Consider the following 60,948-nt stretch of genomic DNA (forward strand, 5'->3'; position numbering starts at 1 on the left):
GTTTTATCCTTTTTGGTGATTCTTTGTAAGTGTTACACAAATAAAACTCTTTTCTGCTTCAAAAAAAAAATCACTCTCCTATAGCCCCCTGGCCTGGGCTTTTCTTACTTTTTGCCCGTGCTTCAGCTCCGCCCCCCCCCACCCCCCGACCGGGCCAGACGCTTTTTCTTCGTTTTGTTTTTTTTGCTGTTTTTCTGCTGCCATTCGAGTACTGGTCGGCGGCCAGCTAGCTGCCAGCCCCCTCACTCCTGCCCTTGGATGCTGCTACTGCTCTGGCTGAAACCCCCAGAGCGGGGTGGACTGCTGACCCGCTCCCCAGAGGAGGGGAGTGGAAGCCCCCAGACCCAAACGTTTTGCTGTTTGTTTCTGGACCCGTATCAGGCCGAGAAGAATCTTATCCCCAGAATGGAGAAGAGTCAGAACCTTAGACACATTTCTATGGACAAACTATTTTATGTCAGAGATGCTGAGATAGGTGTTGGGAAGCAGGATAAAGCGAGAAGAGACGCAAAGGGAAGAGAGGAGACATTTTTACACCTCTACAAAAAGAATATAAAGTAGTCGCCAGAGATTACTATAAGTAAGAAAGGAATTTGGATTTGGTACCATTTTACACCCAGTTTGCATTTATCATGCAATAATTCTTAACATATGGTGTAAGGCATGGGAAAATCAGATCTATTGATTGCATTTATTGAATGGCATGTTTGTGTATTAGGCATTATTTTACACTACTTAATAAAAGAGTGACCTAAATTGCGGTGTTAGTACAGAATCTGACAGAAGTGGCTTTTCTAGTCTCTTAAATGAGAAATGTGATATGTCCGTGTTTCTTAGATTTTTAAGATCTACAAGGCTTAGAAAGGGTTTTGCTCTATGTTTTATGAAGCATCATGTAGGATTGTGGTATGAAATAAAAGAAACTGAATAACACTGGGGCTGATATTTCTGTGTGGTGTAATTCCTCATTCAACAGGGCTGAATCCCCTCTCACTCAGCCTGGTGTAAATGAGGTCTATAGAAGTCAAGGGATAAAGGCAACTCTGCAGTCCCACTGCCTGCCGTGGTTCTATAAGTTAGAAGCTAGCCAAGTAAATGAAAATTGCTTGGCAATGCAAGAGCCAGAAGATGATCTGTCTCTCGTCAGTGCATTGATTCAGGAGGATGACCAGAATGAAAAGTCGCACAAACTTGGCACTGTCCCTTCAGTTAGCAGATCTGAGTCTGATAAGCATGGGGAGAAGTGGGGGAGCAGTGATGCAAAGGAGGAAGTTGTTGGTTTAGCCAGGGAATGCAATGTAATTCCTAGTTCGGTATGACGATGCAACAGTCAGGTGAAACTCCTGGGTTTACATCTCTCTTTACAAGGTGGAATTTTCTGGACAACATACCAAACTCATGGTCCAATTCTCCATGCACTGCACCTTCTGTTCTCATTTACAGCAGAGCAAAATGTGTGCAAAATGCTACAAAAGCAGAATGTCAGTGAGAATCTGGGGTTTCTATTCCCGGGTTTGTCATGGGCCTGCTGTGTGGCCTTGTGACAGTTCCTTCCCCTCTCTGTACCTGTCTTTCTCCTCTCAACCTTTCTTTGTCATTTCTATTTAGACTATAAGATCTTTAGGTGGGTACTGGCTTTCCCTATATGTCTGTGAAGTGCATAGCACAGTGGGGCTTCATTTTTGTTTGACGTTTCCAGAGGAAAAAAAAATTATTATTGTTGTTGTTGTACACCCATTTTGCACAAGAATAAATGGCAAAACAAGTTACAAGGCAACAGAGAAGTAAGCCCTATACAAAAACGCCTTGATGTGACCCCATACAAATAACACCAGAAAGCTGTGAAATACACAAAATACGACAATCAGAAATACTCACTTCATCTCCCACACATCATCATCAAGGAGCTGTGTTTGGGTCTATTGTCCTTTCTCAAAGGAGAGAGGTCCCATCCAGCCTATATGGACTCCAGAATGCAGAGTTCTCTTCTTTCAGGACATCTTCAGCTAACAACAGCTGTGCTCTTCCTGCCTATACCCAGACCATGGGCTTCTGTACAGATTTTCCAAGCTTGGAAATTTGTGTGAGAGACAACTTCATTGTAAAAAAAAAAGGAGTACTTGTGGCACCTTAGAGACTAACCAATTTATTAGAGCATGAGCTTTCGTGAGCTACAGCTCACTTCATCGGATGCATACCGTGGAAACTGCAGAAGACATTATATACACACAGAGACCATGAAACAATACCTCCTCCCACCCCACTGTCCTGCTGGTAATAGCTTATCTAAAGTGATCATCAAGTTGGGCCATTCGCCCAACTTGATGATCACATCCGTACCCTTCACATCCGCCCTTGCTGATCACCGTGCAGCCCCCATCCCTCCCCTTCACTCTGTGTCACCTCTGTTGAATACCATTCCTTTATTATTTTTATATTTCAGTTGACTTCATTCATTATAGACAGGTGTAATTGGTCTGAAATGCATTGACAGTGAGTTTTTTTAAAGTTATTACTGTCAGACCTAGCTTACAGCTATTTTCTCAGGGCTGTGTTAGTTCAGGAGATCTTACAGGTCTATAGATAGTTATCACTCATTTTGTGAACTGAAAATCTAATTCTGATATACAGGGAGTGTAGAACTGTTCAGGAAGAAGTGCCCAGTTTTCCCTAATATTTTTCAGTGGCGAACAGCCTCATTAGTACTTAAATTTTGAAAATACAGAACTCGTTGGGAAAGAAAAAGAATCACAACATTCTTTGGAAATTTACAAAAATATTTTTATTTTGAAATTTTTTAAAGAACTGTGTATTTCTCATCGAGTAAAATTTCCATAAATGTTTCCTTTTCATCTAAATGTCTTTCTGTCTTTTTTTCTTAGGGAGAAAAAGGGGGTAAATGTGAAGAAAAAATAATCTAAATATATTTAGAAAAGTTATTTACTCTTTTATTTTTCTTTAAATTGGAGATCTGGAAAATGTGCGGAGGGATTTTTTTAAAAGTTATTTATTATGAATAAAAAAGCCAGTTTAAAAAATAACAACGAAAACAGAATCATCTTTGCATCCTCTCTTTATAATTGTATTTTTAATCAGGATTAGCAGAAAAGGTAACCAAAAACAAGTCTAGTTTAACCTGTGACACTAGAGATTGAAATGTCCTGTAAGAAAATTAAAACCAATTCCTTGTAATGGAAGCCATGTAGTAAGACATGTCCATTTCCACCAGTTCTGGCCCATTTACCCTCGTGGAGCCATGTCTGATTTACACTGATGGTTGGTTTGGGCTTTTTTTTACTTAGATGGAGGTGTCACACTATCTAGGGTGGCTCATGACTGTAAGTGTGCACATCAGGGCAGACTGTCCAAAACAGGGCAGATTCCTCAAACCGGTGGGATGCTCTGTAATTAGATTTCACAAAGCTGGTAACAACTGTGAATTCCTGGGTATGAAGTTTAAGAAATGTATCCAAATGAACTGAGTGAGACAAGGTGGGTGCTGTAATATCTGTTACTGGACCAGCTTCCATTGGTAAAAGAGACTAGCTTTTTAGCTCAGCAAAGTTTCTCTCTTTCACCAACAAAAGTTGATCCAATTAAAGATATAACCTCACCCACCTTGTCTTGCCCATAACCTGGGACTGACAGGGCTACAACACCACCGCACACATCCAAATGAAAGCAAAAGTTTCATTTTAGTTTGAAAGTTTTCTCATGCAACATCACAAATTTTCATCAAAAATGACATTTTCCCATCAAATCTTTTGATTCCAGCAAAACCTCTTTTTTTTACCCTGACATTTCTTTCGACAGAAGAAAATTTTGATTCAAAATGAAAGAAAAAAATTAATTTGGCTTGAAATTTTCTGATGACAAATGAAATAAATAAATAAGTTAAAAAATAGATTTTTCCCACTCATGTTTACTGCCAAACGCTGCAGGGAGATGGATTTCATTTCTGCCCTGCTGTGGACATCCTCCGTGACCATGGGTAACTCACCCCATCCCTCAGTCTGGGATTTTCAAGAGAGAGGAAGCTAGGTGCCCAATTCCCATAGAATTTTGCTGGGAGTTTGATGTCTGAGCCCCCAGGATGCTTTGAATATTCCAGCCTCCGTACTTCTTTGTGAAGTAAGCTGATTTTAAACAGTTATGGATCTTAGGGCTAGATTCCCAATAGTACTCTGGCTTTTAGACCTGTAAAAATCTCTCCGATTCACCAAAACTGAATTTGGTGTGCAGGCTCCCTATCCGATGGGGAGAGGTAGAATCACAGAATATCAGGGTTGGAAGAGACCTCAGGAGGCCATCTAGTCCAAGCCCCTGCTCAAAGCAGGACCAACCCCAACTAAATCATCCCAGCCAGGGCTTTGTCAACCCTGATCTTAAAAACCTCTAAGGAAGGAGATTCCACCACCTCCCTAGGTAACCCATTCCAGTGTTTCACCACCCTCCTAGTCAGATAGTTTTTCCTAATATCCAGCCTAGACCTCCCCCACTGCAACTTGAGACCATTACTCCTTGTTCTGTCATCTGTTAAAATAAGACACAAGGCCCCAGTTTGATTTGAACTCATGACTATTGGTTTATAAGACCAGTACTCTAATCCCTGAGCTACGGAGCCAATCTTGTTAGTGCCTACAAATGGGATTCACAGAAGTTAACAGGATGAACAGCTCCCTGCCTATGCTTATGATGGGATGTGCCTCAGGGAGGGATGTGTGCTAAAGATGTTACTGCAAGAAGTAGCTTGTAGCTCTTCTTTTAGGGCTGGGTTAGTTAGGAGGTCATACAGGAGTATAAATAGATATAACTCATTTTTGGATCTGAAAATCCAATTTTGATACACATAGAGGGTAGGTCTTTTCAGAAAGCAGTGCCCATTTTTAGCTAAATATTTTTCACTGAGGAGCAGTCTCTTTAGTACATTGAAAATATAGAACTTGTTGGGAAAGAAAAAAATCACAATATTTTTGAAAAGTTACAAAAATATTTTTATTTTAATTTTTTTGAAAAAGAACTGTGTTTTCCTCTCATTGTAAAATTCCATAATTTTCTTTTATCTACATTTCCATTTCTTTCTTTCTTTCTTTCTTTGAAAAAAAGGAGGAAATGTAGAAAAATTAAAAAACTAAATATAGTTAGGAAAGAAACGTTCCTTTTTTCTTGAAAATAAAAATCTGGAAAATATATGAAACTATTTTAAAATGTTATTTACATATTGTCAGTGAAAAGGACACACTAAAAATATTCCAAGAAAAAATGTCTCCCTTCCCTATTGATAACTACACTTTTAGATTGTAATTAGCAGAAAAAGCTAATGAAGACGAGTTTAGTTTAATTTGTAAAAGTTAAGAGGCAGAAATGGAAATATTATGTAACAAAAATTTAAACCAATTCCTTGTGAAGATAAGATCTCAGTATTATTCAACCACTTTGCTATGAAGTCATATGGTAAATGCAGATAAGTGGTATATACATATAAGGGAAAAAAGAATGAGCCATAAAGCACAAGAAAGTCTGTATTCCCCTATTGGAAATGTCTATAGCAATTCTTCACCACAATCAGTACATTAGTTATGATACATAGTTTATTGAAAATACATTTTCTCAGAGAAGATATTGATTTTCATGGATTCCCAGGTCTATCCATAGCTAAAGGGGTTGGGTGCTGGTAACCCTGACCATTACTGGTAGAGCATTTAAGGAAGCCAAGGACTGTGTAAACATGGTGACTGGATTGCAGTTACCTTCTCACCCCTAGAGGTCATCCCACATTGGCAGATAAGTTTGTGTGGTGGTGGAGGAGAACTGCTCTGTCTTCTGAGCCCTTTTGCCCACCACTAAGAACCTGATATTCAGAAGTACTAAACACTCACAACTCCAACTTAATTCAATAGCAGATGCACATACTAAGCACTAGATTTTGTCAAAGAAAAAAAAGGCTTGCAGAAAAGTTTTCCTGATGAAAAATACATGTTTATCAAAACCAATATTTTCCATGGAATAATGTCCTATTTTGGTTTTGCTGCAGGAGTTTGTTTTCATTTTGAATCAATTTTGGGGGGAAAACTGACTAAAAAGTTTTTTTTAAAAAAATGAAAATGAAAAAAAGGTATGTGGCATTTTCAATCAAAATGAAATTAAAATATTCACTTGACTTTTAAATGCTAATTCAAAACAGGAATGTTCAGTTTAAATCAATTTGAAACTTCCTGTGGGACAAATGAATTTGTTTCATTCAGAATTCCCAGCCATCTGTACTGATTAATACTCAATATCTGGCTCCTTTAATTTGGGACTTGAGGGCACCACCAACAACAAAATTAGGAGGCATCTCTCTCTGTCCCTTTCTCTGTTTCTCTCTCTCTCTCTCTGTGTCTCCCTCTCTCCCCCCACCCCCCACCCAGGTGAGCATTTCCTGCAGAGGTAACAATGGAGAACCAGAACATATCTGTGACTGAATTCAACCTCCTGGAATTCCCTGGCACCCACAGCTTCCAAGGCCCCCTCTTCATAGCCTTTCTTAGCTCCTACATGGTCAGCTTGATGGGCACCTTGATGGGCATCATGGCATTGGTCTGGGCTGACTATCATTTCCTCACCTATATGTACCCCTTCATTGCCAACCTCTCCCTCCTAGATGTCCACCTCACCAGTACAGTCATGCCCCAGATGTTGGCCAACATGTTGAGCGAGAGGAACACCATTTCCTTCACCAGGCCTACTTTAACTTCATGGTGGGCTCTATGGAGTTTTTCCTCCTTGCTGTCATGTCCTTTGACCGCTACTTGGCCATCTGCTACCCACTGCAATATGCCACCCTCATCAGCACTCACGCCTGCTTACGGCTAGTGGCTGCCTCATGGATGTGCGGGTTCCTGGCCTTGCTTCTTCCCACCTTCCATATTGTGGCCCCAATGTCATCAACCATTTCTTTTGCAACGTGATGCCACTGTTCAAGCTCTCCTGCTCTGGCACATGGACCATCAAGGTGGTGGAATTCTCTGTGTCAGCCTTGCTTTTCCTGGGCTCTCTCCTAGTGACAGTGGTGTCCTACACCTTCATCATCACTACAGTGCTCAGGATCCCCTCACTTAAAGGCCAACAGAAGGCCTTCTCCACCAGCAGCTCACACATTATTGTGGGGATGCTCTTTTATGGGAGCTCCATCTTCATCTTGTCCAAACCAGGAAAAGCCACTCCTTGGACCTCAGCAAAGTGGCCAGCATACAGAACACCATGGTGACACCTTTACTGAACCCGTTCATCTGCAGCCTGAGGAACAAGAAGGTCAAAGATGCCTTGAGAGACTCCTTCAAGAGGAATCTGTATTCCATAAAGGAGCCCCATTGGGTTTCTAAAATGGGAAATTGTTTAAAAGGTGAGGTAAAATTTTCAAAATAAGAACATAAGAACTGCCAGACTGGGTCATACCAAAGGTCCATCTAGCCCAGTTTCTTGTCTTCCGACAGTGGCAAATGCCAGATGCCCCAGAGGGAATGGCCAAAACAGGTAATCATCAAGTGATCCATCCCCTCTCGCCCATTCCCAGCTTCTGGCAAACAGACATTAGGGACACCATCCCTGCCCATCCTGGCTAATAGTCATTGATGGACCTATCCTCCATGAATTAATCTAGTTCTTTTTTGAAACCTGTTATACTCTCAGCCTTCACAACATTCTCTGGCAAAGAGTTCCACATCTTGACTGCACATTGTGTGAAGAAATATTTCCTTTTGTTTGTTTTAAACCTGCTGCCTATTAAAATCAACTAAATTACTTAGAAGCCAAAGTCCCATTTTTAAAAATATGTTTTAGTCACTCAGTGGGACACTCCCCAGAGTACAATTTGGACTGCTGGATGGCTGTGTCCCCTCAATACTCCAGCATGGGGCGCCTTTTACACTGCTTTGCTGTGTTGTCCTCCACTCCTGGCTAGTTCACTCTCAGCCTCTAGCATGCAAAATCACTCCCAGCTATACTGCATGAGTGCTATAGCCAGTCACTTATGAATGACATACAGGGAGACAGCAGAAAATTCCCAGATCTTCCCCCAGAAATGTGCGTCTTCTACTGACCAGCACCCACTGGACTATACAAGCTCATATAAAGTCCACCAGTTCATCAATGGAAAATGATATGCACAAAGCTTGTTATCTCAAGTGGAGATTCCTAACACATCAATCCAAACACATGCTAGTTTAGATAAAACAATAAAAGCAAGTTTATTAACTCTAGAAAGAGAGGTTTTAAGTGATCACAAGTAATAATGCATAAAAGTCAGAATTGCTTACAAAGCAAATAAAAAGATAAAATGCAAGCTAAAGCCCTAACATAACAAGCTAAGTGAACTTAAAAGCAAAAGGTTTAATCTCCCCATAAGCTTATAGAAGTCTGTATTGGCTGAAAAGCCTCCGAGCTAAAACTCCTTCCCCAGTTCAAAGATGTTTCCTTTGTCTTTCAAGCATTGAAGCTGCTGTGCATAGAGATGGGGGAAGAGAGGTGATTTGTGGTGTGTGTGTCCTCCATTCTTATATCCTTCTCCCTTCTTTGAGGATTATCTTCAGCTGGCGTTCAGGTGACAGCCAGTCTGTTTCCATGGGACCTCTAGCTGTCTTCATTGCCAATATGTAAAGTTATCACTCACACCCTTCTTTCTACCAAGGAATGGTCATTTAACAAAGTGATAGACCACTTGACTTTGTTGATACCTGTCTGGGGTGCCAGTATGTCTTTGTCCCTGAAAAACTGGTTTGGGCCAACCTTTCTAACTGTGGAACATGTTATAGCAGTGTTATAGAGTAGAGTCTTATAACTTTACATACAATGTTGCCACACGTAGTTTACCAGGACAATAATGTTCAGCAGATTATGATTTTTCACTGATCTACAGCTGTGGGACAAGAAAAGCCCCCTATTATTCAGCACTTAGGCTGTAATTGGACAGCACATTTGCATTTGTGAGAACGGGATCCCAGCCAGCCTTGGTTGGAGATGCTGCCCAAGGCTTGGGGTGGGATTCATCTAGGTCTGGTCTCCAGGATACGTGTATTGACTTTGTTTGACATGGAACCCTTCTGTTTCCATTGGCCTCAGTCACTAGCTCCTGAATCTTGACCTCTGACAATAAACGTCTGATTGTTTCCCCCACAACTAGCTCTCAGAGCTGCAGGATTGTCCAAAGAGCTGAGCTGAATCATACAACCTGGGGTGTGCATGGTTCCCTGGGGACAGCAGCTATGGTGTTTCTGTGAGTGCCCCCTGGAAAAGGGGCTGGATGCTGCAGGGGAACACTCCAGCGGGGCTCGTGGAGTGGGGTGCACCTAATGCTAACCTGCCAGGAGGAGTGAGGGTTGGCAGAGCCCAGAGGTGGTTGTTTGGGTCGCCTTGGGGAGCTGGCACCCAGGTAGATCTCCCTCTCATGGAAGGCAAGGGGATTTCAAGGGGATTCACAGCCCTGGGCACCCCGAGAACTGTCCCAGCCAGTGTAGTTATCTCCCTTTGCGAAGAGGAATGAGCTCCACCTGCATAAGGCACCTCCATATCGGGACAGCTGCCCCCAGGCTGAGTTTGTGGGATGGATACAGAGCAGATGTAGGGCTGGGTGCTCTATTGGGCCCTGCTTTCCAGGTGTTTACCCTATAACTCTGCTGGGATGGATGGACAAACAAGCAGGAAGAGCGAGGGACAGTCCTGGACAAACACTGGAAGGTGGGGAAGGGACCATGCCTGGACTATTGGCTGGGAAGATCTGACCTCATCAGCCAACAGCCCAGGAAAGCAGCAGAACTGAAGGACTGGAGGGATTTCCAAAGGGACCCCCTACCAAGAAACGGGTTTGGGGGAACCAGACTGACACACGGGGATCCGCTGGGGGTATCTGAATAAGCCAGACCTGCCTAGGTGCCCAATAAACCAGGGGAGGGCTTTGTCTGAGAGGGATAGCTCAGTGGTTTGAGCATTGGCCTGCTAAACCCAGAGTTGTGAGTTCAATCCTTGAGGGGGCCATTTAGGGATCTGGGACAAAAATTGGGGATTGGTCCTGCTTTGAGCAGGGGTTGGACTAGATGACCTCCTGAGGTCCCTTCCAACCCTGATATTCTATGAAACTGTGTGGTTTTAAACAGCTTTCTTGAAATGCTTTGTTCTTACTGTTAAAATCAATCAGACTGGGGTAAGGAGGTTGCATGTGAGTCACTGAATTCACTGATCCCCGACTCCATCAGGGAAAAGCAGCAGGCCCCAAACCCAAGCCTGCTGGCTAAGCACAGTGAAATCACACCCCTAACAGACATTGTTACACCAGTGCAGAATCTGTATGGGGCAGAGAGACAGCAAGAGAAGTTGTTCAGTCTAGCTAGAGCAGGGCTTCTCAGAAACCATTTTTCCATGCAACATTTTGCAAGGAAATGAACAAATTTGGAAAATTTTCACTCCCTGCCCCTCACAGCTCCCCCCCCCCAAAAAAAAATTAAAAATGCCATTTTCTTTATTTTTAAAAGAAACAGATATTGTCTTGGTTCCTTCAGAAAGACATTATTAGATTTGAAAAAATTCTTTTCAACTTTTTTCATCAAGTAAAGAAAAAAAGTGTAGAAAGTTCTGACAGTAGCATTCACTCTCAATTTATTTGACATTTTTGCACTTTAAAAAAGTGAGAAAAAGTGAAGGAAACAAAAAACAATTCTATTTCACTTTCTACTGTTTTCCCAATGTTTTTCAATGGGAAACAAATAAGTGAAAAGGATTTTGTTTTCTTACTTTCTCCAAATTTTTACCTTTTACTCTCTTATTTTCAAATAGTTTCTAATTGTCTGAATTTTCCTAATACGTTTGTGGTTTGAAACATTTTCAGAAAACTTAAAAAAAATCTCAAATGACTTTTTTCATGATTTTTTTCATTTTTGATGAACTCCCATATTTCAAAAAAAATACGTTTAGTTAAAAATAAACCAGTTTATAGGAGAGAAAGTTTCTTTTTGCTGAACTGGCCTTAAACAGGCCAGCTGAAGTTTTTCAGAGCTGCCGAGCGGCTTTAGACACCCAATTCCCATTGGTTTCGGTGAAATGACCCTGATTCCCACCAGTGGGCAGTCTGACCTTAGGAGTTGTGCACTGCCCTAGAGCAGGGCTAAGGCAGAGCTCAGCCCAGTGCTGCCTTGTGACCCTCCACAATGTGGAAAGTGGCTAACCATCAACCTCTGACATCTCAGGCCCCCCAGCTGAGGGTCTGCCCGTGTGAATTAGTTAAGGGCTGACACGAGCTCACTGCTTAGCACCTGATTTTTCTCAGCACTCTAAAATCCCCACGCTGAATCACATTGCCTAGAAAATTGCCCTGTCTCCTTCGCATCTGAGCTAGGGTAAGTGGGGCAAACTTGGAGTGTCTTGGCCCAGAAGTTCCTGAGACACAACACCTGTAAACAGGGGACCTGAGAATGAAACACTGTGATTTTCTCTGGCTTGGCTCTGGTTTGGTTTCAGATGGGCATTGATCCTGTGTCTTTTTCCTCATGGCCAAGGATGCTGGTTGTACGAGGCAAATTGGCCTCCCCAGGGATGGCCTGCGGTGACGTCTGTAAGGCACAAAGGATGATTCCCCAGGAGACGGCTCTGCAATATCTGCCAATCCCAGCACCCCTCAGCTGGGCTGTGTCTCTCACTGGGCACAGAGCAGGGGCTGGGCTGTTGGTGGGAGAGGGGCAGGGAGGCACTTGTTGCCCAAAGCTCTCGTCAGGACAGGATGGCAGAAGAGCTCTGGAGGGAGACAGTGAGGCAGACACCAGGCAACAAGGCCATTCCTGCAGCGGATGGGCTGAGGATTGCAAGCTCATATCTCAGATCAATTTCCTGCCATAGGAAGGTATGTACCAGGCTGGCTCATCGGCCCCTCTAATCTGGCATTCCGTGCCCCCCCATCACACCCCAGGATCAATCAGGCCTGCTGTCCCCCTTTTCCCCCCACATCAGACCCCTGAGTCATCCAGGCTAGTCCGGGAACCCCCAGCTCTCTGCTGCACCAGAACAGACCCAGGTTCTGGACACTGCAGCCACTTCCCTCCCAGAGCTGCTCTGCGTACCTCAGACTAAGAGGGAGACTGCAAACCAAAACACTTTTGTTGATTTTTTTCCAGCAGCTCAATATTGGAGCCATAGCCAGGGCAACGAGAGATGAAAGACCGAGGTACTGACGAGATATTTATGGGGAACGAGCAAACGACAAAGCAAAGGGAAAAAACATCGAGAACATGAAGAACTGGCTTCTCTGTTGTGCCCTGTTATAATGTAGCTAGCGTTCAGAGGGGAGTGGGGTCCAATGAGGTGTGGTTCTAGCCCTGGCTCGGGGTGGAGCGGAGCAGGGAGTTTAGTGGTAGAGCCGGAGGGATGGGGAGCCAGGACTCCTGGGTTCTCTCCCTGGCTCCAGGAGGGGAGTAGGATCTCATAGGTTAGAGTTGGAGGGCTGGGAATCAAGGCTCCCAGGTTCCATCCCTAGACAGAGCAGGGACTTGTAGCTGGGTTTCCTCCACCCAGGAAAGTGCCCCAACTCCCTGGCTGTTATGGCATCTCCTTGTCACCCAAAACTCCCCCCTGGAGGTGGAGAAACCTTCCCAGTGATAGTTTTTGTTGGAACCATTCCAATGCCAATAAACTGTTTGGTCTGGACAAAATGACAGGTATGTTCACGGAAAAAAGTTTTGCCAATTTTTTTTTTTTTTTACCAGTTCCATCTGGGCACGAGAGGCTGCATTTGTAACAATGTTTTGGTGCCAGGTCAGAGTTTCTAACACATCTAGGTGCCTAACTCACTTTGTTTTCTGTGGTGCAGGTGTCTCGGTGGTTTGATAATCCCATTAGATGCCCAAATGCCTTTGCAATCTGGCCTTTAAACATCTCTGCAGGTCTGGCCCTGAGTCACTGTGTGGCAGCACTGGGAATGCAGGCTCGGCATCCTAAGGGTCCCGCCAGCTCTCTGCTGGTGGCCCCTGTTGTGTGAATGTAGATGGACTAAATGGGCCAAGGTGCTAACAGAGCCCATCACTGTCCAGCACTAGCCAGTGTGAAACAAGGGGCAGGGATTGGGACCCAGAGACCTCCCCCAGCTCGTGCCATGGCAAACATGCCGCAAAACAGCCCTTAACCTTTGATTAAGGCCACAGGAAAGGAGGGGAAAAGCCCAAACCTTTGAACTGTGAAGCATTAAATCCAGCTGTCGTTTGCACAACCCACCTAGTTCCCTTTCCATTGTGCTGGGACAGTCTGGGCAGGAAATCCGGCTTGTCTGCCAGTCTCTGAGATGGTATCTGTGCTGGTGATAATGAACCTCACGGGGGGAGAGAAGTGAGCTGAGACGGGCTGGAGCTGCTGTTGTCAGAGCTGCTGTTGTTAAAGTCGATCCTGTTTCATCCCAGGTGGTGTTTGTGGTTCTCCGGAGCAGACGGGGGTGACGATGTTATCTGGGTCCCTCTCTCTGGCTTGGGCTGGCCAGGACATCTCTCAGGATCAGGGATGGGGTAGGAAGCAGCCCCGATGGTGAATTTCACTCCAGTAGCCCCCATCTCTTCTTCCTCATTCCTGCCCCCCCCACCCCAAGTCTCTGTCGTGAAGGGCCCCGAAGGGAGTGGTAGGCAGAATGGTCCCTCCCCCACTGATTTGTCCCCCAGTTTCCAACACACAATTTAGGTTAACTGATTTCTGGCCCAACAGTCCTCTCTTTTCCCAGACATAAGCTTGTCACAGGCCTTGAGAGACACCCGGAGGCCTTTTGTTTGGGCCAATTCAGTCTCCATCTCCCTTTCATACCCACTGCTGTTAGTGTAGGTTGCTGTGACTGTGTAGGGACTTTCCCTCACTCTTTACAGTTCAGCTCACAAGGAGGGTAAATGTCTCAGCCCAACTCTCACACCACTGACCTTCCTCTGCCTGCAGGGGATGGACCCCCTGGAGCCAATGGGGAGGGAGAACGACACCTCAGTGACCAAATTCATCCTCCTCGGTCTCTCCAGCAACCCAGCAGAGCAGCTCATCCTCTTTGGGGTCTTCACAGCCATCTACCTGGTGGCCCTGATGGGCAACATGCTCATCTTACTGCTAGTCAGTCTGGACTCCCGGCTCCACACACCCATGTACTTCTTTCTGGTCAACCTCTCGATGGTGGACATCGGCTACACCAGCTGCACCGTGCCCAAGATGCTGGCCAATTACCTGTCGCAGGACAAGTCCATCTCTTGGGCCGGTTGCCTCTCCCAGATGTTCTTCTTCATCTCCTTTGGAGGGATCGAGTGCCTGCTACTGGGGGTCATGGCCTACGACCGATACGTGGCCATCTGTCACCCGCTACAATACGGTGCATTCATGAGCCGACGGGTGTGCGCCCTGCTGGCTGCAGCCGCCTGGGTCATGGGCTTGACCAACTCGGCCGTGCACTCATCCCTGATGTCCATCCTGTCCTTCTGCCGAAGCAACATCCTCCACCACTTTTTCTGCGACATCCCCCCACTCTTCCAGCTCTCCTGCTCTGACACCCAGACCAATCAGGCTGTCACATTTGCCTTGGGGGGTGCCGTGATCCTGGGCTCCTTCCTGGGGACTCTGGTGTCTTATGTGTACATTGTGATGGCCGTTCTCAGGATCCGCACGAGGGAAGGGCGCCTCAAGGCCTTCTCCACCTGCGCCTCCCACCTGACCGTGGTCAGCCTCTACTTTGGCACCATTATCTTCACCTACATCCGCCCCAACTCCACCTACTCACAGGACCAGGATCGGGCACTGCCCGTGCTCTATGGCATTGTCACCCCCATGCTCAACCCCATTATCTACAGCCTGAGGAACAAGGATGTGAAAGGGGCGCTCCGAAAAGCCCTGGCTAGGAGCTAGGGAGGGCAGGTGCACTGGCTTGGAAGCCAGGACTCCTGGCTTCTCTCTGGTTCTGGGAGGGGAATGGAGTCTAGCTGGGAGAGCAGGGTGGCGGGAGTCAGGACTCCTGGGTTCCACACCCAGTTGAAAGGAAAACTTGGGGTGGGGGGTGTACATACAAGAGATTGTTTTTCCAATTGCCAAATCCAAAAGTTTTTTTCTGGTTTTCTCTGAACACTTTTCATTTTTCAGCAGTATTGTGTGTAACATTTTGGGGTTTCTGGCATAAAAGGTTTTTGTTTTTCTTTGCTGAAAACCTTTAAAAAAATGAAAAGAAGTCCAATTTCGGTTTTTAGACAAAACGTCAACAATTTATGAGTCATTTTCCCATTAGGAGAAAGAGTGGGTAACAGAGTCATGAGAAACCCTCCTGCTCATTCCTGCTTTGCTTTCTTGAAATTTGTACCTGGGAAACCGCAATCCAAAAGGCTTCCAAAGACCCCATAATGGTGTATCCATAGTCTATATGTATCATCTGTTATGAAGATGTTTTGTTAATTGCAGAAATCACAGAACTGGTTGAAAAATGCCAATTATTTTCACGTGAAATAAATAAATAAATAAATAAATAAAAGCTTTGTTTTGTAGAAAAAAATCCTACAAAAATATTTTCAGGTTTTTTTGTTTAATTTGGTTTTTGCAACAAAAATAAACCCCCCAAAATATTTTTTTCAAAAATGGTTGTTTGTAATATTAAGTTATTAATTAAAACATCTAGTGTTTGATAAAAATCTTTCAGTTTCAGAAAGCATTTTGGGTGAAATGTTTCAGTTTTTGGTAAAAGCATCTACTGTTTGGTAAAAATGCTCAGTTTCAAAAAACTGTTTTGGGTAAAATGTCTCAGGATTTGGTCAAAACGATTCCTTTTAAAAACATTTATGATCAAAAATATTGTTTTTGAAAACGGTTAAACAGGCATTCTTTCAAAAAATTGAAAAACTTTCAGTCTCTGCGTTTTCAATGGAAAACTGGAAATTGTCCACAAAAATGACATTTTCCTGCAAATGTTCCTGATTTGGTCAAACACCCCTTTTGCTCCTTGGAAAAATGGTTGGGTGAAATAATTTAATTTAATTAAATTTAATTAAATGGATTTAATGACCAATAATTATGGGTAGCTGACAATTGAGAATTGATTATTATTTCATCGTTAATTCGTAGCCCCAGTGACCAGAGTAATGGACCAGAAACCCCATTGTGCTGGGTGCTGCATAGAATTGAAAGAAAGTTCCTGCCCCAAACAGCTGATTGTCTGTCCCGTCCAATGTCCGTGACGATTTTCTGTGTGGACCTATTGCAAGGTTCCTGTGACTGTAACTTTGGGAGGGTGGGGTGCCACTGGGCGCTTGCACATTAGTGACCCGTTAGGTGGGTGAGGCGATCCCTGTGGCGATAGCAATATTCCGGGGGGAGAATCCTGGCTGTGACTGCAGCAATGACTCATTTAGCTGGGGTGTTTTAGACCTTATGGTTGGATCCAATACTTCTTCTCCTAGATTCATCTCTTTGTCTCTGGTCCTTCCTTAATGTCAAACCCCAGAAACAAATGTTATCATTTTAACACGTGTAGCTGGGCTCAGTACAGGAGCCAAGGGGAAGGTTCTCTGGCCTAGGATATGCTGGAGGTCAGGCAGCATGTGCCAAATGTTCCCTCCTGGCCTTATAGTCTATGGGTCAGACCCCAGCTGGTGTGAATCAGCCATAGCCCCATTGGAATCAATGGGCCAGACCCCCAGCTGGTGTGACTCAGCCATAGCCCCATTGGAATCAATGGGACAGATCCCCAGCTGATGGGAATCAGCCATAGCCCCATTGGAATCAATGGGCCAGACCCCCAGCTGGTGTGACTCAGCCATAGCCCCATTGGGGTCAATGAGCCAGACCCCCAGCTGGTGTGACTCAGCCATAGCCTCATTGGAATCAATGGGACAGACCCCCAGCTGGTGTGACTGAGCCATAGCCCCACTGGGGTCAATGGGACAGATCCCCAGCTGGTGTGACTCAGCCATAGCCTCATTGGAATCAATGGGACAGACCCCCAGCGGATGGGAATCAGCCATAGCCCCATTGGAATCAATGGGACAGACCCCCAGCTGGTGTGACTCAGCCATATCCCCATTGGAATCAATGGGACAGACCCCCAGCTGGTGTGAATCAACCATAGCCCCACTGGGGTCAATGGGCCAGACCCCCAGCTGGTGTGACTCCGCCATAGCCTCTTTGGAATCAATGGGCCAGACCCCCAGCTGGTGTGACTCAGCCATAGCCCCACTGGAATCAATGGGCCAGACCCCCAGCTGATGTGACTCAGCCATAGCCCCATTGGGGTCAATGGGCCAGACCCCCAGCTGGTGTGACTCAGCCATAGCCCCATTGGAATCAATGGGCCAGACCCCCAGCTGGTGGGAATTTGCTGTAGCTCCACTGGGGGCAATGGACCCAATCAGTAGCTTGTGTGAGTCAGCAGTAGCTACACTGGAGTCAATGGGCCAGCTCCCCAGCTGCTGTAAATCGGTATCTCTTCATTCGAGACAGTGGGCCAGAATTAGGTCCCCAGGTTAGTGTTGTTCCTAGCTCCCTCATGCTCTATTGACACACCAAGATGTAACAAACCACAATCATTCTCCATTTTATTCCAGCTTTGTGTCACCAGATACGCCTGGCCAAATGGGTATGTCCTGTCCCACATTCCAATTGGCCTCTCAATGGGAAACCTGGTGGTCAGAGACAACACTTAGTCTTGTCTCACTGATGCCAGATTTTTTTTCTTCCCATGGTTCCTGTTTTATCTTCATATTTTTGTTGAATTAATAAAACTCTGGTGAGTCTTCTGGTCTGTTCTTTAGGCAGCCAAGCCAGGACAATCAGCACATGCAGACTGACTCTTGTGCAACTTTCTTGTCATCCCATTTCAGCTTTCTCCTGCCCTTTCTTGTCATCCCATTTACACTTTGTAGTTTCAGACTCTTGTCAGATAATCCGCACCACACAAATCCCAAGACCTGACATCCTGACAGCTCTTTCAGATGGGATGGAAAAGACAAAAACAAACAGGAGTCAAACATTAAATCCAGATTTGGAGTCACACAGATATGTTCTAGGACCTTTGTAAACAGACTTGGAGCTTCATAGGTTTTATGGCCAGAGAGGACCCGTAGAGCCTCCTGTCTGACCTGTATAGCACTGGCCATTAAATGGCCCCTGTTCCCCCTGTATTGAGCCACATAACTTGTGTTTGATTGAAACACCTTCCCAAAGGGCCTGCAGCCTGGACAGGCAGACATCAAGCGACAAAGAATTCCCTTGGGAATTGATTCCCATGGTTACTCACCCTCAGTGTTATAAAGTGACGCATAATTTCTCACTTGACTGTCTGGCTAGAACTTTCACCCATTGGTTCTTGTTCTTCCATTCTCTGCTCCATTCCAGAGCCCTTTACGGCCTGATGTTTTCTCCCCAGGAAGGTGCTTTTACCCTGCAATCAAGTCACCTCTCAATCTTCTGTTTGATCCGTTGAACATCTGGAGCTCGTTAAGTCTCTTCTTGGAGGCATTTTCTCCAGTCCTCAGATCTGGAGAGGGTGCAGAGAAGAGCCATGACAATGATTACAGGATTAGAAAATATGCCTTATAGACTCCAGGAGCTCAATAAATTTAGCTTAAGAAAGAGAAGGGTAAGGGCTGACTTGATCCCAGTCTATAAATACTTACCCAGGGAACCAATATTTAATAAGAGGCTCCAATCTAGCAGAGCAAGGTCTAACATGATCCAATGGCTGGAAGGGGAAGAGAGACAAATTCGGACCAGAAATAAGGCATATATTGTTAATGGTGAGAATAATGAGTCATAGGGACAATTTACCAAGGATCACAGTTGATTCTCCATCACTGATCATTTTTAAATCAAGATGGGATGTTTTTTCCTAAAAGCTCTGCTCTAGGAATTATTTGGGGGCAGTTCTCTGACCAGTGTTATACAGAGGGTCAGACTAGATGGTCACAGTTATTTCTTCTGGCCTTGGAATCTATGAATCTGTTAATATCTTTCATAGCTCTCCTCTGCAAATTTATGTTTATTTCTGAGCACATGGAATTTTCTTGGACACTTTGGGTTCCTGGCATGTGTTGACAGAAGCAGAGATTGGCTAGGAATTCCTTTCACTGATATATATTCATTTTTATTTCACAACATAAATATCCAAAAACTGATATGTTTATGAGATATCATGGTGTCTAACCATCATAGAATCATAGAATTGTTGGACTGGAAGGGACCTCGAGAGGTCATCTAGTCTAGTCGCCTGCACTCAGGGCAGGACTAAGTATTATCAAGATCATCCCTGATAGGTGTTTGTCTAATCTGCACTTAAAAATCTCCAGTGATGGAGATTCCACAACCTCCCATGGCAATTTATTACAGTGCTTAACCATGGGCATGAACAGAACGGCAAGTGTCAACTAACATTCATAGAAGGTGAATGCAAGTTTGTAGTAACTTAGAATTATAATAATATATAATAGTAATTAGAGCAGGGTGAAATTTTTCACTTGAATAGTTTATTCACTGAAAAAATGCATTTTGGGGCAACTGAAACTATTTGTGTATTTAGGTTGAATTTAATTAATAGTTTTGGCCACATAGAAAAAAAATAATTGAAATGGTTCGTTTGGACATTTCTTAAATGAAACCTTTCTACTTTTTGTGTCAAACTGACATTTCATTTATAAATTTAGCTAGATTTGTTTTTAAAAATATAAATGGTAACAACCCCCCCCCCCCATGTAACTAAATGAAAAAAAAAGTTCCATTTCCGGTTGAACAAAACCCTTCATTCAGCCCCAAATGGATTGTTTTTCCGTTCTTTATTTCAAATAACTTTATTTCAACCTAAGTTGGGTACCAATTTTCTTTGGCTTCCTTGAAACCCCACCCATGTCTGAGAGGTTCAAAGGGATTCAAATTAAAGTGAACAGGTATTCATACCTGACCTGGCCCCCAGGAAGCTTCCTCGATCAGAGGGATCGGGAACAGGTTAGGTGGGGCGGGCTATGATTTGGACCCAATGTTGGGATACTGGCTAACTCATAGGGGCAAGGTATAGAATCTGGAGTCTTTCCCCTCAAGGGACTCTAGTCCAGTATTGTGTCTCTGACTTTGACCAGTACCTGCTGGATGCCTGTAGCACATACAAGATGGGGAGAGGGGAGCACATCACAGCAGCCCCCTTTAACGAGTGCCTCAATGTACAACAACACTGCGAGCCAAGCAGAGATGTGGGGGGCCAGGCCTGGAGGAGCTTCATTGCGGGGAAGGGAGGAGACTGGAGCCCCCACTAGGGTAATTTATGCACCAAGGGATGGACTCTGCTGCTGGGTCCTGGCTTCTCCACCTCTGGATCTCCCCAAACACACTGCCACACTGACCTCACCTGAGCTCTGCCCAATGCCATCAGCTGGGGATCTGGCCCCATTGACTCCAAAAGGGCTTAGTCTCCATTATATAGATGGGGACACTGAGGCATGGAGAGCAGCAGTAACTGGTTAAAAGATAGGAAACAAAGGGTAGGAATAAATGGTCAGTTTTCAGAATGGAGAGAGGTAAATTCAGTGTTCCCCACGGGTCTGTACTGGGACAAGTCCTATTCAACATATTCATAAATGATCTGGGAAAAGGGGTAAACAGTGAGGTGGCAAAATTTGCAGATGATAAAAAATTACTCAAGATAGTGAAATCCCGGGCATACTGTGAAGAGCTACAAAGGGATCTCACAAAACTGGGTGACTGGGCACAAAATGGCAGATGAAATTCAATGTTGATAAATGGAAAGTAATTCACATTGGAAAACACAATCCTAACTAGACATATAAAATGATGGGGTCTAAATTAGCTGTTACCACTCAAGAAAGAGATCTTGGAGTCATTGTTCTCTGAACACATCCTCTCAATGTGCAGTGGCAGTCAAAAAAGCTAACAAGACATTGAGAATCGTTAGGAAAGGGATGGATAATAAGACAGAAAATACCATTTTGCTGCTATATAAATCCATGGTGTGGCCACATCTTAAATACTGTGTGCAGATGTGGTCGCCCCATAGCAAAAAAAGATATATTGGAATTGGAAAAGATTCAGAAAAGGGGAACAAAAATGATCAGGGGTATGGAACAGCTTCTGTATGAGGAGAGATTAATAAGACTGGGACTTTTCAGCGTGGAAAAGAGATGGCTAAGGGGGGGTATGATAGAGGTCTTTAAAATCATGACTGGGGTGGAGAAAGTAAATGGGGAAGTGTTATTTACTCCTTTTCATAACACAAGGACTAGGGATCACCAAATGAAATTAGTAGGCAGCAGGTTAAAAACAAACAAAAGGCTGTATTTCTTCACACAATGCACAGTCAACCTGTGGAACTCTTTGCTAGGGGATGTTGTGGAAGCCAAGACTATAACAGCATTCAAAAAAGAACTAGATAAGTTTATGGACGATAAGTCAATCAATGGCTATTAGCCAGGATGGGCAGGGATGGTGTACCCAGCCTCTGTTTGCCAGAAGCTGGGAAAGGGCCACAGGGGATGGATCACTTGATGATTATGTGTTCTGTTAATTTCCTCTGGGGAACCTGACATTGGCCACTATCAGAAGACAGGATACTGGGTTAGATGTACCATTGGTCTGACCCAGACTGGCCGTTCTTACGTTCACGTACTGCAGTGGTTTGCAGATGGCGACGTATCGTGAAACGCCATGACAGGGAATAAGGCAAGCTCAGATGTAGCAAAGAAAACAAAGATAAAGTCTTGGGCAACGCATCCAGAGTAATAAATTGATCTGCTGCTGGTTAGGAATTTGGCTGTGGATTTGGGGACTATGAGAGATATGTGGCAAAGGTCTATGAAGGACAAGCTGACCAGGAAGAAGTTCATCAGAGAGTGAAGATGGTGTTCGTGAGCTACAACTGTGATGATAAGAAGATTCCCCACCAGGGCTGCTAGGTAAACAAAGTGCAAAATCTGAAGCTCCCAAACATCAGAGAATACCAGGAGAAGGAACTCAGTCATGGATGTTCAACTGGACCTTTTCTCCCGAGGAACTTGTGTGACGTCTGTGGAGGGAAGGAGAGGGCAAAGGTTGGGATTTGAGTGGCAGAGGGAACAACCCTAGTGCAATGCTGCAGGCCCATGTTTACATGGTTAATCCACATTGATTGCTAATACAACAGAGAGATTGAATCAAAATGAAAGGCTGGATTCCCAGCTGGTTCAAATCAGCACCATTCCAGCGGGGTCAATGGGTCAGATTCCCAGCTGGTGTGAATTGGCAGGGTGCTATGGAGCTGCCAGCTGACATGAGCTGAATGTCAGTGATGCTTGGTTATATGTTTGTTCCTATGTTGGAACATCTTGTTGCATAACCCCACCCTCTGATTTTCTTGCCCATGGAAGATTCTAGAGCTACGGTCTGTCTCTATCATCATTCCCAAATCCATGGCCAGTTCCCACAGGCTTAGTTCTTATTTTGGATGGGTTTCCCAAATCTTTCTCCTCTTCTTCAGCAGAATTTGCCTCACTGACTGTCACAGTCAATACAAATCTGCCTTTATGACAAAATTAGATTATTGCTAGGTCAAGGACTGGGCCTATCCCTTCTCAGCTTGGATGTGACTTCACCAGTGGTCCCCAAACTGTGGGGCATGCCCCTCTGGGGGCATGGAGGAACAGTCAGGCGGGCATGGCAGGGCCTGGGCCAGCCCCCATGGTGGGAAGTGGAATGAGAGCCACCCAGCCCTGCTCTGCCCCCCAGTCACAGCCCTGGCTTCCGTCCCTAGCCCCACCCCCAGCCTTGGGCCCTGACCACAGCTCCAATCCCAGCCCCAGCCCCACCCCCAGCCTCAGCACCTGGCCATGACTCCACTCCTGGCCCTGTTCCTGGCCCTAGAACCACCTCCAGCTCCTTCCCCTTTACCCCTGTCTGCCCCCCTGCCAAGCTGCGGCCCCGCTCCTGGCCCCAGTTCTGGGGGGGGGGGGGGCATGTAATGGGCCTTTACCACTTACACCAAGGTTACTAGGCTTGGCAGATGTTGATTTTTGTTCTTTTATAACTGTGACGGATGATATCAAGGTTTATTTTTCAGCATTTTTTCCACTTTGTATCTACTTAAATTTTCACAGCTGTAGGAAATTATGGGGATGGGGTCAGAAAATAGCTACTTAATGACTGGAGAAGTTGAGATTTAACAAGCTGAAGTTTTATCACCACTGAAACGCAAATGATCAACCTCACACGTCAAAAGAAAAGTGGCTCTAAGAAATGCTCAGGTAGTACTTTTCTTACTTTGCCCATCTCTACATTTTGATTCCTATTGATGGAAATATTTGTTCTCAGCTGGCATGTGTGTTTATTGACATTTAACCAATTAAAAGCTGATCCTTCCAAGCCCACCTATAATACAATGACAACAGATAAGTGACTTCCACCCGTGTTTACATCACTATTGAGTTTAGCCCCGAGTCTCTGGGCCAGAAACTCATCAGCATTACACTGCTGATTGATGTGAATGGAGATACTCTACGCTGGCACTGGTCCAGCTGAGCTGAGAAATCTGACCCTCATAGCTCTGCCCCCATTCCAGGGTGCTCTTAGCCAAATCTGGAACTTTGGCAGTGTTAAGTCGATGTAGTGGGTCACTTACCTCAGTGGGAGCACCATTCTAGTGTAGACACTGACTGGCACTTACTAGGTCGACGTACACTGCCTTGCTTATGTCTGGGTGCACACACTCAGCTCGTGGAACCTGGCATAGCTCTATAGCACTCTGCCAATTTATGCCAGCCAGGGATCAGGCCCCACTGATTCCAGTAAAATGATAGCCGATTTACACACCAGCTGGAGATCTGTCCCATTGATTGCAGCGATGCAATGGCTGATTTAGACTCCCTGGGGATCTAGGCCTTGGTAGCTGTTCAATCTCTCTGACATACCCACAACCAAAAGGAATTCCACATTTTAAAAAATAGCATGCAGAATCAGATCTGCAGCCAAAGGAGCCATTTATCTTAGGTGTTTTCCGCAGAAAGAAAGAACGTAAGTTGGCCCGTTCATCCCCATAGAGAGTGAAGATCAGCTACAGAAAACCTCCAATACACTGAGGTTCGCCATTAGAAGTTACACTGTAATTAATCCCCAAGGACAAGGAGCTAGGAAAGGGCAGATGGGTTGGGTACTTTTGACTCTTCTTCAAGTTCAGTTTCACAGACTAAAAAGATACAGATTGGACCCTGTGTAATGGACTAGATCTCCAGGTGGTGTAAATTGAGGTAGCTCCATGGATGTCAATGGGCCAAATCCCAGCAGGTGTAAATACCCCTGGCTACTAAGTCAATGGAACTGTATCAATTTACACCACTTCAGGATCTGGCTCTTAGTTTTCAGTCTTTGGCTCTGGGTACCTCTGAGTGACCAACCTCAGGCAGCCTGAGCTGTGGGCTCCTCTGGTGGCTGCATCCCAAGAGCTGCTGACACAATGCAGGAGAAAAAACATCTCTGGGCCCCTCTCCCCAGAGGTCATTAAGTGGCATTAACGAAGCAACAGGCTGTTCCAGGAGACCTGAGGTTATGGAGGTTTATTTCTGCAACCTCCTGGGACCCCCTTTGAGCATCAGCCCTGCCTTGTTTTTAGCCAAGGGTCCTTCCAGGAATTCAGCCATTGTGTGAGATCCAGGGCAGGTGCTGCTCCCCATCTGCAGGGTTAAGGGAGACTAGGGCAGGTTGTCAGGGTGCTTTGCTCAGAGGTAAGATCAAAGCTGGGCTCATGGTCCTGGAGACCAGATTCAGCTATGTAACCCCAGAGCAGGGACATCCTGGGCTCTGTCAGCGTCTGAAGCCTGCACAAGCCAGGGTCAGTTTTAAATCTGGGAGGGGCATCAGTCCCAGTTAGTCCTTCACCTCTCAGCCAAGCCTGCCCAAGCTAGGGGAGCAGGGAGCCCCCATCTGTGGAGTGGATCCTGGTCTTCTAGGAACCTCAGAGATACTCGGCAACTCAGGACATCGATCAACCGGACAGGGCAATGGCAGCTGGATAATACAGTGATGGGTGCTAGATAGACAGACAGTTACTGTCCAAAAAATTCTGATGCTTGAGAATTGAATGCATCGCAAGCTGAGACAAATTCCACAAAGCCCAGTGCAGTAAGTTTGCTATTTCAGGTATAGATTTGGGGGGATTCATATACAGGGATTTTGAAGAACATAAATGTGAAATTACAATATGAACTCCTTTAGACTTTTAGTGTCAATTTAATGAAGACATCTGCTGCTGGCCAGAATTGTTTTCCCCCTCTGGAAAATTATGAATTTTCACCATAAACACTGAACATGAGGTTTTTTTCCCCATAGTTTTTGGAGAATTCAGCTGAAGACTTGAAATATTAAGTTGAAAACTAAGGATTTCTTTCTTTTCAAGAATAATAAAAATTTTCCATGAAAGCAGACTGAGCACTGGTCTACACTACAAGTTTAGGTCAAATTTAGCAGCATTAGATCAACATAACCCTGCACCCAGCACTAACAAAGCCATTTTTTTCTACTTAAAGGGCTCTTAAAATCGATTTCTGTACTCCTCCCCCGATGAGGGGATTAGCACAGAAATTGACCTTCCCAGGTCGAATTTGGGGTAGTGTGGGGTAGCGTGGTCTCAATTTGATGGTATTGGCCTCTGGAAGCTATCCCAGAGTGTTCCATTGTGACCGCTTTGGACAATGCTTTCAACTCAGATGCCCTGGCCAGGTAAACAGGAAAAGGCCCGCGAACTTTTCAATCTCATTTCCTGTTTGGCCAGCGTGGCGAGCTGCAGGTGAGTGCAGATCTCATCAGCAGAAGTGACCATGATCGAGTCCCAGAATAGCAAAAGAGCTGCAGCATGGACCAAACGGGAGGTACGGGATCTGATCGCTGTATGGGGAGATGAATCCGTGCTATCAGAACTCTGTTCTGTGACAGGGTCGAGGCAGATGGCTATAAGATAGTAATAGAAGGCAGATATATTAGCCCCAGGCTAAGTAGGTCCCTTTTCCCTGGGTAAGGTAACAGGGAAGGTTCCAGAACAATCACTGATGTAGTCCAGGGTGCTCTTTTAACTGACCTCGATGAGGTCAGGGGCGCCTGGGCAAACATGGGAGTGACTCAGCCAGGTCATTTCCTTTTTAAGTTTTGTCTCATGGCGATTCAGTCCTACCGGCAGTGCACTGTCTTTTAATCTTCAGCCAGCAGAAGACGATGGCCAGCAGTCATACTGCACCGTCTTCTGCCAAGCACCCAGGAGATGATGATGGCTAGCGGTCGTACTGCACAGTCTGCTGCCAGCAAGATGTATAAAGATAGATAAAGTGGATCAAAACAAGAAATAGACCAGATTTGTTTTGTATTCATTTTCTCCTCCCTCCCTCCGTGAAATCAACGGCCTGCTAAACCCAGTTTTGAGTTCTGTCCTTGAGGGGGCCATTCTGTTTCTCGCAAAGCCACCCCCTTTGTTGATTTTTAATTCCCTGTAAGCCAACCCTGTAAGCCATGTTGTTAGTCACGCCTCCCTCCGCCAGAGCAATGGCAAACAATCGTTTCACGCCCTTTTCCCTGGATTGCCCGAGCAGGAGCAGACGCCATAGCACAGCAAGCATGGAGCCCGTTCAGCTCACCACAGCAGTTATGAGCATTGTAAATACCTCGCGCATTATCATGCAGTGTATGCAGAACCAGCACCTGAAAAACCAGGCGAGGAGGCAACGGCAGCACGGTGATGAGGACATGAACACACTTTTCTCTAAAACCTTGTTCCCCCGCAATTTGGAGATCATGGTGTTACTGGGGTAGGCTCATGCCGTGGAACACTGATTCTGGGCCTGGGAAACAAGCACAGACTGGTGGGACCGCATAGTGTTGCAGGTCTGGGATGATTCCCAGTGGCTCCAAAACTTTCGCATGAGTAAAGGCACTTTCATGGAATTTTGTGACTTGCTTTCCCCTGCCCTGAAGTGCAAGAATACCAAGATGAGAGCAGCCCTCACAGTTCACAAGTGAGTGGCAATAGCCCTGTGGAAGCATACAACGCCAGACAGCTACCAGTCAGTCGGGAATCAATTTGGAGTGGGCTCCATGTCTAGTTGGCAGCCGGTGTCAAGTGGAGTGCCCCAGCGGTCCTGGGGCCGGTTTTGTTCAATATCTTCATAAATGATCTGGAGGATGGTGTGGATTGCACTCTCAGCAAATTTGCGGATGATACTAAACTGGGAGGAGTGGTAGATACGCTGGAGGGCAGGGATAGGATACAGAGGGACCTAGACAAATTGGAGGATTGGGCCAAAAGAAATCTGATGAGGTTCAATAAGGATAAGTGCAGGGTCCTGCACTTAGGACGGAAGAACCCAATGCACAGCTACAGACTAGGGACCGAATGGCTAGGCAGCAGTTCTGTGGAAAAGGACCTAGGGGTGACAGTGGACGAGAAGCTGGATATGAGTCAGCAGTGTGCCCTTGTTGCCAAGAAGGCCAATGGCATTTTGGGATGTATAAGTAGGGGCATAGCGAGCAGATCGAGGGACGTGATCGTCCCCCTCTATTCGACATTGGTGAGGCCTCATCTGGAGTACTGTGTCCAGTTTTGGGCCCCACACTACAAGAAGGATGTGGATAAATTGGAAAGAGTCCAGCGAAGGGCAACAAAAATGATTAGGGGACTGGAACACATGTCTTATGAGGAGAGGCTGAGGGAACTGGGATTGTTTAGTCTGCAGAAGAGAAGAATGAGGGGGGATTTGATAGCTGCTTTCAACTACCCGAAAGGGGGTTCCAAAGAATCATAGAATCATAGAATCATAGAATATCAGGGTTGGAAGGGACCCCTGAAGGTCATCTAGTCCAACCCCCTGCTCGAAGCAGGACCAATTCCCAGTTAAATCATCCCAGCCAGGGCTTTGTCAAGCCTGACCTTAAAAACCTCTAAGGAAGGAGATTCTACCACCTCCCTAGGTAACGCATTCCAGTGTTTCACCACCCTCTTAGTGAAAAAGTTTTTCCTAATATCCAATCTAAACCTTCCCCACTGGAGATCACTAGATCAAAGAGCATTGATCTAGACTGTTCTCAGTGGTAGAATAGGACAGGACAAGGAGTAATGGTCTCAAGTTGCAGTGGGGGAGGTTTAGGTTGGATATTAGGAAAAACTTTTTCACTAGGAGGGTGGTGAAACACTGGAATGCGTTGCCTAGGGTGGTGGTGGAATCTCCTTAGAAGTTTTTAAGGTCAGGTTTGACAAAGCCCTGGCTGGGATGATTTAATTGGGGATTGGTCCTGCTTTTGAGCAGGGGGTTGGACTAGATGACCTCCTGAGGCCCCTTCCAACCCTGATATTCTATGATTCTATGACACCAGTGCAGCTTGCAGATTTACATCAGTTAAAGAAATATAAATACTTGGGCTTCAGGTCATAAACCTGAACTGTTAAGGGGCTGGAATAAACTTTCCCAATGGGTGGTTTATCCCAGATCATAGCTGGCCCTCCCTAGATGGGAAAGCCCCCATATCCCATTCCCTATGGCTCCTATGGCCAAGTGATGGGCCTGCATGAAACCTTACTAGTGTGCATAGTCTCTGTGTGCCCGGCTCATCACAAGCATCTGTAAGCAGAGTCAGGATGAGCTCTACCATGACATCTGGTGGCGAGTCATGGTGGGTTGTGGAAAAGAACTTCAGGGGCTGATCTCATTTGCATAGACACACCCACCCCACCTAGATGGTCACTTTGGCTGCTGTAGGAGCCCCAGTTTCTCTGTTATTGGGGCAGGAATAAACTGTTATTATCCTGATTATGTGAATCAAGGACAGTGGAACTTTACTTGGCCTTTTGTTAGGCTGGAGGGACTCACCATCAACTAAGTAGCATTCACTAGGCAAGGGTCATGGGTTCCAAAACCCCATGAATGGAGAGAAGTTGGGGATAGGTATTAATACCTTGTGGTATGGGTCCTTTGGTAAGGGTCTTATGTACTAATTACACTTTCTTTTCTCTCCACTGTAGAATATCAGAGCTAATTTTAATTCCGTTAGGAGTCTAGTTACAGGCTGCTGAGCTGAATTCACTTTGGGCTAATAGAGCATCAGTACTAAGGCTTCCCTACTACAAGCTGAAATCATTGAGTGTTGTGTTAAGTAGTGGGGGAGCCTAAAGATATAGTGCAGAGCAGTTTGCGGGATGGCTGGCAGAGCACAGTGGCTTGTGGGATGGCTGGCAGAGTGGAGCGATTTGTGGGACGGCTGGTGGAGTGGAGCGGAGCCCCATGGAGAGGTGGGATGATCGACTTTGGACCATGTAAGGTGCCCCTTAACACCCCTCCCCCCATCTCCACCCAGGTTGGGACGTAAAACTCTGCAGATAAACTTTCAGACTCTGGGGCTGCACTGACCAGGGACAGAGACTTTTGGGTTGTTGGACTTTTGGGACTTCGGGTGATTTTGGGTTGCTGGACTCAAGAACCAAAGGGAAAGGACACAGCCCAATTTGCTTGGGATGGGTTTTTTGCTCATGGGTTGTGTTATGAATCCTGTTGGTGGTGTTTCCCCAACGTAATGTGACATTGTTTCTCTCTGTTATTAAAAGGCTTTTGCTACACTCAGACTCTGTGCTTGTGAGAGGGGAAGTATTGCCTCTTAGAGGCACCCAGCGGGGGTGGGGGTGGTCACTGGGTGGGGGCTCGAGCTGGTTTTGCATTGTGTATTGGAATGGAACCCCTAGATACTGAACCCGGCCCTTGTTGCTGCCAACTCTGACAGGCAGAAGGGTTACACATCCATGACTCATCACACGAGAGCCAACATTTTCACAAGTGATCCAAGATTTGGGGTATCTCAATTTTTCAGTACCCAATTTGAGGCCAGCATGGTGTTGTTAGCACTCTACAATGTGGGCTCAGCTCTCCTCATCTCTTACAGAAAAACAAAAAAATCCTTGGGAAATGACACAGGAACAAGATTTTTCTCCAGAACTCTTCACATGGAAATTGGGCTTCCCCAACCTCCAGCCGTGTCCCCAGGGGAGGATGAGGGTTTGGCCTCTGAACTCAGCGTTCCCCCTGATTACCTGTGGACATCTCAGAGGCTTTGCTGAAGACGTATCTCTGAACACATCCAGGCTGCCTCAAGCTTGACACCCAAAACTAGCAACTGCTTTGGAAACTTCAGGCCCAAAGTCCTGGGAAGACCCTTATATACAGACACCAAGACTCAGGAGCGATGCTGAGCTTTATGGACTGCACCTGCGGCCCCACAACCAGGGCTAGACTCCTTGGCTGAGCCTTTCACCCTTGCTAGGATTTTTAAGTCCACAACTCCCATGAATTTTAAAGGGGCTTGGGTGTTCAAATCCACTAGGTGGCTTGGGAACCCTTAGCCCTCCTAAAGTTACAACATGGCCTGATTTTAGCAGGAAAGTCCCAGTTTCTCATACAATGTCCTAGTTTGTCTTATGATGTCCCAGGGTCTCTGGTTTGTTGGTTTGTTTCAGAACAGCAGAAAAATGCTGGTTTTTCCTTTCATCCATCAACCCATTTGGGTTAAGATTTGCCAAACCACATAAAAAATTTGTGTACCAGCTTCCCATTACAATCTTTACAATTACGGGCCATCTATCCCACAGTGTCTCAGCTATGCTGGGTGTTTCTAGGGCTACAAAATGTTTGTGCAAGATGTGTTTTTTCACCAAGTTGGATTTGCCCTGTGGTTAGCAGGAGCCATCAAAATGGAACAAGTCTGGAGTGTTCAAAATGAATGAAGAATGAAGAGAAAAATAATCACAAAAATGATAAAGGTTCTTCTTTTTCCCCCATGAACATTAGCACCTAGCATTGGCTGGAAAATGGAATTCCCATCTGTGGGGAATTCTGATAGTTCAACATTGACAGAACAAGGAGTAATGGTCTCAAGTTGCAGTGAGGGAGATTTAGGTTGGTTATTAGGAAAAACTTTTTCACTAGGAGGGTGGTGAAACACTGGAATGCGTTACCTAGGGAGGTGGTGGAATCTCCTTCCCTAAAAGTTTTTAAGGTCAGGCTTGACAAAGCCCTGGCTGGGATGATTTAGTCGGGGATCGGTCCTGCTTTGAACAGGGGGTTGGACTCGATGACCTCCTGAGGTCCCTTCCAATCCTGATATTCCATGATTCTATGATTTCTTTTCATGCTGAATCAGGACAAAAAGTCTAAGTAACAAATACGCTGATGCAATGAAAAGTTCAGAAAAATGGGATATGAAAATGTCAAACAGAAAAATGTTGACACCCTTGGTCAAAATGAAATGTTTTGACATTACAAAAAGGAATTTTTCATTTGGAAATACTGTTTTGAAACAAACAAAACCCATTTTAAAATATTGACCAAAAGTGAAAGACTGTCTTGAAATTATGAGTCAAACTTTAATTTTTGTTTAGATTCTCCTGACAGGAATTATTAAAAAAACAACCAGAATTGACATATTATCCTGGAAAATGTCAATGAAACAACATTTTTCAATGGGAAAATTTGGGAGATGACACATTTCAAGCAGCTCGATTACAGACACTTGTCCATTGCTGCTCTATAAATTCATTCTACCACTAGGGGATTTTCAAAGGCGTCTAAGGAGTTTGGCTAAAAGTAAGACAGGGCTGAGGCCCAAAGGGCATCCCAGGGGATTGCAGAAATAAAGATGTATTTCTGACCTATAATAACTAGGAGCCCACCAGAACCTCAACTGGCCTGGAATGGCCTGTTCCTTCATTAACACTGTGACGCTGCCCCCCATAAGGCTTTATGGAAATATGCTTATGAATATTTATGACATAACTGGAATATGTTCTATGCTACTGTGACAGGGTCAGGCCAGATGGCTAGAAAAGAGTGGTCAAAGATAGGTACATTAGTTCCAGGTTAAGCAGGTCCCTTTTCCCTGGGTAAAACAACAGGGACTATTCCAGAACACTCAGGAACTTTCTAGAACTAATTAAGGCAGGCTGGCTAATTAGGACACCTGTAGCCAATTGGGAAGCTGCTAGAATTAATTAAGGCTAATCAGGACACCAGGTTTAAAAAGATTCTCACTCCAGTTAGTGAGGGATGCACAAGGAGCTGAGAGTAAGAGCGTGTGCTGCTGGAAGACTGAGGAGTACAAATGCTATCTGCAATTAGAAGGAAGGTCCTGTGGTGAGGATACAGAAGGTGTTGGGAGGAGGCCATGGGGAAGTAGCCCAGGGAGTTGTAGCTGTCGCACAGCTGTTCCAGAAGGCACTTGACACAGCTGCATTCCACAGGGCCCTGCGCTGGAACCCGGAATAGAGGGCGGGTCTGGGTTCCCCCCACCCCCCAACTCCCTATTGGATACAGGAGGAGTGGACTTGTACTGTTGGTCCCACCAGAGGGGAAGGTCCCTGGCCTGTCGCCCGACCCACCAGGTGGACCACCAGAGACAGTGGGGATTGTTCTCCTTCCTTTTCCCCATGCTGGCCAGTGATGAGGTTATCTGAGTGAATGGCAGATTTGAGCCACAAAAGTGGCCAAGCTGAGAGCTACTGTGAATCTCTGAGGTGAGCAAAATCCGCCAATAAGTGCAGGACCCACCAAGGTAGAGGAGGAACTTTGTCACACTACATATGCCATGTAACATATCTATGTAAAGGTTATGATCTACTGAATCTATTAATCCTATTTGTATGCATGTATCATTTCTGTATTTGAAGTTATGAATATTGACCGTGTACTGGCTTGGTTTCTAAATAACCTTAGTAGAGCATTTGATCAGTTCCTGGAGAAAGGAATTTGCAAAGTTAAGTGGCCAATCAAGAAGCACTTAAGGAACAATGCATCTTGAAATGCTCCAATCCACATAAGAAGTCTTCCTGGAGACAGTCAAGATACCGTGTGGGCAATGGCTTCCGCCTGTAAAAACTGTGAGTCTTGCATGGACATGTGACTTCAGAACTCCATCTTTGAGCTGGACTTTGCATAGGAGAGAGGAGGGGGTCTCCACCCACAAGAGAAAGTCTATTTAAGCCTTTGGGGGACCCCGCCACTTTGTCTTCAGCTGGCTAAGGAGGTATCCTCTCCACCCCCAATGATACCTGAAAGAAATTGGAACAAAGGACAGTAACTACAGGAGGTGTGGGTGCTTGCTGGACCCAGACTAGAAGGAGGCTAGTCTGTAAAAGGAAGCTTACTGGAACTGGTGAGGTTTTTATCTGTATTCAGTTTGATTAGACATAGACTTGCGTGTTTTATTTAATTTTACTCGGTAATTCACTTTGTTCTGACTTGGAACCACTTAAATCCTACTTTCTGTATTTAATAAAATCACTTTTTACTTATTAATTAACCCAGAGTATGTATTAATACTTGGGGGGGTGTGGGGGCAAACAGCTGTGCATATCTCTCTATCAGTGTTATAGAGGGTGAACAATTTATGAGTTTACCCTGTATAAGCTTTTATACAGGGTAAAACAGATTTATTTGGGGTTTGGACCCCATTAGGAGTTGGGCTTCTGAATGTCAAGGACAGGCACACTTCTGTAAGCTGCTTTCAGTTAAGCCTACAGTTGTTAGCAGGAGTTTGCCTGGGATCTGTGTTGGTGAGTATCTGGGTATCTGAGTGTGTGTTTGGTGAGAGGATCAGAGTGTTTGTAGTGAGGGCAGCTTGAAAGTTTGAGCGAGTGCTTGATTGGTTGGCTGAAAAGGGCGGGAGTTGGGAGTGTTTCGTTTCAGGTGAGCCTGGCTGTTTAACAAAGCCGGCGCTCCGCAAACCAGCTGAGCAGCAGGGGACAGCAGAGCAGCAAACAGCAGGAGTTTGCCTGGGAGTTCGCCTGGAGTGAGCCCACTGAGGCTTACACCCTAACGACTTCTCTGAGTAATTACTGCATCTCCTGAGGAAGCTCATAGTAGGAAGGTAATATGGATGGGGAGTGTTCAGCTGTTGTGACCTGCACTGGATGTGCCATGTTTGTCTTTCTTCCAGAGGACAGAAGCGACTTTGTGTGTACAAAGTGCAAGCTGGTCTCCATATTGGAAGAGAAGGTTCAAGGTCTGGAGCAACAGGTACCGATCCTGCGTTGCATAAGAGAAACTGAAGATTTCCTGGACAGACATCAGGATATGCTTCTACAGGCACAAGGTTCTGAAGATTCAGAGCAGGCTGCGCAGTGCGGACAGGAGGACGGTGAAGAAATCTGGCAACATGTGACCTCCAGAAGAAGGGGGAACGTCCATGTACCAGCAACGCGGATACAGGTATGTAACCGTTTTCATGTTCTCTCCACAGGTACCATTGTGGAGAGTGGCCCAGATGATATGTCTGGGGGAAGGGAGCAGAAGGAGACTCCACCAGTTGAAAGGCATGAGATGCACGGTCCTAAGGTTGGGGGTTCCACGACCACCACTCCCAAGAGAAGGAGGCGGGTGGTGGTGGTCGGGGACTCTCTCCTCAGGGGGACTGAGTCATCTATCTGCCACACTGACTGGGAAAACAGAAAAGTCTGCTGCTTGCCAGGGGCTAAGATTCGCAATGTGACGGAGAGTCTGCCGAGACTCATCAAGCCCTCAGACTGCTACCCCTTCCTGCTTTTCCACGTGGGCACCAATGATACTGCCAAGAATGACCTTGAGCAGATCACTACAGACTACGTGGCTCTGGGAAGGAAGATAAAGGAGTATGAGGTGCAAGTGGTGTTCTCGTCCATCCTCCCCATGGAAGGAAAAGGCCGGGGGAGGGATTGTTGAATAGTGGAAGTCAACGAATGGCTACACAGGTGGTGTCGGAGAGAAGGCTTTTGATTCTTCGACCAGGGGATGGTGTTCCAAGAAGGGGGAGTGCTAGGCAGAGACGGGCTCCACTTAACGAAGAGAGGGAAGAGCATCTTTGCGAGCAGGCTGGCTAACCTAGTGAGGAGGGCTTTAAACTCCGGGGGAAGAAGACCAAAGCCCTGAGGTAAGTGGGGAAGCGGGATACTGGGAGGAAGCACGAGCAGGAGCATGTGAGAGGGGTGGGCTCCTGCCTCATACTGAGCACAAGGGGCGATCAGCAGGTTATCTCAAGTGCCTATATACAAATGCATAAAGCCTGGGAAACAAGCAGGGAGACCTGGAGGTCCTGGCAAAGTGAGGGAATTATGATGTGATTGGAATAACGGAGACATGGTGGGATAACTCACATGACTGGAGTACTGTCATGGATGGGTATAAACTGTTCAGGAAGGACAGGGAGGCCAGAAAAGGTGGGGGAGTTGCACTGTATGTAAGGGACCAGTATGATGGCTCAGAGCTCAAGTATGAAACTGCAGAAAAACCTGAGAGTCTCTGGATTAAGTTTAGAAGCGTGAGCAACAAGGGTGATGTCGTGGTGGGAGTCTGCTATAGACCACCGGACCAGGGGGATGAGGTGGACGAGGCTTTCTTCCGGCAAGTAGCAGAAGCTACTAGATCGCACGCCCTGGTTGTCATGGGCGACTTCAATCATCCTGATATCTGCTGGGAGAGCAATGCAGCGGTGCAGAGTCAATCCAGGAAGTTTTTGGAAAGGGTAGGGGACAATTTCCTGGTGCAAGTGCTGGAGGAACCAACTAGGGGCGGAGCTCTTCTTGACCTGCTGCTCACAAACCGGGAAGAATTAGTAGGGGAAGCAAAAGTGGATGGGAACCTGGGAGACAGTGACCATGAGATGGTCGAGTTCCGGACCCTGACACAAGGAAGAAAGGAAAGCAGCAGAATACGGACCCTGGACTTCAGAAAAGCAGACTTTGACTCCCTCAGGGAACTGATGGGCAAGATCCCCTGGGAGAATAACATGACGGGGAAAGGAGTCCAGGAGAGCTGGCTGTATTTTAAAGAATCCTTATTGAGGTTACAGGGACAAACCATCCCGATGTGTAGAAAGAATAGTAAATATGGGAGGTTACCAGCTTGGCTTAACAGTGAAATCTTTGCTGATTTTAAACGCAAAATAGAGGCTTACAAGAAGTGGAAGATTGGACAAATGACCAGGGATGAGTATATAAATATTGCTCGGGCATGTAGGAATGGAATCAGGAAGGCTAAATCACACCTGGAGTTGCAGCTAGCGAGGAATGTTAAGAGTAACAAGAAGGGTTTCTTCAGGTATGTTGGCAATAAGAAGAAAGCCAAGGAAAGTGTGGGCCCCTTACTAAATGAGGGAGGCAACCTAGTGACAGAGGATGTGGAAAAAGCTAATGTACTCAATGCTTTTTTTGCCTCTGTCTTCACGAACAAGGTCAGCTCCCAGACTACTGCACTGGGCAGCACAGCATGGGGAGGAGATGGCCAGCCCTCTGTGAAGGAAGAAGTGGTTCGGGACTATTTAGAAAAACTGGACATGCACAAGTCCATGGGGCCGGATGCGTTGCATCTGAGAGTGCTAATGGAATTGGCGGATGTGATTGCAGAGCCATTGGCCATTATCTTTGAAAACTCATGGCGATCGGGGGAAGTCCCGGAAGATTGGAAAAAGGCTAATGTAGTGCCCATCTTTAAAAAAGGGAAGAAGGAGGATCCTGGGAACTACAGGCCGGTCAGCCTCACCTCAGTCCCCGGAACAATCATGGAGCATGTCCTCAAGGAATCAATTCTGAAGCACTTAGACGAGAGGAAAGTGATCAGGAACAGTCAGCATGGATTCACCAAGGGAAAGTCATGCCTGACTAATCTAATTGCCTTCTATGATGAGATTACTGGTTCTGTGGATGAAGGGAAAGCAGTGGATGTGTTATTCCTCGACTTTAGCAAAGCTTTTGACACGGTCTCCCACAGTGTTCTTGTCAGCAAGTTAAAGAAGTATGGGCTGGATGGATGCACTACAAGGTGGGTAGAAAGTTGGCTAGATTGTCGGGCTCAATGGGTAGTGATCAATGGCTCCATGTCTAGTTGGCAGCCGATATCTAGCAGAGTGCCCCAAGGGTCGGTACTGGGGCCGGTTTTTTTCAATATCTTCATTAATGATCTGGAGGATGGTGTGGATTGCACCCTCAGCTAGTTTGCGGATGACACTAAACTGGGAGGAGTGGTAGACATGCTGGAGGGTAGGGATAGAATCATAGAATCATAGAATCATAGAATCATAGAATATCAGGGTTGGAAGGGACCCCTGAAGGTCATCTAGTCCAACCCCCTGCTCGAAGCAGGACCAATTCCCAGTTAAATCATCCCAGCCAGGGCTTTGTCAAGCCTGACCTTAAAAACTTCCAAGGAAGGAGATTCCACCACCTCCCTAGGCAACGCATTCCAGTGTTTCACCACCCTCTTAGTGAAAAAGTTTTTCCTAATATCCAATCTAAACCTCTCCCACTGCAACTTGAGGCCATTACTCCTCGTTCTGTCATCTGCTACCATTGAGAACAGTCTATAGCCATCCTCTTTGGAACCCCCTTTCAGGTAGTTGAAAGCAGCTATCAAATCCCCCCTCATTCTTCTCTTCTGCAGGCTAAACAATCCCAGCTCCCTCAGCCTCTCCTCATAAGTCATGTGTTCTAGACCCCTAATAGGATACAGAGGGACCTAGACAAATTGGAGGATTGGACCAAAAGAAATCTGATGAGGTTCAACAAGGACAAGTGCAGAGTCCTGCACTTAGAACGGAAGAATCCAATGCACCGCCTCAGACTAGGGACCGAATGGCTCGGCAGCAGTTCTGCAGAAAAGGACCTAGGGGTGACAGTGGACGAGAAGCTGGATATGAGTCAACAGTGTGCCCTTGTTGCCAAGAAGGCCAATGGCATTTTGGGGTGTATAAGTAGGGGCATTCCCAGCAGATCGAAGGACGTGATCGTTCCCCTCTATTCGACATTGGTGAGGCCTCATCTGGAGTACTGTGTCCAGTTTTGGGCCCCACACTACAAGAAGGATGTGGATAAATTGGAGAGAGTCCAGTGAAGGGCAACAAAAATTATTAGGGGACTGGAACACATGACTTATGAGGAGAGGCTGAGGGAACTGGGATTGTTTAGTCTACGGAGGAGAAGAATGAGGGGGGATCTGATAGCTGCTTTTAACTACCTGAAAGGTGGATCCAAAGAGGATGGATCTAGACTATTCTCAGTGATAGCAGATGACAGAACAAGGAGTAATGGTCTCAAGTTGCAGTGGGGGAGATTTAGGTTGGATATTAGGAAAAACTTTTTCACTAGGAGGGTGGTGAAACACTGGAATGGGTTACCTAGGAAGGTGGTGGAATCCCCTTCCTTAGAAGTTTTTATGGTCAAGCTTGACAAAGCCCTGGCTGGGATGATTTAGTTGGGATTGGTCCTGCTCTGGGCAGGGGGTTGGACTAGATGGCCTCCAGAGGTCCCTTCCAACTCTGTTATTCTATGATTCTATGTTAGGGGATGTGGTTCAGACCTGGGTCTGGGTTTCCAGCAGACTAGCGGGTCTGCCTCAAACCAGGCAGGGCACTGAAGTCCTAAGCTGCCAGGGCAGGAAAGCAGGTACAAAAGTAGTCTTGGCACATCAGGTGGCAGCTCCCAGGGGGTTGCTGTGATCCAACCCATCACAAATGCCACACAATTATCCCTCAGGGGGCAGAGTTGTTTTTCTCCTGCATTGCTTCAGCAGCTTTTGGGATGTGGCCACCAGAGGAACCCACAGCTCAGGCTGCCCTGGGTGCTTGAAGTTGGTCACTAAGCGATACCCAGAGGCAAAGACTGAAAACTAAGGGCCAAGTCCTGAGCTGGCGTAAATTGATACAGTTTTGTTGACTTCAACTGACCCACTGACATGCACGGAACTACATTGATTTACACCGGCTGGGGATCTCGCCCGTTATACAGGTTCCTATCTGTATTCTCTGCCTGTGAAACTGAACTAAAGACAAGTCAAATGTTCCCAACCAGTCTGCTCTTTCCTAGTTCTTCGTCCTGTGGGATTAATTACAGTGTAACTTCTAATGGCGATGGAGCGATTCATTCCCACTGGGGGCAGAATTTGGGAGGATTTCACCATCGCTAAGAGCTTCAGCTCCTATGAATGGGATGAATGGCCCAACTTTTCTTTCTTTCTTCCTTTCATTCTCGGCAAAAAAAAATTCTGACTGAGACAATAGTAACACAAATGGGTCCTTCGGCTGCAGCTCCATTGCAGCGTGATGCTTTTAACATGATGCATTCACTTTGGTTGCAGGCATGTCAGAGCTACAAAGGGCCAGAGTTCCCAACAGTGTAAATTGGAGTCATTCTATTGAAGGCAATGGCCCACATCCCCAGCTGGTGTCAATCAGGCATAGCTCCATTGGAGTCAAAGGGGCAGATCCTCAGATGATGTAAAGCAATTTAGGCAATGGAGCTACACTTATTTACACCAGCTGAGCATCTATCTTCAGTGTGCTGGAAGCCAGCGAGGGAGGACCCTGCAGATTCATTGCTTGGCTCCCCAGGGCCCACACGCAGAGACAGGAAATCTGTTCCTGGGTAGAGCTGACTTGGGACCGTTCAGCTGAGAGCCCTGGGGGTGGGCCGGAGAACATCCCCACTGTATTCTCTGCTGTGATGCAATTCAGCCTGCAGGGGCGGTAAGCCAGTGGTCATCATCCTTCTGTGTTGGATTCTCCAGTCTGTGCTGTAGAGGAGGGCAGACAAGATGATCCCATCTGGCCTTGGAATCACTGAACCTCCCGCTCCAGGAGTCTGCACTGAGAGCTGAGACCAAGGGGGCCCCGGGTCTCAGAGGCATTGTGTGTGGGGGGTGCTGGCTAAGGAGGACCTAGACTGGATTTATATGGCCAGAAGTGGATGGAGAACTCACTCAATACTGCACAGAGGCACCAGCGTTTTCCTTTAGTGCCAGTGTGAAAAGCTTGAGCTGCTTTGTGAGACAGCGTTGCCCAGTGGATAGAGCACCAGGACTCGGGTGCCCTGGTTCTGTTCCCAACTCTGCCATTGGCCTGCTGGGGTGTCTCTGTTTCCCCATCTGTAGTGTGGGCGTAATGATACCGACCTCCTTTGTAAAGCACTGTAAGATCTACTGATGCAAAGCGCTAGTGAAGAGCTAAGTGTTAATATCATTGAGCTTGCAGTGAAAACAGATGTGTGGAAGGCCCAGAGTTCAAGCCCTGGATTCCCAGGTGTGTGAGAATGTGCATAGTCCTGGGGCCTAAGGGAATTAGGCACCCAAACATAACTGAAATTCAGTGGGCCCCTAGCTGTCTCACGCTCCTTTGAATATTCCAGCCGACACTGGCATGGCCCAGATCCAGGGAAAGGCGTTCAGTGGCTCAGACCCCGCACTTGCTGTCCTGTTCCACCACACTCATCCCCTGCTCTGGCAGTGTCAGCTCATAGGCACAGCTCAGCTGTGCCCTGCTGGGTGAATGAGAAGGGAGGCCAACCTGTCCCCTCAGCCTCCACCATGTCACTGGGGCCCTTGACTCAGCAGCAGCTGTGCGGATGAGACCTCCGGGAGCAGCTCAGACAGGAAAAAGGAGCTCCCTTCATCGATTTATTTCTGTGATGGTCGCAAGGACCAACTCCAGCTGATGATCCCGGGCCTGTTGCAATAGGTACTGGACAATCAGGCTGTAGCCTTTTATTTTATTTAGACTAGATTGAGTGAGGTTATCTTACACCACCGTGGGGATGGCTCTGGGGGCTACAGTTTGGAGCGCCACAGAGTGAAAATCACCTCTGCTCTTTGCCTCTGATCTAGTGGCGCTAGGAACACGAGAAGACCAAGGACAGTGGCCACACATACATTCACAAGCACAAAGCCTAGTCTGTATCGTACATTGTATTAGAGTAATAAGTAAGGTTATGATTAGCCAGGCAGATATAATGCCCGTGAATGCTCACGCAAAAGTTATAAATAGAGTCAGGCCCCCAGCCTCAGAGATATTCTGGTGGATTTCTCACCACTTGATCAGCAGCAGGGGTGTAGTTCCTGATCGAGTTCTTCCCCAGGTTTTCCAACTAGGGAACACTCTTTTATGTCGTAATTCTGACTCCATCTAACTCCCACGCACGTGCATAAAGGTGCCAACCCTTTTCTCCTTATCCGTATGTCTTCACCCCATGAATATCGGGGTGCCCCATTTTCATAGCTCCTAATTAGCATTGATGCACAGCACATACCCTGCAGTCGGGACAGGCATTTAATGATGTCACACTAAGGTCTCTCATGGACTTGAACAATACTTTGGGGTCAATTTTCTGCAGCATCACTCATTGGCACATTTTCGCAGTAGCCTTGTGATCTTTACTGGCCTAGTGTTATTCTTCAGTCACCTACTTAAGCACTCTTAAGCCTCTGGCCTAGTATGGCTAAGCTGAAATCTTACAGGCCTCACCCTGTAGGCCTTGTATTTGGGCCCTGCTTTACTTATATACCTAATGCATATTCATTACTCCTAAATATTTATCAATCTTATTCTTCTATAATCCTAATATTTAAATCTATTTAGCACACAATTACATATGACATCTCACATAAATTGCTCACAACATCACACAGCACACTAATCAATGAATGATCAAATGAACAAGCTACCAGGTAACAGAGAAGGATAGTCTCTGTCTTCAAGCTTTCCCACTCTAGGGCCGGGATTATCAAAGGGCTGGGATTTGGGTGTCTAACCCCCTTAGGCCTCTTTAAAAATCCCACTCTGGTGTTGGACAGGACAGAGGGGGCAGATGAGATGGGATGGGTTGAGGGGCCACATCATAAACAAGAGAACTTAGAAGAGAAAGAAATGTCAGCCAGGCGTTGGCTTCTATCTGTTAATCTGTTAGTCTTTAAAGTGCCACTGGACTCCTCGTTGTTTTTGTGGATACAGACTAGCACGGCTACCCCATGATACTTGGATTGAAGAGTGCGTTATTAACTATTTGTTCCCTATGAAGGAACTTACAGACTGTGATCAAGTCACCCCTTAAACAGATTGAGCTTCTGGAGTCTATCTCAATAAGGCAGGTTTTCTAATCCTTTAATCATTCTCTTGGCTCTTCTCTGAACCCTCTGCAATTTATCAACCTCCTTCTTGAATTGTGGACCCCAAAAAAGGACACAGGATTCCAGCAGTGGTTGCACCAGTGCCAGATACAGAGATAAAATTACCTCTCCGATCCTCCTCAAGCTTCCCCTGTTTATACAGCCAAGGATCGCATTAGCCTTTTCGGCCGCAGCATCGCACATCCTCACAGTCAGATCAGTTATTGGACTGGGAATTTTTTTTCTAGCTCTTTCAGTTTCATCTCATTGAAACTAAAACACTGGGGCTTAAGCCTGCAGCCACTAAGAGCACAGAAATCCTGCAGAAGCCAACCGGGGTTCAACACAATCACTGTGTCTTAAGCATGTCTGCAGCACAGCCATGGCTGAGGAGTGGGACCGAAAATTGCAATGCAGGGGTTTCTTACACCACGGCAGCTCAGCAGGATAGAGAGGAAACCCAGAGGAAGAAAACAGCTCCCACGATCTTCCAGAGAGACAGCAAGTGCTGGGCATAAGTGGGACAATCAGCTGCCACTTGTGCACATGTTGGATCTACCACTGATGCGCCCATGACTTTAGCATCCATTGTCAGCCTCCATGTCTCTGAGCCATGTTATTTTCTGAGTCGATGGGTCTCCGTTTGGTTCCAAACGCCTGGGATCTGCACTACGAGTGACTGGCTGGCTGGGGCGGCGTGTGTGTGAGAAGCCGAACAGATGGACTGCCAGCTCAGCCCCAGAGTTGCCTCAACCTGCACTAGCCACACCCAACGCCACAGATGATTTAATTGGGGATTGGTCCTGCTTTGAGCAGGGGGTTGGACTAGGTGACCTCCTGAGGTCCCTTCCAACCCTGAGATTCTATGAGTCTATGATTCTATGAGATGGTGAGCAGGAACTACTGAGATTGGTACAGCATGACAGCACATGGGAATGGGGCAACAGAGAGAGGGATGGGAGAGTATGGCGGTGATAGATAGGTAGATAGATAGATAGATAGATAGATAGATAGATCGACTGAAAGGATCCTTGCCTAAATCAGGCAGGATTGGGGTCTAAGATTTCTGTCCTAAAACATACAGACTAAACAGAGATTAATTATAGCACATATCTGTGGCTAAAAGCTGAGCGGCACTCGAATGACTCCAGCCTCAGCCTCCAAGACCCAAACCCTTCCTTTATCAGCCCCAAGATTTAACGCTGTGTGCTTTTTGAACAGAGTCAGCAGCTTCAGGGAGCTAACCCCTGGAGGAATGGTGCTTATGCCGCAACATCGGCTCTTATTAGAAAAGCCTTCCCCACCAAACCAACCCAGCCATGTCCCACAGCTGCCGTGCAGAGAGGCTGGATGAAAAATGAGATTACACTTCACACCACAAGAGAGAGATGTTGAGCCCTATTGGGAGACCATGGAGACCTTTTGAAATCCTCCATGAAAAACAAGGACCCATGTGAGGATTGTCCACACAGTCCAGTGGCCAGGACTCTGACCTAGGACATGAGAAATTCAAGTCTCATTTCCTGCTATGCCTGATTTGCGTGCCCTGCATTCTGTCTCTCCAGCCTCATGAGTAGTGAATTAATTACACAACATGGGACAGCTCCAGCTGGAGAGATTTACCCCACAAGGCTGTTGGTGACGATACTCACATGGCATGTGGGAGACCCGGATTCCAGGCCTTTGTCACACTGACATGTACCAATAAAAGAACGTTTTGTTAAATTCCCAACCCATTGTACAAGGGGATGTGAATACCTATTCACTCTCATCCAGTGGTACTAGGGGATTTGAATACCAATTCACCTTCATCCAGTGGTACTAGGGGACCTAATTCTGGCCCATTGACTTGGGTGAAGTAATACCTATTTACAACAACTGGGACTCTGGCCCATTGACACCAGCATAGCAATGGCTGATTCACACAAACTACTGATTGGGTCCATTGACTCCAACAGAGCTATGGCCAATTCATACTAGCTGGGGGTCTCGCCCATTGACTCCAGTGGAGCTACGGCTGACTCCCACCAGTTGCATATTGGCTCCATTGACCCCAGTGGCACTATAGCTGATTCCCCCCAGCTGGGGTCTGGCCCATAGACTATAAGGCCAGGAGGGAGCATTCAGCACATGCTGCCTGACCTTCAGCATATCCTAGGCCAGAGAACCTTCCCCTTGGCTTCTGTACTGAGCCCAGCTCCACATGTTAAAACAATAACATTTGTTTCTGGGATTTGATGTTAAGGAAGGACCAGAGACAAAGAGATGAATCTAGGAGAAGAAGTATTGGATCCAACCATAAGGTCTAAAACACCCCAGCTAAATGAGTCATTGCTGCAGTCACAGCCAGGATTCTCTCCTTGGAATATTGCTATCGCCACAGGGATCGCCTCACCCACCTAACGGGTCACTGATGTACAAGCGCCCAGTGCCACCCCACCCCTCCAAAGTTACAGTCACAGGAACCTTGCAATAGGTCCACCCAGAGAGTCATTACGGGCATTGAACAGGACAGACAATCAGCTGTTTGGGGCTGGAACCTTCTTTTAATTCTGTCTGTGCAGCACCCGGCACAATGGGGTTCCAGCTCCATTACTCTGGGTCACAGGGGCTACAGCCATACCAATAATAAATAATTAATGATGAAATAATAATCGATTCTCAATGATCAGTTGTCCATAATTATTAGTCATTAAGTCCTCTCTGGATGGGCTAGCCATAGAGATGGAAAAAATTATTTCACCCAACCATTTTTCCAAGGAGCAAAAGGGGTTTTTGTCCAAATCAGGAAAGTTTGCAGGAAAATGTCATTTTTGCTGATAATTTCCAGTTTTCCATCGAAAACACAGAAACTGAATATTTTTCAACTTTGGGGAAAATGCCTGTTTAACCATTTCTGGTTTCTAAAGCCGACTTTTTTTTTTTTTTTTTTTTTACCATGGAAGGTTTTTAAAACCAATCATTTTATCATTTTACTGGACATTTTTACCAAAACCAGAAACATTTTACCCAAAATGGTTTTTGAGGCTGAACATTTTTACCAAAATTGGATGTTTTACCAAAAACAAGATCTTTACAAAAAACTGTTTTTGAAAAACAATTTATGTGGGGCACGGGGGTTGTTTTTTTTGTTGAAAAAAACAACTAACCAACCAACCTAAGAAATAAAAGATTTGTGTGGCGTATTGTTTTTTGCAAAACAAACCTCTTTTTAATTATGTTTTCTTTATTTCCTATGGAAACAAATGGCATTTTCAACCAGGTCTCAGATTAGCAAAGCAGTTGTACAACATGAGATGACATCCATAAACTGTGGATGAAGCATGCTCCTTTGCAAATATCTTGGATTGAGGTTTCCCCACGTATAAATTCCAGCAGCTGACGCAGGAACAAGAGGAGTGTATGTCATTAATGTGAGTTACCCGTTCCTTCGCCCAATGGGAAAACAACTCCTCAGAAACTGTTGACTTTTTGTCAAAAAATTGAAAATTTACTTTTTTTTTTTTTGGAGGTTTTCAGAAAAGACAAACCAAACTATTTTGTCCCAAACCCAAAAGCGTTACACCCAGTACCACTGAAAACTGAAAAATATTCAGACAAAAGAAAAAACTTTCAATTTTGCCAGATAGAATCACAATCCCTTCTGTACACACACCCAGAGTCCTTCCCTCAACTGGGCATGGAACTCAGGAGTCCAGACTCCCAAACCTGTGCACTGTCCATTAAAAGACAACACCTACCCAGCTCCTAGCCAGGGCTTTTCGGAGCGCCCCTTTCACATCCTTGTTCCTCAGGCTGTAGATGATGGGGTTGAGCATGGGGATGACAATGCCATAGAGCACGAGCAGTGCCCGGTCCTGCTCCTGCAAGTAAGTGAAGTTGGGGCGGAGGTAGGTGAAGAGGATTGTGTCAAAGTAGAGGCTGACCACGGTCAGGTGGGAGGCGCAGGTGGAGAAGGCCTTGAGGCACCCTTCCCTCATGCGGATCCTAAGGATGGCCAGCGTGATGTACACATAGGACACCAGGGTCCCCAGCAAGGAGCTGAAGACGATAGCACCGCCTACAGCGATGGTGACAGCCTGGTTGGCCTGGGTGTCAGAGCAGGAGAGCTGGAAGAGCGGGGGAATGTTGCAAAAGAGGTGGTGGAGGACGTTGCCCCGGCAGAAGGACAGGATGGACTTCAGGAATGAGTGCACGGCCGAGTTGGTCAAGCCCATGGTCCAGGCAACTGCAACCAGCAGGGCGCACACCCGCCGGCTCATGAACGCACCGTATTGTAGCGGGTGACAGATGGCCACGTAGCAGTCGTAGGCCATGACCCCCACTAGCAGGCACTCGATCCCCCCAAAGGAGATGAAGAAGAACATCTGGGAGAGGCAACTGGCCCACGAGCTGGACTTGTCCTGCGACAGGTAATTGGCCAGCATCTTGGGCAGGGTGCAGCTGGTGTAGCCGATGTCCACTATTGAGAGGTTGACCAGAAAGAAGTACATGGGTGTGTGGAGCCGGGAGTCCAGGCTGACCAGCAGTAAGATGAGCATGTTGCCCATCAGGGCCACCAGGTAGATGGCTGTGAAGACCCCCAAAGAGGATGAGCTGCTCTGCTGGGTTGCTGGAGAGACCGAGGAAGATGAATTCGGTCACTGAGGTGTCGTTCTCTCTCCCCATTGGCTCCAGGGGGTCCATCCCCTGCAGGCAGAGGAAGGTCAGTGGTGTGAGAGTTGGACTGAGACATTTACCCTCCTTGTGAGCTGAACTGTAAAGAGTGAGGGAAAGTCCCTACATGTTCACAGCAACCTACACTAACAGCAGTGGGTGGGAAAAGGTATGAAAGGGAGATGGAGACTGAATTGGCCCAAACAAAAGGCCTCTGGGTGTCCCTCAAGGCCTGTGACAAGCTCATGTCTGGGAAACGAGAGGGCTGTTGGGCCAGAAATCAGTTAACCTAAATTGTGTGTTGGAAACTGGGGGACAAATCAATGGGGGAGGGACTATTCTGCCCACCACTCCCTTCGGGGCCCTTCACGACACACTTGGGGTGGGGGGGGCGGGAATGAGGAAGAAGAGATGGGGGCTACTGGAGTGAAATTCACCATCGGGGCTGCTTCCCACCCCATCACTGATCCTGAGAGATGTCCTGGCCAGGCCAGAGAGAGAGACTCAGATGACATCGTCACCCCCTGTCTGCTCCAGAGAACCACAAACACCACCCAGGATGAAACGGGATCAACTTCAACAACAGCAGCTCCGACAACAGGGGACTGGAACACATGACTTACGAGGAGAGGCTGAGGGAACTGGAATTGTTTAGTCTGCGGAAGAGAAGAATGAGGGGGGATTTGATAGCTGCTTTCAACTACCTGAAAGGGGGTTCCAAAGAGGATGGATCTAGACTGTTCTCAGTGGTAGCTGATGACAGAAGAAGGAGTAATGGTCTCAAGTTACAGTGGGAGAGGTTTAGGTTGGATATTAGGAAAAACTTTTTCACAAGGAGGATGGTGAAACACTGGAATGCGTTACCTAGGGAGGTGGTGGAATCTCCTTCCTTAGAAGTTTTTAAGGTCAGGCTTGACAAAGCCCTGGCTGGGATGATTTAGTTGGGGATTGGTCCTGCTTTGAGCAGGGAGTTGGACTAGATGACCTCCTGAGGTCCCTTCCAACCCTATATTCTATGATTCTATGATTCTATGAACAGCAGCTCCAGCCAGTCTCAGCTCACTTCTCTCCCCCTGAGGTTCATTATCACCAGCACAGATACCTGGCAGACAAGAGACTGGCAGACAAGCCGGATTTCCTGCCCAGACTGTCCCAGCACAAGGGAAAGGGAACTAGAGGGGTTGTGCAAATGACAGCCGGATTTAATGCTTTACAATTCAAAGGTCCGGACTTTTCCCCTTCCTTTCCTGTGGTGTTAATCAAAGGTTAAGGGCTGTTTCACAGCATGTTTGCCATGGCACGAGCTGGGGGAGGTCTCTGGGTCCCAATCCCTGCCCCTCGTTTCACACTGGCTAGTGCTGGACAGTGATGGGCTCTGTTAGCACCTTGGCCCATTTAGTCCATCTACATTCACACAACAGGGGCCACCAGCAGGGAGCTGGCGGGGTCCTTAGAAGACCCAGCCTGCATCCCCAGTGCTGCCAAACAGTGCCTCAGGGCCAGATTTCCAGAGATGTTTAAGGGCCAGATTTGGAAGGCATTTTGGCATTTAGTGGGATTTTCAAACCACTGAGGTACCCGCACCATTGAAAGCAAAGGGAATCAGGCACCTAGAAGCGTTTGAAAATCTCACCAGGCACCGAAACACTGTAACAAACCTGGCCTCCCCTGCCCAGTTAGGGCTGGTTAAAAAAAAAATTGGCAACCCTTTTTTCCGTGAACATAAATGTCATTTTGTCCAAACCAGGCAGATTCTTAGCCCTGGAATGGTTCCAACAGAAACTGTCCCTGGGAACGTTTCTCCACTCTCTTGTTAGTACCAGTCATAATCTGAGTCAGTGACACTGCATCCTAAGTAAGGCAAATGTTATTCTAAACCATCTGGTTCAGTGTCTCGGTACCAATACTAAATCCTGACACAGCAATATTTCATAAATTGGTTACCGTGCATTCAGTAGGTTATCTGGAAAACAGAATCTATAAGAAACAGCTGGATCTATGTCAGCTACTGGTGTATCACAGAGCAATGCAACCAATGGAACAGAGAAGCTAGCCACTCCTGTCTAGCGAAGCTTACCCCAGAGGGTGAAAACCAACAGTCAGGATAAGCTATCTGCAGCACCGAAGTAAAAGGGCCAGACTAAAACACCAGATTGGAAAAATAATTTATGCTTGGATATAAGGTGGTGTCATATGTACACATACATACCTGTATGTACCACACAAAAGAACGGCCATACTGGGTCAGACCAAAGGTCCATCTAAACCAGTATCCTGTCTTCCGACAGCGGCCAATATCAGGTGCCCCAGAGGGAATGAACAGAACACGTAATCATCAAGTGATCCATCCCCTGGATCAACAAAGGCTAGGAATGCCATCCCAGTCCATCCTGGTTAATAGCCATTGATGGACCTATCATTCATGAATTTATCTAGTTATTTTTTTGAACGCTATAACAGTCTTGGCCTTCACAACATCCTCTGGCAAAGAGTCTTATAGTCTTGGCCTTCACAACATCCTCTGGCAAAGAATTCCACAGGTTGACTGTGTGTTCTGTTAAGAAATACTTCCTTTTGTTTGTTTTAAACCTGCTGCCTATTAATTTCATTTGGTGACCCCTAGTTTGTGTGTTATGAGAAGGAGTAAATAACACTTTCTTATTTACTTTTCCCATGCCAATCATGATTTTATAGACCTCAATCTTAACCACCCTCAGTAGTCTCTTTTCCAAGCTCAGAAGTCCCAGTCTTATTAAACTCTCCTGATATGGAAGCTGTATTTATATACATATTTATGTGTACATATATATGCCATATCCATACAGTGATGGGTTGGATCACAGAAACCCCCTTGGGGTTGCCAACTGATGTGCCAAGACTACTTCTGCTCCTGCTTTCCTGCCCTGGCAGCTTAGGACTTCAGTGCCTTGCCTGGTTTAAGCCAGACCCGCTAGCTTGCTGCAAACCCAGACCCAGATCTGAACCATGTCCCCTAACAGCTGTAGACCTAATTGAAAGCAACTTAGGCAGTGTTCCTGTCCTTGACACTCAGATGCCCAACTCTCAATGGGGTCCAAACCCCAAATAAATCCATTTTACCCTGTATAAAGCTTATACAGGGTAAACTCATAAATCGTTTGCCCTCTATAACACTGATAGAGAGATATGCACAGCTGTTTGCCCCCTCTCCCCCCACCCCACCCCCCAGGTATTAATACATACTCTGGGTTAATTTATAAGTAAAAAGTGATTTTATTAAATACAGGAAGTAGTATTTAAGTGGCTCCAGGTAGTAACAGACAGAACAAAGTGAATTACCAAGCAAAGTAAAATAGAACATGCAAGTCTACGTCTAGTACAGTAATAAAACTGAATACAGATAAAATCGTCATCCAGTAAACTTCCTTTTACAGACTAGCCTCCTTCTAGTCTGGGTCCAGCAATCACTCACACCCCCTGTAGTTACTGTCCTTTGTTCCAGTTTCTTTCAGGTATCCTTGGGGATGGAGAGGCTCTTTCTTTAGCCAGCTGAAGACCAAATGGAGGGGTCTCCCAGGGGTTTAAATAGACTTTCTCTTGTGGGTGGAGACCCCCTCCTCTCGCCTATGCAAAGTCCATCTACAAAATGGAGTTTTGGAGTCACCCGGGCAAGTCACATGTCTGTGCAAGACTGACAGGTTTCAGAGTAACAGCCGTGTTAGTCTGTATTCACAAAAAGAAAAGGAGTACTTGTGGCACCTTAGAGACTAACCAATTTATTTGAGCATGAGCTTTCGTGAGCTACAGCTCACTTCATTGGATGCATACCGTGGAAACTGCAGCAGACTTTATATACACACAGAGAATATGAAACAATACCTCCTCCCACCCCACTGTCCTGCTGGTAATAGCTTATCTAAAGTGATCATCAAGTTGGGGGGCCATTTCCAGCACAAATCCAGGTTTTCTCACCCTCCAGCCCCCACACAAATTCACTCTCCTGCTGGTGATAGCCCATCCAAAGTGACAACTCTCTACACAATGTGCATGATAATCAAGTTGGGCCATTTCCTGCACAAATCCAGGTTCTCTCACCCCCTCACCCCCCTCCCAAAAACCACACACACAAACTCACTATCCTGCTGGTAATAGCTCATCCAAAGTGACCACTCTCCCTACAATGTGCATGATAATCAAGGTGGGCCATTTCCTGCACAAATCCAGGTTTTCTCACCCCCCCACCCCCATACACACACAAACTCACTGTGTGTGTTTAGGGGTGGGGGGGTGAGAAAACCTGGATTTGTGCTGGAAATGGCCCAACTTGATTATCATGCACATTGTGTAGAGAGTTGTCACTTTGGATGGGCTATCACCAGCAGGAGAGTGAATTTGTGTGGGGGGCCGGAGGGTGAGAAAACCTGGATTTGTGCTGGAAATGGCCCAACTTGATGATCACTTTAGATAAGCTATTACCAGCAGGACAGTGGGGTGGGAGGAGGTATTGTTTCATATTCTCTGTGTGTATATAAAGTCTGCTGCAGTTTCCACGGTATGCATCCGATGAAGTGAGCTGTAGCTCACGAAAGCTCATGCTCAAATAAATTGGTTAGTCTCTAAGGTGCCACAAGTACTCCTTTTCTTTTTGTGCATGACTGAGTTTCTTACCAGCCAAGCCACATTCCTGGGAAAGCCCAGATGTGGATTGGCGTCTCCAAGTTCATTGTTGGCTTAAGAGCTTCTTGACTGAGCACTTACTGAGAATAGTCTTTTCTCAGGAAGCTGACCAACCACTTGACTAAAACCTACTCAGAATCAAACAAGTATGCAGCCAATGTTCATAACTTTGAATACAGAAATGATACATGCATACAAATAGGATTAATAGATTCAGTAGATCATAACCTTTACAGAGATATGTTACATGACATATGTAGCATAAAACACATTCTAGTTATGTCATATATACATTCAGAAGTATATTTCCATAAAGCCTTATGGGGGGCACTGTCACACATATTATCCATATGTATTCATTATTTGGGTACCACCAAGGCTCACTCATAAAACCCCACTCCTCAATCATGATTCAGGAGTCTAACATTCCCAGGCCCACCATAAGAAACTAAAAACAATTGAAAAATAAAATCTGTCCATCAGTCATAAAAGGAAATGTAAAAACTTAAGGGACAGATGGAGCGTAAATGTACGGATGGTAAAGTAAGGTAACCACATACGAGAGTTTACCTTACAGCAAGAACAGAAACAGAATAAAACATTGGAAACAGCTGAAAAACTCTGCAAAAAAGACGTGCCCTCCTGTTAGAAATATCTGCGGTCAACAACAGGCTTGTGGTAGCTACCCTGTGCCTGAAGAGTGGGGACAGAAATGGAAAAAGGTAGCCCTAGCAAAGTTAAAAAAATGAAACGGGCCAATGTAGTGCAACCACCACTGTAAGATAAATCCAGGTTCTGGTAAAACTTAAACTGAGACCTAGACTGGTGCCTGTCAGAATGGGACAAATAAGTGCCCAGGAGGGAGAAGTAGCAAACAGTACATTCACTGGATTGGTAACTCAGATGAAGGAAAAAATAGAACAGTTCACAGAGCACATTAGGAGACAGAAGCTGAGACTCAATCTTGGGGGAGTGAATAAAGAATTTCAAAGTGAAAACCCAAAATTGAGCAGGTTAACACTTAGAATTGATGCATTAATGCCTGGAGGTGCCCAAAAAACAGTTAACTGCAGTATGTAAGGGCACTCCTGCAATCCATTTGGCATGCAGACAAAAGCAACAAACACTAGGGGAACAAATTCAGGTAATGACCCCCACTATCCTCTCAAAGCCAGGATAAAAACCAGGGGTGCGGGTTCACAACTGCTTTAACCCACGAAGCCACACACTCCTTGCTCAGAGATAAAAACAGACCCTTCTTTCTCAAATATTTTTACCTACCAGTTTTCTTTTATGTCCTTTCTCAGTTTGCTAAACTGGCTGCTGCTGCCGGTACTTTAAGATACCTTGATAATCTCTCTTGGCTCAGGTCTCCCTACCTTCCTAGATTGCTCTTCACACTTTTCCCCTGCCTCTCTGCTCTCTCTTTGTTTTAAAGGTTAAAAGTTATAGTTTTTACAGCGGGCGGGGTCAGTTGTTGGCTCCACGTGTGTGTTTTTTCTGCATGCTGCACTGGCTGTGGCCGTACAGCAGGTTCTGATCAAACTGCCCACAAAACCCACAAAACTTTGCCAAGGAGCGAAGGCACCCGGCCAGCTTTATTGTCGACGAAGCACGGTAATAGCACCCGGCAGACTCTATGAGGATACTAAGACATGTAGCCTGTGACAATAGACGCTGCTCAGTGAGCAGTGGGACTTTTCACTGTCCCCTAGGCTGGCCAAAGACACTGCATGTAAGATCCCTCATTATTCACCGATACAAACAAGTTATATATTGCCCCTCTGACCTAGTTAGTTTCTGCCCCTTTGACGTGGTTAATTACCACCCTTTACCTTGTACATGGTGGTTCAATCAAAACATTTTTATTCATTACGCTCCCGTCCTGCCCGTATCACTAAGAGGGGGTCAGTGTATTCTTGGATGAGTGTTTGTACCCCATACTTGGTACCAGGGTGTTCTGCTACCACCCTTCTGGAGTGCGTTTGCGTGAGTGTCCTTTGCCTCGCACTTCTCAGGAATGTGTGTGTTTCTGCAATCCCAGCCCTGTTCTTGCCAGGTTCTGTGAGCCTGTGTAACCCACACACCTCCTGGCTGTGGCGTTCTGTCCCATCTGGTGGCACTGAGACCACTTCGACAGAGTTAATGAATCTGCCCTACAGCCTTAGCTAACAGCAGTTGGCTTTTAGATCATGCAGTAAAGGTTCATGCACTAAGCTCCTACAGGACCCAGGCTCAATCCCGCCTGCCGACGACCAAGGTCTGTTGGTGTTACACAGGCACAGGCTGACTTCTGCTCTCAGCCTGTCTCTTGCTAACTTTGCTTGATATTAGCAGGGCTTGACCCACTACTTTAGTTCAGGCCTCAGGCCTCATACAGGGCCTTTGATACAAGGCCTCATGTTTCAGACTTTCTTTCTGCTACACCTGGGATTCTTGATTCCCAATCCCCCAACTCTAACCTACGAAATCCCATTCCCCTCCCACAGCTATGGGTAGAACCCAGGAGTCCTGGTTCTGTTCTCCCACTCCCCACCCTGCCCCACCTGCTCTAACCCACTAGTGTCTAGTGGTTAGAGCAGGGGTCTGGGAGCCAGGACTCCTGGGTTCTCTCTCAGCTCTGGGATGGGAGGTGTGACAAGGACCAGTCGCTCCCTCACTCCTCCTCAAGGATTCAGTGGCACTGGAAGAGCTGCCGGGATGGAGCCTGAGGCTGGAATAACACCAGCCATGAGCTGCCCCACCCACAGGTCTGCTGGTGCCCCTCAGTCCTGACTGGCAGCCCCAACTGCTCCTGCACGGCAGCGGGTGTGAAACTGGCTCCATGGACACATTGTGTAACCAGCCGGGACATGGGCCCGCTGGGTGGCTGCAGTGTCCGGACCCTGGGTCTGTCCTGGTGCAACAGAGAGCTGGGGGTTCCCGGACTAGCTGGGGTCAGTGGGCTGGATGACCCAGGGGTCTGATGTGGGAGGAAAGGCGGGGAGACCAGGCCTGATTGACCCCGGGGTGTGATGGGGGGCAGGGAAGAGAATACCAGGTTAGAGGGGCTGATGAGCCAGCATGCTACGTACCTTCCTATGGCAGGAAATTGATCTGAGATATGAGCTTGCAATCCTCAGCCCATCCGCTCCAGGAATGGCCTTGTCGCCTGGTGCCTGCCTCACTGTCTCCCTCCAGAGCTCGTCTGCCATCCTGTCCTGACGAGAGCTTTGGGCAGCAAGCGCCTCCCTGCCGCTCTCCCACCAACAGCCCAGCCCCTGCTCTGTGCCCAGTGAGAGACACAGCCCAGCTGAGGGATGCTGGGATCGGCAGATATTGCAGAGCTGTCTCCCAGGGAATCAACCTTTGTCACTGCGGGCCAGCCCAGGAGGACCAATTTGCCTCGTACAATCAGCATCCTTGGCCGAGGAGAGAGACATGAGCTCAATGCCTGTCTGAAACCAAACCAGAGCCAACTGCAGTGTTTCACTCTCAGGTCCTCAGTTTACAGGCGTTGTCTCTCAGAAACCCCTGGACCAAGTGACTCCAAATTTACCGCACTTACCCTAGCTCAGACACTAAGGAGACATGTCAAATTTCAAAACAGTGTGACTCAGGGTGTGGATTTTAGAGCGCCTAGAAAACGCGGCTGTTAAGCAGTGAGCTCGTATCAGCCCCTAACAGGCTATGTCTACATTAGCACTTTTGTTGGCAACACTTTTGTCGGTCAGGGGTAAGAAAAAAACACACACACACCCCGGACCAATATAAGTTTCATGGACTAAAGCATCGATGTGGACAGCGCTATATGGGTGGGAGAGTTCTTCAGAGCGATGGGCAAACATCTCCACTCTGGCAGGAGACTGATTGGTCACCTCCGCTGGATGCGAACTATCAGAACCTATTTCCAGTACACGGACGGAACACCTTACCCAGCTGCAGGCTGTAGGTGGTACGATGCTGTTCACAACCAGCGTGGCACTGGCCTGCCTTGCAGATCATTCCTCGCTGAACCAGGGCACGGGATGATTTTTGTGACTAGTGATTTGGGGCACTGCAGTTGCTGGGTGTCCACACTGAGCCACGTTAAAGAGGTCTGGTTTTGCAAGTGCGGGGGCTCGGCCCTTTATAAAAGCCAGAGCTCTAAAAGGGGGTGCATGCCAGGCTCCCAAAAAAACCCATTCCTTTTGAAAACGGTGGGCCTTTCTGTAATATATGCTCTGTTGGATTGGCTTCAAAACCCACCTCAGGCTTTCCCTGGGCACTTTGCACTTAGCAGTGCCGGGTCTCAGCTGCATCCCCAAAATCCAGTCAGTGGAGGATGGTCCCATTGGTCCATGGATGCTGTCCCATTGAAAGAGGCCCAAAGGAACCACAAGCAAAGACACACAAAACACAAGCCATTATTTATCGCAGCGGCAACATCCATTGAACAAATGGTCTAAAAAACAGGCACCCATGAGCCGGGCGTTTGGAGGGCCACCAAGCTGCGGTCCCACCTCCTGTCTACCACAGGCTGCTAAATTCCACCCAGTTCCCCCAGCACTGAGCCCAGGAACGGACGTTTGGCTAAAGTGTCTTCCCAAAAGGCCCCAGGGAGTTTGTTCCGTGGGTTAATCACCCTCTCAGTTACAAAAAATGGAGCCTTGTTTCCAATTGTAATTGGGCTTCCAGCTATTTCCCAGGAGTCTCTGCAAGGGCCAAGGAACCCACGGTTCACAAGCTGCGCAGAGATTGTGGCTTCATCTCACAGCCACCCTGGCCTTGGCACTAGGGTTGCCGAGATTCCTGGAGGTTTCATCCTGTGACATGATCTTTAATTAAGTGAGGGCTGGCAACCCTACGTGGCATCAGCTGCATCCAAGAGGCCCACGCTGTTAGGAGTCCCGTGGCTGGCCCTCTCCAAGTTGCCTAAGGGATTTGGACAACAATTGCTAGGGCAGGCTCATCAGCCTGTTCAGAGGCCCAGACACCAGGAGACAGGGACAGAACCCAGTATGGTGTGGTGGGGAGATTACTTTGCTCCTAGGACACAAAGGAGCTGGCTGGCTCAACAGCTGGGGTGGGAGCCACCTGGGCCATCTGGAAACACACTGAGAACCTCCCAGCTTGTGTCACACAAGCCAGTGGACAGCCACTAGGTGTCCCAGTCCCTGTCCTGGGGCCAGATAGGAGCCGGCACCCCCTAGAGGGGAAAGGCCCCATGTCCTATTCCCCACCCCACAATCCAGCCAGTCCCCTGCCCAGAGGCCGGATGGGAGCCAATGCCCCCTTAGGGTGAACAGATGTCTCAATTTTGGGGGCTTTTTCTTATATAGGCACCTATTACCCCCCCCTCCGCCCGGATTTTTTACTCTTGCTATCTGGTCACCCTACACCCCCTAGAGGGGAAAGACCATTTGGGGTCCGTCTCTGCAGGGCATGGGGACACCAAACCTGGGTCCCCCACCCAGTCCTGCCTCCCCCTCAGGCCCAGACAGCGATGGTGGCCATGACAGTGAAGCCCAGTGCGATGAAGGAGAACTTGGCCAGGGGCGGCTCACTGGAGCTCAGCTCGTGGGGCAGGATCTCCAGGAAGGTGATGTACAGGAAAGTGCCAGCCGCCAGCCCCTCCAGCAGGGCCATGGCCAGCCCACTGGCTGCTCCGCCCGAGAGCGAGAGCCCGATGCCCACGGCCATGCCGGAGGGGGACATGAGGGCAAAGATGCCCAGGTAGAGCAGCCTCCAGCGGGGCCGGGTGCCACTTTGCACCAGCTGCAGCCCCAGGCTGAAGGCGATCACACCCTTGTGGGCCAGCACAGCCAGGCAGAGCTGGAGGGCCCCCGCCTCACCCTGCTGCACCCCCACCGCCAGCCCCTCGAAGAGTGAGTGCAACGACAGAGTGATGAAGAGCACCAGGGCCCGGAAGGAGCCAGGTGAGGGGCCACCAGGCACCGGGACCCCATGGGAGTGCGGGACGGAGGGGACACTGGGGGCTGAGCAGGCAGGGTCCTTGTCCGGGGCCCCATGGGACGGTGGAGCCGAGTGGCAGCAGTGCAGCACCAGGCTCTCGGTGAGGAAGACGAGGAAGAAGCCGAGGGAGATGACGAGCTCCGCGAAGGGGTAATCCAGCTGTGGGGAGAGGGATGGGGAGATGGAGGGAGAGACATGGTTTGTTTCAGAGGGACTCACATGCGGGCACCCAGCCCGGCCTTCCCCACCTCTACACGTAGCCTACAGAGCACGTCCCAAAGGGAGGGCTATTTAGGAGAGTGGGATCTAGTGGTTAGAGCAGGGAGCTGGTCGCCAGGACTCCTGGTTTCTGTCCCTGGCTCTGGGAGGGGAGTGGGATCTAGTGGGTTAGAGGGGGAAGGGGCTGGGAGCCAGGACTCCTGGGTTCTCTCCCTGGCTCTGCAAAGGGAGTGGGGACAAACAATTAGAGCAGAGGGGAGCTGGGAACCAGGACTCCTGGGTTCTGTTCCTGGCTCTGGGAGGGGAGTAGGGTCTAGTGGGTTAGAGCAGGGGAGACTGGGAGTCAGGACTCCTGGCTTCTCTCCCTGTATCTGGGAGGGGAGATTTGACAAGGGCCAGTCGCTCCCCCTGCCTTGGCTCTGCTCTCACAGATCTTTCCCCACAGTTGACCTCTTCCCGCCTCTCCTCAGTGGGGGCACTTCCAGCCAAGAGGTGTCGGGGGCACTTACCTCAGCCCCACAGGCACTGGCCCTAGATGAGTTGTTCTGTGTCCCCGTCAAGTTCTGCCCAGCAACAGCCTGTGGGGAAACAAGGGGAACTAGATACCGCGCTGGGGGGCAGGCGGTGCACTGACCCCATATTCACCTGGAGGGCTGTCCCTGCTCCCCCTGCTGAAAGGGACAGGCCCTGCTCTGTGTGTGTGTGTCCCTGCACCTCCTGCGGGAGGGGACGGGCCCTGCTGCGTCTGTGTTGTGTGTGTCCGTCCCTGCATCTCCTGCGGGAGGGGACGGGTCCTGCTGCGTCTGTGTTGTGTGTGTCCGTCCCTGCATCTCCTGCGGGAGGGGACGGGCCCTGCTGCGTCTGTGTTGTGTGTGTCCGTCCCTGCACCTCCTGCGGGAGGGGACGGGTCCTGCTGCGTCTGTGTTGTGTGTGTCCGTCCCTGCATCTCCTGCGGGAGGGGACGGGCCCTGCTCCATGTGTGTGTGTGCGTGTCTGTCCCTGTGCCCCCTGTTGGAGGGGACAGGCCCTGATCCGTGTGTGTGTGTGTGCGCGTGTGTGTCCCTGCGCCCCCTGCTGGAGGGGATGGGCCCTGCTGTGTGTGCACCACCCTGCTGGAGCAAGGGGAACCCGTGCATCCCTGTGCCGTCTCACCTGCTGCAACCGCTTGCCCAGCTCCCCCTGGATGTCTGTCAGCGCGTCGGCTGCTGTGTGCATGAGGCAGGCCCCCAGAAAGACCCCTGCTGCGAAGCAGCCAATGTAGCTCAGGATGCGCCGGTGCCACCCTGTGGGAGGAGAGGGCTGGGGTGAGGCCAAGACCACGGGGCAGGGCGGAGCAAGGGGATCCCAGCCTGGGAGGTGGGTCTCGAACTGGGGAACTGCACAGCCTGGGGCAGGAGAAAGCCAGAGGCAGGGAGAGCAGGCACAGAGCCCTGGACTGGCAGCGGGAATACCCAGGTTCCAATTCTGGCTCAGCCACTGGCCTGTTGGGTGAGCTTGGTAAATCACTTGGCATCCCTGCACCTCAGTTTCCCCATCTGTACAATGGGGCTAATGAGACTGACCTCCTTAGCGAAGTGCTTTAAGATCTGCTGATAGAACAAGGGTGATTAATGAACTGGCAAGAGGGTGGAGTGAAAGCAGCACAGTTCCCCAGGGAGGAAGAACTGGGCACAGATAAGAAGAAAAAGGGCAAAGCAACGGCTAAGAAAGTGGGACATAGTTGGACAGACACAACCTCGGTTTCCCTCAGGGGGGCCAGAGCCCCCTGAGTGTGGCTGTTTCTTTCACCCCACGGAGAGGCAGTGATGGGGATGGGGCAGGGTGGAGGTATCATTCATGCCTGCAGCTGCCCCATTGTCTTATTTACTAAGGGGTTTTCCCCTGCTCCGGGAGCCAGAAGCCTGCAGGGGATAGGGGAGGGGAAGCACCAGACAGACAGATACACGGATAGAGAATGAGAGCGAGGAGCAGCAAGAGATACATAGATAGATAGATAGATAGATAGATATAATGAGCAGAGGGGTGTCTATGGGGATAGATGATAGGGGGAGCAGAGGGGTGCCTGTGGAGGTAGATGATAGGGGAGCAGAGGAGTGTCTGTGGGGATAGATGACAGAGGAGCAGAGCGGTGTCTATGGAGATAGACGATAGAGGAGCAGAGGGGTGCGTATGGGGATACCCAGCGCGCCCCACTCCCGTCATGTGGATGCAAAGCCACTGTCCCAGCCCCAGCCCCTCTTCACCTTTGGCCGCTTTGATCTGGAACCACTTGACCTGGGCCGGGATGAGGCCGCAGACGAGGGTGATGAACAGCAGAGCCACCAGGCAGCCGATCTTCACCACCAGGAGTGGCTCCATCCGCGCAGGTGCCAGGAGGGCCGGGTCGTGCAATACACCTGGGCGTTACCCTGGGCTCACACCCTACAGCCCCTCCTCCACAATGCCCTGCTAGCCCCAGCCCTCTCCTGTCCTCCCTCGCCTAACCAGTCCCACGATAGGGAGACCCCCACCACAGATGACCCTAACCCTAATCCTAGGCAGCCACAGCCAAAGCCAGGCCCTCAGCCGAACCCAGGCCTGGCCGGGGACCCTTCCAAGTCCCAGGAATCAGTGGGAGATGCTGTGCTGCACGGGGATGGGTCAGGCCGTCCCCGGTTCCCTGGGCTTCCTCCTCCCCTCCCGTCTACCTCACTCCATCTGCCCCTCTGCCTTCCCCTGTCCCCCTTCCTTTCACTGCATCTCTGCTGCTCCTCGCTCCCTCTCCTGCTCAGCTCCTGCCACCTTCCCCAGCGCCTCCCAGCCCTGCAGTGAATAATAACCTCCCGGGAGCAGGGAGCCAACCCCCCACCCCCGCACGTCCTTCAATCTTAATTACACCATCATTAAATAATTTATTGGGTAAACATTTCCCAAGAGCACTTTTCCACACCATTTCCCCGGTCACCGGCTGCATTCCTAGTAGCTTAGATATGCTTGTATTGCACACCTATCCCTCTCTAATACCCAGCAGGCCCTGGCCCGGGGGGATTTTCCAACTGTTGAAGGGTTTGGTGCCAAGCTGGACGGTGCTGGATCAGCATCTCCCGGACCCCAAGCGGGGTGAGGATGGAGAGACCTCAAACATACAGCCTCCCGGGGCCTGGTCAGCCCTCCACCTCTACCAGCTGCCCGGCCTGGATTCACAGGGGTGGCCAGCCGTCTCTGCAGCAGTGCCCTCTTCTGGTGTGCCGAGTGCTGGGCCCCCGAGGACAGCCCGCCGGATACAGCACCCATTTCTCCCCCTGGCTGCCCAGCAGGCCCTCGGGAGAGATGCCACCAGCAGGTATCTGCAATGGCAAAGGCCAGCCTGGCAAACCAAGACATCCGCCTCTACTCACCCACAACCTGGGCTGAAGGGGCCTAAAGTCAGTGTTAACTAGGAGGGGCACTGGCTGCCCTGCCTCTCCCAAACCCAGCCTCCCCCTCGCTGCCCCGGCCCTGAGCAGCCAGAGCCTCGGATCCCAGCTGGCTCCCACCTCCCGGCCCCGTGCCCGGTAGCTACCCAGCGGGCTCCATGGGGTCTCCGTTGCTGAGTTACCGGCTGGTC

At 47.8% G+C, this 60,948-nt stretch overlaps 2 protein-coding genes and 1 pseudogene across 2 annotated transcripts; 1 reads left to right on the plus strand and 2 right to left on the minus strand.

Moving 5' to 3' along the window:
* Positions 1–13,932: 13,932 nt before the first annotated feature.
* On the plus strand, positions 13,933–14,877 carry LOC144273475 (olfactory receptor 5AR1-like). The gene has a single exon (XM_077832078.1). It carries the CDS (start codon positions 13,933–13,935, stop codon positions 14,875–14,877), a length of 945 nt encoding a protein of 314 aa, XP_077688204.1.
* Positions 14,878–45,619: 30,742 nt separating this feature from the next.
* LOC144273173 (olfactory receptor 5AR1-like) lies at positions 45,620–46,583 on the minus strand (annotated as a pseudogene).
* Positions 46,584–56,116: 9,533 nt separating this feature from the next.
* On the minus strand, positions 56,117–60,009 carry SLC39A2 (solute carrier family 39 member 2). Its single transcript, XM_077832117.1, has 4 exons — positions 59,606–60,009; positions 58,515–58,645; positions 57,872–57,940; positions 56,117–57,302 (listed from the first exon to the last, which is right to left on the minus strand). Exons 1-4 carry the CDS (start codon positions 59,718–59,720, stop codon positions 56,658–56,660), a joined length of 960 nt encoding a protein of 319 aa, XP_077688243.1. The 5' UTR covers positions 59,721–60,009; the 3' UTR covers positions 56,117–56,657.
* Between the last annotated feature and the right edge of the window lie 939 nt (positions 60,010–60,948).

The sequence above is a fragment of the Eretmochelys imbricata genome, chromosome 13 (assembly GCF_965152235.1).
Source record: "Eretmochelys imbricata isolate rEreImb1 chromosome 13, rEreImb1.hap1, whole genome shotgun sequence".
Classification (NCBI taxonomy): domain Eukaryota; kingdom Metazoa; phylum Chordata; order Testudines; family Cheloniidae; genus Eretmochelys; species Eretmochelys imbricata.

Excerpts from the sequence above, each read along its gene's own strand:
- LOC144273475 (XM_077832078.1), top strand. The coding sequence starts at position 13,933 with ATGGACCCCCTGGAGCCAATGGGGAGGGAGAACGACACCTCAGTGACC.
- SLC39A2 (XM_077832117.1), bottom strand. The coding sequence starts at position 59,720 with ATGGAGCCACTCCTGGTGGTGAAGATCGGCTGCCTGGTGGCTCTGCTG. Across the intron at positions 58,646-59,605 it reads CCAGATCAAAGCGGCCAAAG|GGTGGCACCGGCGCATCCTG; the intron begins GTGAAGAGGGGC and ends CTCCTCCCACAG. Across the intron at positions 57,303-57,871 it reads CCAGTGCCTGTGGGGCTGAG|CTGGATTACCCCTTCGCGGA; the intron begins GTAAGTGCCCCC and ends CTCTCCCCACAG.